At 45.4% G+C, this 69,597-nt stretch overlaps 4 protein-coding genes and 1 non-coding gene across 8 annotated transcripts; 2 read left to right on the top strand and 3 right to left on the bottom strand.

The window, feature by feature from the left end:
- LOC8058420 (WRKY transcription factor WRKY28) lies at nucleotides 4,454-6,250 on the bottom strand. The gene is made up of 3 exons (XM_002437317.2): nucleotides 5,950-6,250; nucleotides 5,417-5,833; nucleotides 4,454-5,303 (listed from the first exon to the last, which is right to left on the bottom strand). The coding sequence occupies exons 1-3, from the start codon at nucleotides 6,094-6,096 to the stop codon at nucleotides 4,821-4,823; spliced, it is 1,047 nt and encodes a 348-aa protein (XP_002437362.1). The 5' UTR covers nucleotides 6,097-6,250; the 3' UTR covers nucleotides 4,454-4,820.
- On the bottom strand, nucleotides 38,771-45,928 carry LOC8069340 (RNA polymerase II C-terminal domain phosphatase-like 4). Of its 2 annotated transcripts, XM_021450172.1 has the most exons (9): nucleotides 45,644-45,928; nucleotides 43,514-43,576; nucleotides 42,592-42,665; nucleotides 42,047-42,174; nucleotides 41,704-41,884; nucleotides 40,624-40,913; nucleotides 40,030-40,218; nucleotides 39,852-39,890; nucleotides 38,771-39,654 (listed from the first exon to the last, which is right to left on the bottom strand). In XM_021450172.1, exons 1-9 carry the CDS (start codon nucleotides 45,856-45,858, stop codon nucleotides 39,094-39,096), a joined length of 1,740 nt encoding a protein of 579 aa, XP_021305847.1. In that variant the 5' UTR covers nucleotides 45,859-45,928; the 3' UTR covers nucleotides 38,771-39,093. The 2 variants fall into 2 exon arrangements, with proteins under 2 accessions (XP_021305847.1, XP_002437361.1); XM_002437316.2 differs by lacking the exon at nucleotides 43,514-43,576 and having other exon boundaries at nucleotides 45,644-45,927.
- On the bottom strand, nucleotides 46,197-46,278 carry TRNAS-AGA. Its single transcript has one exon. It is a non-coding gene; the product is annotated as a tRNA-Ser (tRNA).
- On the top strand, nucleotides 48,370-50,512 carry LOC8069339 (protein POLAR LOCALIZATION DURING ASYMMETRIC DIVISION AND REDISTRIBUTION). The gene is made up of 3 exons (XM_002438711.2): nucleotides 48,370-48,831; nucleotides 49,131-49,645; nucleotides 49,736-50,512. The coding sequence occupies exons 1-3, from the start codon at nucleotides 48,507-48,509 to the stop codon at nucleotides 50,042-50,044; spliced, it is 1,149 nt and encodes a 382-aa protein (XP_002438756.2). The 5' UTR covers nucleotides 48,370-48,506; the 3' UTR covers nucleotides 50,045-50,512.
- LOC8058419 (G-type lectin S-receptor-like serine/threonine-protein kinase B120) lies at nucleotides 55,446-58,850 on the top strand. 3 transcript variants are annotated; one of them, XM_021448949.1, is made up of 7 exons: nucleotides 55,446-56,927; nucleotides 57,014-57,124; nucleotides 57,236-57,396; nucleotides 57,482-57,692; nucleotides 57,800-58,037; nucleotides 58,148-58,250; nucleotides 58,394-58,850. In XM_021448949.1, the coding sequence occupies exons 1-7, from the start codon at nucleotides 55,607-55,609 to the stop codon at nucleotides 58,694-58,696; spliced, it is 2,448 nt and encodes an 815-aa protein (XP_021304624.1). In that variant the 5' UTR covers nucleotides 55,446-55,606; the 3' UTR covers nucleotides 58,697-58,850. The 3 variants fall into 3 exon arrangements, with proteins under 3 accessions (XP_021304624.1, XP_021304623.1, XP_021304622.1); XM_021448948.1 differs by having other exon boundaries at nucleotides 58,148-58,301; XM_021448947.1 differs by having other exon boundaries at nucleotides 58,148-58,301; nucleotides 58,373-58,850.

Genomic DNA, 69,597 nt, shown 5'->3' with positions numbered 1-69,597 from the left:
GCCATTAAACACCTACATAGAGGTAATTATTGAGCTCTTGAACTTCAAGAGGTAATTCGGTATAAGCCCACTAATATAATTAGTTTCATTATAGCAATCACTTAAGTACACCATTAGGTTTTATTGACTCGTTATCAACTTAAACACACGAATTGAGTGTAGTCTTTAGTTGGCCAGGTTACATTTGAATTTAAGTTCTCAACGTATTTGTTGTTGTGTGTGTGTTTGAAGATTTATCAACAGTACTTTTTCAATGATAAACGACATGCCATAGCTAGACTATTATTTTTTTTTTCTATAATTAATGTGCTCAGATTCAGACCTTGTTTAGTTCCAAAAAAATTTGTAAAAAACTTCTGATTCCGTGTCACATCGAATCTTGTGACGTATGCATGAAGCATTAAATATAGATAAAAATAATAACTAATTATAAAGTTTGACTGTAATTTGCGAGATGAATCTTTTGAGCCTAGTTAGTCCATAATTAGATAATATTTGTTAAATATAAACGAAAGTGTTACGGTGTCCATTATGTAAATTTTTTTTGGAACTAAACAAGGCCTCAACAACACTATGTTTTCGCTGGTGGACCAGACTTTTATAAACTTTATGTATGATGCATGAAAACTAAAGACCTTATTTAGCTGCATGTCCCTGTCAATGGACCTCCAAGCTCCCACGTTATGAAATCCATGGGCATCCCTCTGGCTAGCTGGCGCTGCAAAAGAAGACTACTAGGCCACGCATGCAATGCAATGGAGCACTACAGAAAACAATGCAATGGTTTCTTCCAGTCCACTCGTCGAGCCCTTCATTCCACTCCCGAGGCCGGATCCGTCTGGTTCAGCCTTCAATTCTGTCCGCGGGTTCCGACTCCGCGGCCGCGACTTCAGAAGCTTCTCTTTCTCTCCGGAGACGATCTCTCTACTCTCGCTGTCGCAGCAGCGCAACCAAAGGAGACCGACGGAGGAGGAGCCCATTTCCGTCCGCGCGCTCCTCCTACGAGCTGGCGTGGACGTGTTGTGTTGACCGTTGACGGGACCGCCGCCACTCACGTGTTTGACTAATCGCCCGCCCCGGCCCCGGCCCCGTCCAGCGAAGCAGACTAGCAGAGTGACCGGGTGGGGCCCGCCCCTTCCTTGCCCACGGCACGCGCCTCCGCCAGCTCTCGCTCGGCTTCCTGGCCTGGCCCTGGGCCCCTGGCCCCGTCTGCTACCATCCCGTGGGCCCCGCCTTGGAGGGGAGTGCTACTCCTGCCTCCAAAAAAAAAAAATTCTTAGACCTTGTTTAGACGTGAAAAGTTTTTGGATTTTGGTTCGTTTGTTTGTGGTAAATATTATCTAATTATAGACTAATTAGGGTCAAAAGATTCTTCTCGCGATTCACAGACAAACTGTGTAATTAGTTTTTGTTTTCGTCTATATTTAGTTATTTACTGCTTTGTGCATGTGTCGCAAAATTCGATGTGACGGGAAATCTTGAAATTTTTTTAAATTTTGGCGGAAACTAAACAAGGCCTTACTTTTCAAGAATCCAAATAATTTAAATTTTGACTAAATTTATATAAAAAATACTAGTAACATTCATGATATAAAATAAATATCATCAGATTAGTTATAGATATAGTTTTTTATACTAAATTTATTCGGAGACATAAATATTAATATTATTTATCTCGCTTTCTGAGAAGTTATTTTTTTTTAAGTTTGCCTATAAATATATTAAATAATATCAATATTTGTATCTACGAATAAGTATTATTATGAAAGTATATATATTTAATGCTCAATTTAATAATACATATTACATATGATAAAATATTAGTATATTTTATATGTATTTAGTAAAACTTAAAATGGTTTAAACTTTTAGGAGATGGGATGTGTACTTATTTGTCGATGGAGGCAGTAGTACAACTAGCGTCTAGCGGGTCCTGCGCATGTGGACCATGGGTGTAGCCCCCACCGCGCACGTGGTCAGGCGTACTTTTTCAACGGCCTGCTTCTTGCCGTCTTCCTGTTCCGAACCCGGCGACATCTGTTCCCTCCGCTTGGAGTTCACGTCGTCGTCGTCGTCGTCGTCAGGGATGTGCGTGGCAGTTTTGGACGCCGAGGGTGACCCGGCCGGAGGATGCTTGACTACTGGAAGAACTCCCCTAGCAGCCGGAACTTGAATACCTCCAACTAATTCTTTTTTAAGTAAGTAAAATAGTACGGTCGATATTGATAATTTATTACAAGAGAAAATTATTATTTTTATAGCTGTCTAATTTAGTAAATAATCGGAGAAGTCGGACCGTCACCGTCTCATATTAAAATGCATGTAAAAATTTACAAAAAAACATATGTAAATGATTCAAAATCTTGACCGTACTCTGCGTTGCGGTAATGTATTTCTTTTTTGAATCATAGTAGAAACACATAAGCTCACAAATATAGACGTATTCACACCACAACACACCTCGATCTATGCAGACGTGCGTATAAAGGCACCCTATTTCTATATAATTGCTTCTGACCTCACCTTTATGAACCACACAATCTATATCTATGATTACTTCTGGTTCTGAAAGACTAACCGTGATTTTAAGATTAACAAAATCACTATGGATACCTCATTGTCATAATACTAAGTTGCCAAATATCAAGATTAACAAAATCACCAGATCCACGTCTCATTGTCAAGGGTCATGTCAACAACTACTTAAAAAAAGTCACTACAAATATCTTGTTGTTAGTGAACATTTCACCTACTATAGAAGTATAGTCAAATAGTGGAATAAGCACGAGCTTCCATGTCAAGTCGAAGACTAAAACTTGGATGAACATGATTCCACCATAAGCAGTCCTAATAACTCACTAATATAAATTATACTCTGTTCACATAAATTATACTTTTTGTATACAACATGTTAATCAAATCATGTATGTATATATTTGATCGAGTTGCATAGGTGTTCGCCCGCCCCTGATTATAAACTGGGACGATACTTTTTTTCCTAGAGAACTTAGTTTTTTTTTAGGCCTTGTTTAGTTCCAAATTTTTTTGCAAAACAGGTACTGTAGCATTTTCGTTTGTTTGTGACAAATATTGTTCAATCATGGACTAACTAGGCTCAAAAGATTCGTCTCATCAATTCCGACCAAACTATGCAATTAGTTTTTATTTTCGTCTATATTTAATACTTCATGCATGCGTCTAAATATTCGATGTGACGGGGAATCTGAAAAATTTGCAAAATTTTTTGGGAACTAAACAAGGCCTTAAAAAAAAAACACGTCCGGTGTCGCGTTATTCGACTCAGGTATATTTTTACTATAGCATTTCTTGTGCGAGGCTTCTGAAAGCAATTATATGAGTTCATGTAAATTGGCATCCCTAGCTAATATATATTCAGATATTCTAATGTTGGCTCTCTGAGCTATGGTTATGTGTACACTCTTAAGTTTTATTTTTATACCCGCTGGTTGTAATTGTATTTTGAACTGTCGAATCCGAAGTCTTAGGCCTTTAGTTTTCAAATATTTTCAAGATTCTCCGTCACATCGAATCTTTAAACATATGCATAAAGCATTAAATATAAATAAAAATAAAAACTAATTACACAGTTTGCCTGTAATTTACGAGATGAATCTTTTGAGTCTAGTTTGTCCATGATTGGACAATAATTTTTCAAATACAAACGAAAGTGCTACAGTTGCCAAATATAAAAGTTTTCACGAACTAAACAAGGCCTTAGCGAATGTGTGTGCTTGTGTAATACAAATAGAGAGAGAGATGAGAATGGTTGGTACTTCGGTGAGAAAAAATAGCCAAATACAACATAGCAGAGATACTAAGGGCATGTTTAGATACACTCTAAAATCTAAAAATTACAAGATTCTTTATCATATCGAATTTTGCGGCACATGCATAGAACATTAAATATAAATTAAAAATAACTAATTATATAATTTAGCTGTAAATCGCGAGATAAATCTTTTAAGTTTAATTATTCTATGATTGAATAATGTTTGTTAAATACAAACGAAAGTGCTACGGTGTTAAAATCTAAAAGATTTTTGGATCTAAATAAGGCCTAACTTGTTTGTCGCTTACAGCATGCGCATGCGATGATAATACTCACTTGTATCCATAAAGAAAGTCGTTTAGGACAATGACATGGCTTCCAAAGCCTAACTTTGACTCTTGTTTTTATAAAAATATTTATGAAAAAGTGATATATGTATATTTTTATAAAAGTATTTTTCAAGACAAATCTATTCATATAGTTTATATTTCTAGATTCTACAACTTAAAAGTTATTTATGATTTATATTCTCAATGTTTGATTCAAACCTTGTACAAAACAACTTTGTTTATGATATGAACGGAGTATCATCGATCTTCTACTTCTACGTACCCCGCGCCGGTGCCGTACAGAAACTCGGTCGTCGCTCTCTCGATCTTGATCTCTTCGATAATCCATGCATTAGCAGATTAGCATCCAAATCCAAGCGTCCGGTGACATATATGCACACGTACGTGGAGGTCAGGTATACTACTGGTATATGTATATAATTATATATACCGTGTCCGTTAATTAACCACAGGCTGCATCATATCATGTAGCTTGAATCTTGAATGGAGTAAGTACGTACGTGCTTGAATTAGCAACTTGAATGGTCCGCACGCCAGTTGATATTCGAACGCACACGCAATAAGCAGCTCGAATTCACTTCTTCGATCGCTTGGTGGCGAAATTCTGAGCTACGATTCTGAATAAATTCGCTGTCTACGGACTAACTCGTTAATTCATCATCATGTTCGTCTACTGCTAGTTAATCCCTGGTCGGGGAGAGCTCGAGGATCCGGCCGGAGAGCGCGCTGACTAGCGCCGCCTTGAACCCGGGATCCCTGGTCAGGGTCACCGCCATGTGCTCCGCGAGGTTCTTCCTCGCCACCTCCGACGACGGCACCGTCGTCGCCGCCTCTTGCTTCTGCTTCTGCTTCTGCTGCTGGTGCGGGTGCTGCAGCGGCAGTGGTGCCGCCACCGGTCGCACGGCGGCCTCGCTCGCCACCTGCGCCTGCGCCGTCGCCGTCGACCTCGCGGCCCTGCCTCCGTCGTGCTGCGGCGGCTGGCCGTGGTTGTGCTCGCCCTCGTACGTGGCCACCAGGACGGTGCTGTCGTCCGCGCTGCGCTGCACCTTCTTCTTCACCGGGCACGACGGCGCGAAGGAGCACCGGTAGTAGGCGCGCGGGCACGGGTTGTCCTTGGTCACCTTCTGCCCGTACTTCCGCCATTGGTACCCGTCCTTCACCACCTGTGTTTGTTTTTGTTTAAAAAAGCAGCACGAGAGTTAATTGACCGTAAATTCGGCGCGCAAAAAAAAAAGCGATGGTTAATTACGGCATCCCGGCCGATCCCGTTACTTACGAGGCTGAGGTCAGCGGGGTCGGCGTGGACGTATCGCCGGGACACCTTGGGCCGGCACTCCTCCCGCACGGCGCGCCGGAAGGCGGCGGCGGTGACGCTGACGGCGGCCGACGTGCACTCCGTCTGGTCGTGTGCCGCGACGGCAGCCGCCAACGGCGGCGACGGCTTGCGTCTGTGGTGGTGTTGGGCGGCGGTGTCGAGGCTGTTGTCGCCGGCGCTCCGGATCCGCTTCCTGGACGGCGAGGCCGCGGAGCCGCCCTCCGACGTGGAGGACCCAGTGTGGTTGGCGGTGGCCACCACCATGTCGTCGACCTGGCCCTTCAGCTCCGTGTACTTGGCCACCACCGCCCGCAGCATCTCGCTCAGCCGCCTGTTCTCCTCGCCGACGCGCCGGAGCTCCGCCTCGAGCTTCTCGACCTGTAATATGACCAGCAAGTTCCGATCGACGATCCCCAATCAGCAAAGTGCTCACGCTTACGCCTGTACCATACCCACGTTTGTAAATCCAGCGATGGATCGAACGAGTACGGTACCTCTCGGTTGTCTTTCTTGACGGCCATGAAGTTCTCCTGGACCAAGACCTTGGTCGACTTCGCCGGAACCGCCGGCCTCGCCGTAGGAAGCAGGCCGACGTTGAGGTCGAGGCTCAGGGAAGGCTGGTGCCCGACCCACGGGTCCATGTCCGCCGCCGCCGTCGTCCCCACAAGAATCGTTAGCCCCTCAATCGCGTACTACGTCAAGAACAGATCAGAGGCGTGCACGGCTGGTAGTGGAAGCCAAGGAAGGGAGGAGCTGAAGAGCGCCTGTGCATGGATGAGAGGGGCAGTCTCTCGAGGAAGACGAATATATAGGCGAGGACGCAGCGGAGGAGGAGGAGGAGGCACATGTGCGTCAGTGGCGTGCTGCAAGTTTGGTGGGAAGGCTCTTGGTGGCTGGGCGGACAGCGACGGCGAGTGTTCCGGGGCTGGGGGGACTTGGGAGACGAGACGAAGCATCTTGGGACTGGGGGCAAAAGGCCTGCTTGTCCGTCGTCGTCGTCGTCGTCGTCGTCTTGGTCGTGTTCGTGACAGAATATAATAGGGCCGGCGTCGATGTGATCTAGGAGTGGTGAGAGCTCTTAATTACTCGCTTAAACTAAACCAATCTCTCCTCTTGTGGACTGCATGCAGTGCGGTGGCGGGCGGGAGGGGACCCGCCGGACTGGATCATCATCAGGCCAGGGTCGCCGGGGTCAAATTAAACGAAAAACACCAGGGGATGACAGGAGGAGGACGGGAGGGAGGGCAGGGGCTGCGGGTTTAGCTTGCATTTTGGGAGGATTAGCTGCTGGTTGACTCCTGCACTGCATGCACCCCTCGATCACCTCTCTTCTCTTTGTTGGCTGGTGCTCTGTCTAAAACGTATGTACGCATATGTAGCTGGGAACCAGATCTCGTCGATTAACTCCAAAAGGTTTTATGTTTCACTTATTTGGGACTATGTACATACATACTCGTGAGTATGTGGTGAGCTCCAACTCGGTTATCAACACATCTAGCACCTGGCTGTCCTGACGGGCAGCTTACCTCTGGGAGGGCGTAAGCATATGCGCCTTAAAACTTGGAGCATATTTCAAAAAAATTAATATTTTTTATTTGATATTTTAAAAATAGTCAGTCCTGAAAATATTTTATGGATCTGACATTTTAATTATGCCAGTGTCGTTGCCGTGACCAAATAACGTTGTCGCGTCACATGTATTGGTATGAAAATATCGGCCACATTAGCATTTTCGACGTGGAAAAAACCTTGTCACATTAGAAAAATTTTAGGAGCATAATAATTGTGTACACTTGTCACATTGCAAAAAATAATACTATCTTTTATGTATAGTGTTAAATGAATATTACTTTTTACATCAAAGTTGTAGTTTTTAATGAGATTTATAACTTTGTAGTTTTCAGTTTCTACAAGAAGTTAAGATACACGAAAAAATAATAGCGCTTGTCGTACGAGAAAAAATAGTATTGTTTTTGTATTGTGTCAAATAAAGATATCTTTTATAGCAAAGTACAAGCTCTCGGTGAGATCTCCAACTCGGTTAACTCCAAAAGGTTTTATGTTTCACATTTTTGGGACTAGACTGCTAGACGTGCCCCCACACATCTAGTTACCCTGGCTGTCCTGGCGGCCGGGCAGCTTTGCCTGGGAGGGCCGAGGGCATAACGTAAAGCAAATAGGAGTGCGTCGTAAAACTCGGTGATTTGGTGATGCAGGCACGTATATAGGGTATATAGAACACACACATTTGTTGGGTTCGATCATGCCTGCTGGCGCTGCCTGCCCAAATGTGCATTTCCCAACACACGGTCGCGTCTATGTTCGGTTAAGCTTATCTGCCGAATCCGTCAGCAATTCAGCAGAGCCATGGCCAAGCGAATTCAGGTGGTCGCGACGACCTGCCACCTCGCAGGAGGGAGGTTGCTGACGACCTATCCTAATTACGTGCGCGATTAGTCCGGCCGGTTCTTGATTTTGGGTTAGAAAAAAAAAACAAGAAACGACCTCGCGGTGTGATGTTTGCACGAAATGTTCATTGGACCTGGACCCGGCACGAACAGGGGACAGTCGGAGACTCCGGGTTGACAAGAAGGACGCACAACACACTCGCAGCAGCAGGCTGCTGCAGGCAGAACTTGGACCTGGCAAAGGGGCCTGCTGGTGGCTGCCAAGAACAAGTTGCCTTGATCAAGGCCTTGTTTAGTTCCCCAAAAATTTTACAAAATATTTCAGATTTCCCGTCACATCGAATCTTTAAACGTATGCATGGAGTATTAAATATAGATGAAAATAAAAACTAATTGCATAGTTTGGTCGGAATTGACGAGACAAATCTTTTGAGCCTAGTTAGTCTATAATTGGACAATATTTGTCAAATACAAACGAAAGTGCTACTATTCCTATTTTATAAAAATTTTTGGAAGTAAACAAGGCCCAAGCCGGAGTCCGAAGGTCGAGTAGGACGACGACGGAATTGGTAAAGTTTGGGGGAAACCACAGAGAGACTAGGTCGGACGTGTTGATCTTTTCCTGAAAAAGTGCCACGTTTCTTCAAGTGCAGGTTGCAGGCCAGATTACCAAATACCTAGTAGGTCTTGAAATTATCCACAAGAAAAGGTAGGAGTATCTGAATACGGGATCCCCATGATGTTGAAAACAGAGGACTGGATTAGCACGGAGCAAATTCCGCTTTTTGACAAGAGGAGGACGGGCATCGTCAAAGGCAAGTAAAAGGCAGGCAGGCAGGCAGGCAGGCAGGCAGCACAACAAGTTTGTTCTCATCATCGATGGCGTACAAGAAACCTTAAAGAAATTCCTCCCACACCGTGCCTATAGCTATTACATTAAAAAAAATGATTTCCATGTTTCTCGATCCTAACTTGACCAGACTACTTACTTATTGGCCCGGAGTCAACAGGTTCATGTTCTAGTTTAATCGCCGCCAGGCCAGTTTACAGCGAGAGAAGCTGTATCGGACTAGTACATGTGAACTGGACAGCAGCCGCCACACACCACATTTGCGACGCCCCTGTTCTGAAATCTGAATCTTTGTTGGTCACGGCCGGAGAGGTGGTGCATGAACCGAATCAAAACTCTTCCGGCACCACCGTCTTCACATTTCCACATTTATTTGGTACGCCGCCGCAATGCAAAGTCAGCAGAAATCTAGTGATGATCAGCATGAGTGTTTTTTTTTTTTGGCACGATGCATGCCACCTGATAATAGACTTTCTAAATTTCTATATCGAGGTCTCTTTACTGTATTGAGTGGGAACAAAAAAAAAAAACGAGAGGCACTGCGCACAATCCAAGACTACTGCCTACCTGGGTGTGACTCGTTCAACTCCTAGCTGTGTTGTTGATGCCCTCGGGGTGAACAAGTTAGTCACGCCCATCACGGAAATGGTACGTACAAGTTCAGTGCACTTGCATTGTTACTAGTCGCCCTCCTAGCATCTACAGTAGCTTGCATTGGAATCAATTACTGGTGGTTCTTTTTCAAGCACACAGGTTTCACCAAACAGCTAGCAAAACAATCTGGAATATATTAGGTCCTCTCTCGGTTCCTAATATAAGTGGCTCTGATTTTGTAGATACATACTCCCTCCGTCACAAATTAAGTGTTATTTTTGGTTTACGTATCCAAAATTTGACTCAATTTTTAAAAAATATGTGCAATATTTATATCTCTAAATAAATTTGTTAAAAAACTAGATTCAAAGATCTTTCCAATAATACTAACTATGTAACATAAATATTAATATATTTTAATATATATTTAATCAAAGTTATTTCTTGGGAAGCGATAATGACAATTATTTTGGGACGGAGGGAATATATCTTATCATATATTTAGATATAATGTATATCTAGTAATTGTGCAGTGTAACAAAAACTATATATCTAAAAATGCTAGAACAAAATATAATTTAAAAATAAAGGGAGTAAAGAAAAGATATAACCAGTTACTAGCGGGTTTCATTAAGAAAAAACATCACTAATATAAGGTTGTGTTTGCTTGTATCCGTATTCACTTCAATCAAGATGTATTGGCGTAACGAAGTGATCATAAATCAGTTGGTTGGATTCTTTGTGGTCAAATCTATCCATCCAGATTTAAGTTCTCGATTTGGCATGAGTGTTCGTATTTTTTTGAATTTATATCAGAATTTAACGGCACTATGTTTTTAGTAATAGACGACGTCCCTGTAAAAGGCCTTATAAATATTAAGTACCCATTTATTCTAAAATAGTTGATGTTTTAAGATTGGACATGAGAATCTAGGAGGAGCGAAGAAAATAAGGAGCGAGATGGAGAGAAATAGAGGTAGAGATGTATTATTATAAAAAAGAAGAAGATATTGGTTGAAGAGAAAGGTGCAATAGAAAGTGAGTATGGCAACTAAATGCGACAAAGTTTGAATTCTATAAGAGCAACTCCAACCATTATGCAAATGGACTTGGCATTTACCAAAATGCATAAAACTCCAAAAAAAAACCCTCTAATCGTTATGCATTTGGAGGGGGAAACTTGGCATATATGCCAAAGGAGTCCGGCTATGCAAAAACCCTCCCTTCGCGCGGTTTGGCTTCGCGCCGCCACAACTTCCCGCGATAGAGAAGCTTCGCACGTCCTCTTCGACAGCTTCGCTCGCGATAGGACGACGCAGGACACAATACGACAAATCTACGACGCCTTCCTCATCAACGCCGGCCAGGTAATCATGCATATTCATCATATATAGAGTAGCTGAGCGTGGATCGGAGCATGGCCGCGGCTCCAAGGTCGTGCCTCAAGTTGGCCGTCGGAGCATCTATGCTGGTGCTGGTCGCCGCCGCCGCCGCCGCCCCGCCGCTGGAAGCAGCCGGTGGCGTCACCTTACAACTGCGCAACTCGGTACATCGAACAAAGACCACATGAATTGGATCAACATATTCGGCTACGAAGTTCAAACCTTGGCGATGCGCTGTGCAATACGGCTAGATCCATTCTCCGGTACCCTCGATCTCATGTTGGCGTCACAAAATTCTGCTGCTCGCGATGATGGAGATGGCGGCGACTGGAAACTGCGCCGGCGGCGGGCTGAACGTGGAGACCGGCGGTGGGCTGTTTGGCCGCGCGTGGAAGGAGTGCCGCGCGGGAAGGACAGCCGCACGGGAAGGAGTGCCGCGCGGGATGCAGTGCCGCGGGAAGTTTGGCGCGGGATCGACTTGGTATTTTGCATAATGGTTGGAGATCACCCGATTTTAGCTTTGCCATTTTTATTTGGGGGTTTACAATTTGCTTAAAATGCATAACTTCAAATGCATAATGGTTGGAGATGCTCTAACGTCAACTATTTTGGTACGGGGGAGTAGCAATCTTTTCCTTTGAATTGTCTCGCAAAAAGAAAAGGGTAACAACAGCACGACTTACACTAGGAAGTGCGAGCTGTAATACGGAACCTTTGTGACATGCATTATATGGAAGCACTTATTAATTAATTTCATGTACGAAATCTGGTGGCTCCAACCATACATGTGGTACGTACACGTACTACGGTCTACAAATTGTCATGCTACTTGTTGTTGGCCAAAAGATTTATAATAATGTTTGAACCCTAGGCCGTGCACGTGTACTACTTGCGGGGAAAAAAGAAAGGAGATGGGAGAGTCGTGATATTTTGTGTCCATATACTAGCATTGACTTGGAGAGAACATGTGGTAATCGTGCACTAATAGTAAAACGTGGAGTATCGCAAGAACATGATTATCATCATGTCGTTATGAATTAAGCACACGAATGTTGTACGTGTGCTCCATTAGCCAACAATGGTGGCCACATGTTTCATGAAAATTTGGAAAGCGCTTCTAGAGTACTAGGCCTAGGCCAGGAGAGCGGTGCGCCGCCCCCTGTTTTGTTTGGAGCGATTGGAAATTGGGCACGTGGAACATGTGTGACCGCGACAATATCCTCCTGTCCTGCCAACCGGAGCGGGATCCGTCCCCAGCACAGCACCCAAACAAAAGAGAAAACAACAAGTAGCAGTAGCACTCCACGCGCGAGACGGAGTCGTCGAGCCGCACTCGGCGCTCGCACGGGATCGGACGCGGATGCGGTCGCCGTCGCGTGGAGGTGGACCCCGTCCAAGGCCTGGTTTACTTTTAAAAAGTTTATAAAATAGATAATATAGTATTTTTATTTTAATTTAATAAATATTATTTAATTATAAATTAATTATCATTAAAAGATTTATCTTACACATTAAAAATAAATTGTGTAATTAGTTATTTGTTCAAGACGTTGGAGTCATGGCACTTTGGCCGCCAGTCGGCAGGTGGGACCTCTAGGTTGTTTGGTGGCTACTTGCTAGTCATAATTTGCTATTTTATTTTAGGCAAGTTTTGTCAAGTTAATAAGTGTTTGGTTGACATCTAAGTTTAGGTATGACCTTTTTAGACTCCACATGTCATATAGAGTTAAAAAGTATGACAAAATTTCTTTAGATATGGCCTTGTTTAGTTCCAAAATATTTTACAAAATCGACACTGTAGCTTTTTCGTTTGTATTTGACAAATATTGTCTAATCATGGACTAACTAGGCTCAAAAGATTCGTCTCGTCAATTTCGACCAAACTGTGAAATTAGTTTTTATTTTTGTCTATATTTAACACTCCATACATGTGTCTAAAGATTCGATGTGACGGGAAATCTGAAAAATTTTACAAATTTTTTTGAAAACTAAACAAGACCTAAAATATGGTAACTAATTTGATAGTCATATTTTTATGGTTTCGCTATATTTAACTAGCAACCAAACATTCCCGTCGTCCTATGGTCCGAGGCCGCCCTCCCCCGCCCCCGCCCCCGCCCCCGGCCGCCGGCAGCAAGTGGGCGGTCAGCGAGCGACTTGTCGGTCCTGGACCTTGACCGGCTCGGCCTCTCCGGGTCCCACCAGTCGCTGGGCCCGCGCGTGCGTGGAGTGGAGTCATGCGGATGCGGACGTGGATGCTCATGACTGACTAGTCTCGTCAAACTTCGGTCGATTCAAAAAGTTTCTGTATTTTAGCTCTTTCATTTTTAATTAACAAACATCATCTAATTATAGAATAACTAAAGTTAAAAGATTTATTCGTGATTTACAAATAAATTATAAAATTAGTTTTTGTTATTATTTATATTTAATGTTTTATGTATGTGCCTTAAGATTTAATATAATAAAGAATCTTAATTTTTTTTAGTTTTTGTCCTGTTTAGTTTCCCACCAGAAAAATTTCACCCATCCTCTCGAATTTTTGACACATGTATGGAACATTAAATGTAAATACAAAAATAAACTAATTATACAGTTTGGTTGAAAATCGCGAGACAAATCTTTTAAGTCTAGTTAGTCCATGATTAGCCTTAAGTGCTATAGTAATCCATATGTACTAATGATAGATTAATTATACTTAATAGATTTGTCTTGCAATTTTCAGACGGGCTATGTAATTTGTTTTTTTATTAGTTTCTAAAAACATGTTCCGATATCCTCCCGACACATCTGATATAACACACAAAATTTTTTCATCTCCAATCTAAGGGGATGTTTGGTTGCTAGCCACAATCTAACTAACTTTAGGCAAGTGTGGCAAGCCACAAAAAGTGTGGCTAACAAATTGGTTGCCACACTTTGTCATGCCTAAAGGAATCTTGCCACACTTTTTAACTCTATGACATGTGGAGCCCAAAAGAATTATGCCTAAGCTTAGTTGTGAACCAAACGCTTGCCAACTTGGTCAAACTTGTCTAAGGTAAAGTGTGGCAAATTGTGGCTAGCAACCAAACAGCCCCTAAATAAGACATTGGGGCCTTGTTTAGTTCCAAAAAAATTTGCAAAATTTTTCAGATTCCCCGTTACATCGAATCTTTAGACACATGCATGAAGTATTAAATATAAACAAAAATAAAAACTAATTGCACAGTTTGGTCGAAATTGACGAGACGAATCTTTTAAGCCTAGTTAGTCCTTGATTGGACAATATTTGTCAAATACAAACGAAAAAGCTACGGTGTCGATTTTGCAAAATATTTTGGAACTAAACAACCTGCCACTACCGCTTGTCTGCTCGCACACCCACCAGTCACGTGCGCAACTGTGCGGCACGGATTGGATCGTTGGAAGCTTTGGTGGTGGGCTCGGGACTACTACTGACTGCGTGCCAAAGTCAAGCCTTGACCAAAGGTGCCTTTTGTTCTTCTATACGGCACTAAACTCTAAACCATAAACGCTAAATCAAGCCCAAAACAAGAGAAGCTTTGTTTAGTTCATCCTAAAAACTAAAAATTTTTCAAGATTTCCCGTTACATCGAATTTACAACACATGTATAGAGCATTAAATATAGACGAAAAAAAACTAATTACACAAGCCTGTAAATCGCGAAACGAATCTTTTGACCCTAATTACTCAATAATTAGTCAATATTTATCAAATAAAAACAAAATTAATACAGTGTCAAAATCTCAAAAGTTTTTGAATTTTTTTTGATTTTGGGGTAAACTAAACAAGCCCCTAAGTGGAGTCGAGGCAGCGATGCTTGTTGCAGGGTGAAAAAAAAATAGGCACCGCAACGCTGTGGCCGGTCTAACTACAGTACGTATAAATCTATACACCGATTTTAATTAATATAAATGCATGGTCGTTATATGTGGGCTTGTGAAAATATATATTCTTCGTTCTACTACTACCCACTGTGCATGCTCCGATATATCTAACGTAATTGAATTACTATACTCATTCTGTCCTTGAACAAAGATGTTTTGGACGAAGAAAACAGGCTAAAATAGCTTGTTCTCTAGATTTATCAAAACACCATATGTATCGTTGACACGGAGGTGAGTAGGAGTTAGGAACAGTCAGAGCTTTCTAGCTTCTCATGGTTACTACTTTGTCAATTTCGGTGCTATGAATGTGATGCATTTTTTGGTTAATTTCCTAAAAAGATGCGGACAAGTCATTAAAAAAAGAATAACTTTGTTGGACTAATGAGGTTTTGCTACATACGTGTACTCCTGTCCATATACACAAATGTTAAAAGCAGCTGCATATACAAAGATTGAATCAGCAGCAACTACTACCTGATCGAGACGAGCACGGTTTACTTACATACTCTGGTTCATCATGATGTTGGTCAATCAACCATACGTATGGATAGTTTGGTAGTAGTAGTCGTGATTCATCATGATGTTGGTCAATCAACCAGTTTGACTGTGTGGAAACAAGGTCAGACTCAAGGAGATGGTCCAAGGTCGTAACCTGTTTTTCAGATTTGTTTTCGTTTTTCATTAAGAGGATAATGCATGCCGCGCATAGTGGGTACGAGAATAATACATGCATGCATGTGTGGCATGGGGTGGGCGCGCTAGCAATGAATCTGTTCGCTTGTCTTTAACAGTATATTTTTTGTGTCAGCTAATAGTATTTTTTCTCTCATAATAAATCAACAAACAGTATTTCCAGCTATATATGGTTTTTTCAGACCAACGAAGACTAACAGCGTTCGGCAGGCCGGTGAATTATTAGCTAGCTAGCTCCGGACCGAACTGATGCATCTGGACAAACAAAAAAAGACGGATATATGCAGTGCCGTGGCGAGGAGAAATCGAGAAAGTGGAGTGGAAAGAAGCCAGAAGAATGAACAAACGACCAAGCTTTCCATTTTCCTCACGCCGCTGCCGGCAGGCAGCTGGCTCTCTAGTGTACGTCTACTATTCCATGCATTGAAAGATCGTGCTCGCTCGCCTGGACTATCTTTTTCACGGTTGGACTTTGTCAGGGTTAGTGGTGCATGCTTCTTACCTCAACCATCAAATCAAATCATCAATTCATCACGGAAGAAAGAACTCGATGCGCGCATGGACTGAAATCCGTGGGCCGGGCGTACGTGAATATATTAGCAGGGGTCGCTCTCTCTCTGACAATAGCCGCCTGGTCTGGTCTCTTCCCTTAATTACCTACCTCATCACGTTCTGGAAGGGGTGAAAGCTAGCTAGCACTAACTGGGAAAAGCTGAGATGACAGTGGAAATGGAAACACGCACTTCAGCACTTGGTTGCCTAATAATTCTGTTTTGTCAACCAGCAGATCGGAGCACAATGAACGGAGGAACATGCATGCATGCATGCCTTGACCATGTAACCTCGGTCACTCCGCAGGCATGTTAAATTTGGTCGTCGATGCCTAATAACTTTACCGCGACTGACTGAAGATAATGTCTACCAAAAAAAGGTCTGATAATGAACAAATGACTATCATACTTTTTGACGAAATTTAGTGCGAGAATGTGAAAAAGAGTTACGAGAGTTTAGCAAGCCAACGAATACTATGTGTTTAAAAATTCGTGGCATGGCTAAGACCGACTATTTGTGTGTCTAGGAACTCATATAGTTAGTTTTTATTTATTTTTTTCATTACGTCAGGTTGAACTACCACTTTAATTAGGACCAATAATTGAGCAGAGCTCTCTTTAATTTTCCATTATGTAGTAATACGTACGTGTTGTCTATGCACGAATTCAAGGTTAGACAATATATATGTGCTCGCTCGCTCAAACACGTACGTCTACTCCATTGCGTGCTAATTATCGTAGTGGATTAGTCAAGCTAGCGACTGCATGATTTCTCGGATCAGGCTTAGTCTTCCTGGCGGTTGGTGCATAAGTTATGCAGCATAACAAAGTAGTACTCCTATATATGCTTACTTAGGCCTTGTTTAGTTCACCCCTAAAACCAAAAAGTTTTCAAGATTCTCCGTCACATCGAATCTTACGGCAAATGCATGAAACATTAAATATAAATGAAAATAAAAACTAATTACACAGTTTAGCTGTAAATCGTGAGATGAATCTTTTGATCCTAGTTAGTCCATGATTGGATAATATTTGTCACAAACAAACGAAAGTGCTACAGTAGTGAAATCCACAAAGTTTTCGCATCTAAACAAGACCTTAGTACTAGTAGTATATGGTAATTTTATAGTGACAACTAGTAGTAGTAAGGGCACTCCCAATGCTAAAAACTACATGTAGTTTCTATACATATTAATTTCTATAGACACTGTATATAAAAACTATGATCTCAATGGATAATTTTTATAGAATATTTTTTTATCCAATTACATTCATTCTCTCTATTCTCAACCAGTCATATCACTTTATGTCTTGGATCTCGTATAGACATAGTTTCTAACTTAGACCCAGTTTCTATGATTTTTGCTCTCTCTCTTCGATAACTATCTTGCCACGCCAGCAAAATACTTAGGTGACACTGCAATAAATAACTTTAGACTCTATGATAGAGTTTGTATTGTGAGTGCCCTAAGGCAGCAGCAACGACCACGTGCGAAAGCGACTCCTGACTTACAAATAGTAGTATACAACACATACATACTACCTCCACGAATAATATACCGCTCCGTTCGCTTTGCTGATAAGCTATGACTAAAAATATTATTCGTTGATTTGTTGTAAGAGAAAATGTTAGAATTAGAGTTTCATTCACATGGGCCAACCCTTTCCAGGGTGGCAATATAGTTGCCTTATAAGAGCTTCATGGGCTTGCCACATGGGCCCTCAACACTCATACACTCGAACAAAAAAACTATTAAATAATTGGCAGATACGTTGATTTGGTCAATTTCTAGGGTAGTAACTAATAATAGTAAAACGACAGTGCCTATATATCCAGTGAAGCAAGCAACACTTGCGACGAATGACAAGGACATGCGAGTCGTCATGGAATAATCCAATGCAAGGACTGAAATAAGTGCGTTTTTGTGTGATCATCCGTTCTCTTGCGTGCCTAGAGACAGTCAGTCCTTCGTTCGTCTTATTTAAAAATTTTATACAATATAATTAAATTTAAATTATTTTTAAAGAACTTTTATTATTAAACTAAACCATGATAAAAGAAGTGATAGTTTGTACAATTTTTAAATAAGACAAATAGTTAAAGTTGGTGTAAAAAAATCAAACGTTTTATAATTTAGAATGGATTGAGGCCCTGTTTAGATTAGAGATGAAAAATTTTTGGGTGTCACATCGAATGTGTCGGAAAAATGTCGGAAGGGGTTTTTAAAACCTAATAAAAAATAAATTATATACCTCGTCTGAAAACTGCAAGACAAATCTATTAAGCATAATTAATCTATCATTAGCACGTGTGAGCTGTAACACTTAAGACTAATCGCTCTAACTAGGCTTAAAAGATTCGTCTCGTGATTTTCAATCAAACTATGTAATAGTTTATTTTTTTATCTATATTTAATATTTTATGTATGTGTTCAAAGATTTGATGAGATGGATGAAAAAATTTTTAAGTGGGAACTAAACAGGGCCTGAGAGTAGAGTAGCCGGTAGCCGCCGTCGCGGGACAGGGAGACGGCCAGGGAGGTGTTGGAGTGGACAGTGGAGCCATGGAGGCGTGCGTTCACACGGTGGCGGCGGCTCGGTTTTCTTTTCTCCATCGATGACCCGTGTCAATTTCGCCCCGGCCGGCCGGTCGGCCCCTACTTTTCTCGCGGCGGCTTCGGGCTGGCTGGCTGGCCGAGTGCCCGATACACCCTGCCCTGCCTCCATCCTCCAGTCCTTTGTTTCTCCTTCATTCCCTAGCCATCGCTCTCCTTCAATTTGTTGCATGCGTCCCTGGGTTTGGTTTGTGTTTGTTTTTCCCAGTCGTGCGTCCGTCCGCCCGTCGTCATTGACGTGAGAGACGTCCTCCTAAACTGGGCCATGTTTACTTGCAAAATATTTGCAAAATATGAATAATATCAATTCCGTTTATATTTGACAAATATTGTCTAATTATAGACTAACTAGACTCAAAAGATTCGTCTCGTCAATTTCTTTTTTTTGTGTGTTTTTTGCAAAGTGTGTATGCCACACACAGATGTACCGCAACATCTTGGGCTGCGGGTGTGATTACTAGACGAGCACTCGTCTCGTCAATTTCGACCAAACCGTGTAATTAGTTTTTATTTTCGTTTATATTTAATACTTCATGCATGCGTCTAAAAATTCGATGTGACGAGAAATTAAAAAATTCTGCAAAATTTTTTTAGAACTGAACAAGACCCTAATTAATTAAGATGCTCGTCTCGTATGGTAACTTGCAAGGAAGGGATATGGAGCCGTGGCTGACTGACCGTGACCGGCCGGTCGGGGAGGGACTGGGATCAGCTGACTGGGATACTGAAGGCTGGGAAGGAAAAAAAAAGCTGAAGCTAGCCGACCTGCTGGACTAGTCCGGTTCTTGAGACGGCGACGTGTAATTAGTACTGTATGTACGTACGTACTAGTGCGACCGTGGGACGGAGTGTAGTGGACTTACTCTGGAACTGTCGACCCGTGTTCGATTTTTCAGCTTCTTTTACATTGTTCATCCGTTACCTAGTGGCTAGTTCGACTAGAAGTTCAGGCCTTGTTTAGATCATCTAAAAAACCAAAAAAATTTTAAGGTTCTCTGTCAAATCGAATCTTGCGACACATCTATAGAGCATTAAGTATAGAGGAACATAAAAACTAATTACAGAATTTGCCTGTAAATCACGACACGAATCTTTTGACTTTAGCTAGTTAGTTAATGATTGAATAATATTTGTAACAAACAAACTAAAGTGCTACAGTGACCGAAAATTTTTCATTTGGCAAACTGAACAAAGCCTCAGTGGAGGCGCGCACAGAGAGAGAAGTCAAGTACGTTGTAGAGTACAGAGAAGTAAGGGGAAATTAGAGACGTGTATACCGAGAAAACAAACTAAGCATGTGGTGTCTGAGATTCAGGATCTAGAGAAGATCTTGACACTTGAGCTTTGATTCCCCGTAAGATCCGGTTCCTTTTCTTCTTCTAGTACTAGGCCTTGTTTAGTTCCACATAAATAATTTTTCAGATTCCCGTCACATCTAATTTTGCAGTACATGTATGAAACTTTAAATATAGATTAAAAAATAACTATTTGTACAGTTTGTCCATAATTTACGAGATAAATCTTTTAAATCTAATTAATTAATGATTAGACAATATTTATCAAATATAAATAAAAGTGCTACATTATTTATTTTACAAAAAAATTTAGAATTAAACAAGGCCCTCTATACTAGATGCATGCAACTGCAAAGTCACCGCACCTGCTGCTGCAGTACAACGTGAGTACATAGCTGACTTGCGAGCACGTACGCAGTTAGGATATACGTACAGAAAAACAGAGTTACCAATGTGAAAGAAACATCATCACGTGTTGCCTATCAACTTTATTATATGTGCGAGCAAACGACGACGTCATCCCTTACCTCTCCTGGAGTCCTGGTTAGTTAATTGGGTGTCGAGGCGATAAACAAGAGACGTACTTGCAGTGCAAGCCGGCACGTACTTGCCAGTGGTGGCCTTCAGTTTGGCCACTTGCTCCGAGGGGACGTCGAATGTGTGCTCCAACAACCAGCAGGATCAATGGATTCCTCAAAAACAACCCCCCAACAGCAACACCCGGCCCAACACAGGTGTCGGTGGCAAAGGCATCACATATCGTTTAGGCCTTGTTTAGTTCCCAAAATTTTTCAAGATTCTCCATCACATCGAATCTTACGGCATATGCATGAAGCATTAAATATAGACGAAAATAAAAACTAATTACGTAGTTTACCTGTAAATCACGAGACGAATCTTTTGATCCTAGTTAGTATATGATTGAATAATATTTGCCACAAACAAACGAAAGTGCTACAGTGGCGAAATCCAAAATTTTTCCCAAACTAAACAAGGCCTTAGTTCACCTAAAAACCAAAAAGTTTTCAAGATTCCTCGTCACATCAAATCTTGTGGCACATGTATGGAATATTAAATATAGACAAAAATAAAAACTAATTACACAGTTTAGCTGTAAATCACGAGACGAATTTTTTTATCCTAGTTAATTAATAATTGGATAATATTTGTCACAAACAAACGAAAGTGCTACAGTACCGAAAACTTTTCACTTTTCGGAACTAAACAAGGCCGTTCACCCTAAAAACCAAAGAGTTTTCAAGATTCCCCGTCACATCGAATCTTTTGGTACATGCATGAAACATTAAATATAGACGAAAATAAAAACTAATTACACAGTTTAGCTGTAAATCACGAGACGAATCTTTTAATCCTAGTTAGTTCAGGATTGGATAATATTTGTCACAAACAAATGAAAGTGCTACAGTACCGAAAACTTTTCACTTTTCGGAACTAAACAAGGCCTCAATTCGATTCTTGAGTGCATGCATTTATTTTTCCGGGCACGTGAAACCTGTGCGCTACATCTTTCAGAAACGCGCACCTCGCTCGTGCTAATAATGCTACCTGAACAACTGCACCTGTTTAGTTTAATTGCTTAATTAATTAACTCATCGTCGTATTCGTGCATTGAGTAGTAATATGGCTCAAAATGTCAATGGGAATCCGATCTCCGATTCCCCGCGGGGAATTCCCCTATTTGGTGATGGGTTTGGGGTAAAATCTCTCCCACGGGGAGTTAAATGGGGCAAATTCTGTCCCCGTCGGGTTTCGCAGGGGCGGGTCTGGTGTGCCTCCTCCCGTCCCCGTTCCCCGTGGAGACCCGATAATAATAAACCTATGCTCGATGTTTGGATTCTTAGTTGCTATTTCTAGTTGATGAATCACTTTTGGTGAATGTATGAACAATGTGATTGTTTCTGTGTTGTTATGAACTATGCAGTAGGCAATTATGGACAAATGGCTGTTATTTGCATGTGAAATATTGGATATTTGCTGCTGTTTATGTAAGTGATTTGCTGTTGTTTATATAATTGACGCGGAGACGGGGATCCCCGCGGGGATTTAATCCCCGAGCGGGGACGGCGATGGGGCAGAAGTTCTCCCCGTGACCCTTCACGGAGACGGGAATGGGGGAGAATTTGCCTCCACGAAGACGGGTTTGGGGCAGTAACCTCCGACGGAAAATTCCCGTTGACACTCCTAAATATGGCTGTGCCGTACGGGGGACAAAAAAAGGACGATGTGAATTACAGTACTATAGATTCTTCGTGTTCGTGGTGGGTGCAGTGGTCATTGCGTTTTCTTCTCAATCGTATTTTTTTAACCAGCTAACAATATTTTTTTCTTTTATAATAAATCAGTGAAGAGTATTTTCAGCTATGATTTTTTAAACCAACAAACAATAATTTGAAATTTGAAATGGGCGATAGAATCATAGAATGGTACAACTAGAAGCAGCTCACGAAACTGGTCGAAGGAGCTGGTCGTCTCCCTCGCATCCATCATTCCTTCTGTACGACTGTGCAACAAGATATTGGTCAAATGCGTGCTGACTTCAATTCTGTACAAGGGTTTTCTCTTGTCAACCGAAGTATACCGAGAACATGAGTTGAAGTTTTCTTCTTCTATTTTTGCTTTCAGAGTATGTACTACGTATTGTTCGTTTGGTTGATAAGTTATAGTAAAAAATATTGTTGACTAATTTATTATGAAAGAAAAATACTGTTAAATGACAGACAGATTCGGTCGATAAACTCAAATCAATAAGACGTTGAAGTTCCCTTTCGTTTGTGTTTGTGTAGTACTAGTATCCTATATATCCGATACCTACCTATACGCCGTATTGACCTGGCCTGCTGAAGGTTGACCTTGACCCGGAGAACTGACCAGCCCAATGGAATAAACCGGGAGTAGTACTATTTGGAGTACATTCGCTTATTAAGTAATGTTTATTAATATATCATGAGGGAGAAATATTATTAAGTGGTAGAAAAAAAATACAGTTCCGGGTTGACCTTGCCGATCGTTGAGCGGTGGCGAGTGTGGCGACCGCCGTGCCCCCTCGACTGCTTCTGAATTCTGATCGAGGTGCTAGCACGGCATGCCTGCATGGCCCCATGGTCGCTGGCATTTCATATAGTACGTACACGCACAAGGTCAACCACCTCTCAAAGGTGCTGTCAGTCTCTGCAAACTCCTGCAGGTTCCACTCTCGCTCTAGCTGAATTAACCAGGCAGGCAGCAGCTAGCTAGCCTCTCCAGACTGCATGTCTGTTTTCAGGTCAACGCCAGCGCACTCATGGAAAGGTCTGGCCTGGTGGTGCCTGGCTGCCTGCCGCTGCTGCAGATCCGTCGCCGCCTCGCTGGCGACGACCGAACATACCTGTCTGATAATACTGGTCGGAGCAGGACGTGGGTGGCGGCGAGGTCAAACACCGGGTTCCTTGCTCTTAATTTCCCCGGGCCCGGCCGGCCGGTGCCTCTCATCAGGTCAGTCTCAGTTTAGACCGATCGATGATTTTCAGTCTCCATGACGACGTACACGGGCTCGGACGACGCCTTGTCTTTACCGTCGATTCGTGCTGGAACCGTCTGAAATACTATAGCCGTTTACTAGCCTGTACTGCTATATATTGGTCCATGCATGCACACTCATCTACTACTAGTACTTTTCTTGTTGAAAAATCCTTGTCAAGTTCAGGAGGAGGACAGTTTCGTGGGTGGCACTGTGGTGTGCGTGGCATGCAGTCGTACTACCTTGATCATCGACAGACAGGCGACAATTCACGACGACCTTCACAATGGCCAAGGGGCAAGGGAGTCCGAGGTTATGGTTTTTTTTCCCAAGCCGCATGGAAAAACTGCACGCGATGGGCCACAGTAGGGCCAGGGAGTGACGGGTGCTCCGCTGGTCTCGCCATGAATCTCTCGCGCGGGATCTCTTCGACCGGAAAATAATGTGCCGTCCAGACGACACGCGCGCACGTGCGGCGGACGGTTGCCCGGTGTAGGATGCATGGCCGTCGTCGACGGTGCAGTTGGGGTTGGGGCCTTGGGGCGGGGGTCACAAAGTGTTGCTCGCGGTCCGACATTTGGAAAGTGCTACTCTACTCCTATTTCTTGTCTTCGAAAGTGATGAATGAAGATTGAATGGTGACTGGGTGAGAACCAAAACTATATATATATGCATGTTTTATACTCCCGGGAGTAGTTACTCCCAACCAAAGAGTACGCACGCCGTGTAGGTTTTTGCTAGATTAGGAGAAGCTAACGGGTTATAGGCTTCTAGCTAACGGGTTTAGGGGTTGCGCATGTACCTGTGTACACGTGAAAAATATCAGTGGATGCATGCATGCTGATAATTTCCATAAAAAAATAGATCATGTTGTTTATTCTTTGTTTTTGGCATACGTAATATGTTGGGTTGGCCCCTATATCTAGGCGTATGCAGGGGTTGCGCATTAAATATATACATACTTTATTTTCAAGTATGTTTCATACTTTTCTTCTTTCATAATAATAATAAAAGGAGTAAATATTTGTACTTTTTAAAAGGAGTATATGTATATGTTTTTTTAAAGGGAGTATATATTCATACTTTTTGAAAAGAAGTATATATGCATACTTTTTCATAAAAGTACATATTCATACTTTTTTTTATAGACGTACATTTTCATACTTTCCATCATACCGGCAGTATGCCAGTATGTAAAGTTAAACCTTCTAAGAAGTTAGTATATATGTATATATAGATACGTAGAACTATGCTTAGTATATGTACATACTTTTTTTAATATGTATATGCAGATACTTTTCCTTGATAGGAGTATCCGTTTAGACATTATTACGAGTATATTAGTAGTGTGCATACCAGAATATACGCTGGAAACTAAAACGTATGCAAGCGTGTCAATATATACTACTTAATTGGGATCTCTTCTGAATCTGAATTAGGGAGTATACGTACTATCTTTAGTAAGTGTGAGTATGTGTATATACCGGAATGAAAGGAAGTATTAATACATACTCATCATCACAAGCTAAGAATTATTTGCTAGTTGGTACTTGGTAGTAGGAAATACGCAGTGAGTATTTAGGTGGGAGTAGCTGCGCTCCGTGGAGGCCGCTGTCGCTGCCACCGATTCCTTGGAGGAGCACGCCACAGATTCTGGGAGGACTGGAGGAGTGCCCGTCGCAGAGATGGTGGAGGAGCGTGCCGCCGATCGTCGGGTGAAGATGGGCATCGCCGTTGCCTGGGGTGCTCTGACTGCACGAGCATCGTCGCCACCATGGGTGGCATTCGCGTGAGATGGGATGCATTGCACCGCAGCAGTGAGGACACCATCCGCATGGTTACGTGAGTCGCGATGTGACGCTGCTGGAGCCCCTCCGTGCGAGATCCACCACCATAGGGAGGGAGCCACCATGGATCCATACCGAGCCAGGGGGTCGTAGCCGCCTGGCGAGCTACCACGCCGCTGTTGTGTTGCCACCATAGAAGTGCCGCCGTCGAGGAGGAAGATCCACCGATTGGGTGGAAGATGATGTCGCGCGGATGGGAAGCGACATCGCACCGCCGAAGGTCGGGGAAGCAGCGGGCCGGGCAAGGTCGCCGAGCCCGCGGTTTTGGCCGCGCGGCACCACCGCCGCCATCGGAGGGGAAGGGGCGCGGCGCCGGCGTCGACGTCGAAGTTGCTATCCCTTGATGTGGAGGTCGTGCATAGAAGATTGGGCTGCCGGTCGTGGAGGCAGTGCTCGCGCAGCACGGCCTGGCCGCCGCCATCGCCAGGCACGCCCACGGGCTGGCCTCGTCTCTTAATTCAATACTGATTGACGTCGCAAATAAATGAGTTGAATCGTGAGATCCAACGGCAATAGCTAAAAAATAGGACCGATTTATTTTCGGGTCCATTCAATCGGGTTCGCTCACGTAACCCACTAATCGACTAGACATCCATCTCATGTGCAGAGAAGAGAAGCCACATGTTGTTACATATAGTGGTTGTATTGATTTGTGTTGAGAGAGTATCATGTGTCCTAGGGGGGTCCCTTGCCCCTCCTTATATAGTCTGGAGGACAGGGTTACAGATCTGGAAACTAATCCTTACGCGAAACTCTAGACTGTCGGATCAAGCCTTGAGCCTGTCTCGTAATGGGCCAAGCCTCCTCGCCCAAGTCTAGCCGTAAGGGTATAGGGGTTTATACCCCCACAGCTAGTCCCCGAGCACCATGTATTGTGAAGTAACACGCCATCTTGAGCTTCTTCGCCCAATGAAACTTTTGACATCTTCAATCAGCATGAAAATCGCCCAGACAATTGCAATGGTATTTTGACCAAATCTAAATATATTTGATCAACATCATCATAGAAGAAGCTAATTGTCCGAAGAATGCATGGTGCTCTTGAGAAAAAATATTTCTTTTCCGGTGAAGTGTGCCCACTTTACTTTTCTGAAAAGTACGGATCCTCAAAAAGGCAAGCATATTCACCGCAAGGTGAAGTGTGCCCACTTAGTCCCCGAGCTTGGTAGTAGGTGACATAGGCACGTGGTGCCAGGGTCAAAAGAAAATTCCCCAAAGTAGTTTTAAAACTGAGATGCATCGCCAGATGCATCGTACCGATGTAGTCCCTGAGCTTGCTGGAAGGCGAAGTATGAGCCTTGTAGCAAGGTCTAAAAAAACTAAAATTAGCCAGTCCCCGAGCATCTCATGCTCATTTATCATCGAATAGATGTATCAATTTGACCAACTGGTCAACCAGTCCCCGGGTGTACCATGCTCGCAGATCGATACAACCCGCTGATTCTCGAACTAATAGACTAGGCGACCAGTCCCCGAGCATCAAGCACTCGGTGGTCGGTGCAGTCCCAACAAATTTGACGACCAGTCCCCGAGCATCAAGTGCTCGATGGTCGGTGCATTCCTTGAAGTTCTGAGTTGATAGACTGAGCGACCAATCCCCGAGCATCAAGTGCTCGGTGGTCGGTGTAGTCCTTGAAGTTCCGATTTTATAGACTGGGCGACCAGTCCCCGAGCATCAAGTGCTCGGTGGCCGGTGTAGTCCGCGGATTGCTGACTCTCTGTCATTTTTTGTCTGCTTGTTTTGAAAAATTTTACCACATTAAAGTTGACGTGACGAGACCTCCTGACGGGATGTCAGATGGCTGCGTGAAAAGTTGCGCCTGGCAACTGTGCAGCCGCCCTTTGCGCGGTTTGAGAAAAGGAAACCATCAATTTGTACGAAAACTCCGCTGCATTAATTGTCGATAATCATTGAAAACCGAAGCGCCGCGTCTGCCGTATGACCCGCCCACTTCCCAAGAATGCGGGAAGTAGGAGTGGTGGAGTTGCAGTTTATAAAATCCTGACATTAACCCCGCATTGCTTACCCTGCCATTGCCTTCAAGCTTTCCGCTCTCGCCTTCTTCAACCACCTGCAAACTCTTAGCTCGAAACCGCTCCCGCATCTCCAATGGCGAAAAGCGACTCCAAGAAGAGGGCCGAGCTGATGGCCAAGGAATGGAAGAAATCCCGCAGCACCGCAAAGTCCCTCGGTGACCTCGTCGATATGGGGCTACTGCACAGCCCGGAGCTTGGCAGCTGGAGGGCGCCCGAGGGGGAGAGCTACCCCGACCCCCGCGCCGGTGAGATCGTAGTGTTCGAGGATTTTATTAAGAGGGGTTTTGGGGTTCCTGTTCATCCTTTTCTTCAAGGTCTTCTTTTGTAATATGAGATCGGGATTTGCAATCTGCACCCGAACTCAATCCTTCTCATCTCCACTTTTATCCATCTGTGCGAGGCCTATGTTGGCATAGAGCCGCACTTCGATCTCTTTCGTTATCTTTTTTGTTTAAGAAAGAAGGGAGCGGTTGGAGGCTCCAAGATTGCAGGTGGAGTATACCTCAATCTTCGCGACGGGATGAAGAACCGTTATCTGCACTGTCCGTGGAACACTTCCCTAACCGAATGGTACAGGAAGTGGTTCTATGTCAGGGAAGAACCGGGCAGCTCCACGTTCTGCGACGTGGGGTACATCCCCGAGAAGAGGGTAAGCTGGACCGACCGCCCAGAGTTCGACGGCCAAGTGGCGGACCTGATGAAGCTGATCGAATGGTCGCGTTTGGACGGGCTGGGCGTGGTCGGTAACTTTGTGTGTCGTCGGGTGATGCCCTGCCAGAAGAGGGTACACTCGGCGTACGAGTACGCTGGGAGCCTGGACCCGACCAGGATGCGGCCTGAGGTCTTGGAGAAGGTAGAGGTGCAGCAGCTGTTGAACGAGCTGTTCAACTTTGCGGACGGGGGCTTCGTCCGTGGTAGTGATCGGGTGCAAGCCTTCAAGTTGGGGCGACCAGCACCTAAGGTATCTTACTGTTTATTTCTCCTTAGCATTTGTTATTGTCAGCTGCTGACTTATCTTTGTTACTTTTGCAGATCGGAGATGTTGACCGGTGCACAGTGTATGTGTCACTGGCACCTGGGATGGAGAATCTTGCGGGGGAGGATCCGCCGGAGGAAGACGCTGCTCGGTGTACTCGTTACACCAGCAGTGAGGAGGACCAGGCCCGCCCCGTCCCGACCACTAAGGAGAGAGTGGCGGGGAAAAGGCCGTTAGCAACAGATCCTTCGCCTGCGCCAACGCTACCGGCAGAGAGCAGCCAGGCGCCAAAGCGCCGTCGGCTCGTCCGGATCGCCGACGACGACGACGAGGAAGAGGAGACCGCACCGTCGCTGGTCCGAAGGCCTCGTAGCCGTCCGGACAGTGCACCGGCCAATACTGATCGATTGGCCCGCGACCCTCCTGCGCCGCGCGTTGCGGAAACGGGGGCGCAGGTGCCAACCGGCAGGGCTAAGAGAAGGTTCACTGTGGCCCATCGTCGATCAGACCTGTAAGTGTTCGACTTACGTACTTTGGCGTTTTTTTTTGAAAATGTTGCTTTGTTCTTTAGCGCGGCGTCGGACGTCAACCCCGACCACGCCGCCGACCAGAGGGTGGCCGAGCCTGCTTGTGCTGCTGAGGACGCGGCGCCGCAGGCCGCAGATCAGCCTGCGGCGACGGCTGCTGCTACAGGCGCTGAGGGAGAGTCTGCCCCGACGAGTGCCGCTGCGAGCACTCCGCGGAGGGATGGGGAGGCAGTAAGGACCGCTCCCTCGAGTAGCGTCGCGGAAGGGGAAGACAGAGCCCCGACTCCTCCCCCTGCCGAAGAGAGGGGGGTCCCAACGCCACCCCGGGCAGGGGCCTCTTCGTCCGCAGGCTCCCCGGGCCTGGTCTAGGGGCCAGTGATGCCTGCGACCATGACTGGTGGCGGTGCGGCGAACGAGGAAACCCAGGCGGCCTCCGACGACGAGGTGGAGGAGATTGAAGGTCGCCCCCGTGATGGCCGCCGGCACGTATACGTGTGGCGCCAACGCGGGGACCATTTCATCGGGCACGAGGAGCTCGCGGAGACGGAGGAGGCCGACAGGGTGGAGCGCGTGGCCAAGCGTCTCGTGGATGAAGTCAAGGTAAGTGATCCTTTGCGCCGCTTGACTCTTTTTGTGTTATCGTGATGGGTCAACACATGTTCTTCTTGCAGGGCGCAATGAAAACGGCGAAGTACCGAAAGAGGTGCTTCGACAAGATAGAAGGTATTGTGGCCGAGAACAAGGCCCTATCCGCAGAGGTGGACCGACTGTGGTCGGAGGTTGGAGAGAAGGTGGCCGAGATGAGCGCTCAGGAAGAGCACCGTCTCGAGCTTACCCGACGCTTGGCCAACCAGTATCGGCAGCGAGAAGGTCAGTCTCGTACTTCTAGGCGGTTGTATGTAACCGCGTTGGTTGACTTTGCTGATCTTGGGGATTATTCATGTAGACTTGGAGGAGGAGGTCGCGCGCCTTCGGCAGGAGAAAGAGCAGCTCAGTCAAGAGCTTGCCGGGGTGCTGGAGGCCGGGCGCCGAGCAGGGGAGGAGCTGGGCCGAAAGGACCGGGAGTTGTCTGGTAATACGCGCCGCTCCCGTTGTTTGCCGCTTATCGCTCTTTTCGATATGTTGAAACTAACATCTTGCTTGATTTGCAGTGCTCAAAGTGAACGCCAAGAAGCACCTGGACGAGCTAGTCAAGGATCGGGACTCCTGGAAGGTTAATTGTTGTAGGATCTGGAAAGGAGTAGCCCCGGTCCTGGACTTGATCAGCCCAGAGCTTCCGGAGAACCAGCCCCGCGCGCCGAGACTGACGCCAGTTGAAAAGGCGCAACGGGCGTGGGACTGGCTCCAGCAGTTCGTGAAGGACGCCGGGGCTTCGGGCTGGACTGCTAGACTTGTCGTCGACGGTGATCGGCGACATCAATCTATGCGGGACGGCCACTCCCCCCGACCAGCCGGGTTCAGACAGGTCAGCCAGGGAGTTGTCGGAGGCGTCCATTGCCGGAGATGGGCGGTCGACGCCTGCGGTCTCGACCAGCCAGGCGCCAGTGGCCCCGACCCCTTCGTCCGGGCAGCAAGGCCAGGCGGGTGATCAGCCCGAGCAGTAGGCCAGTAGAGTAGTCTGTAGGAGTAGACTAGTGACCGCCCGTCAGGGTATTTATTGTAAACTTTGTATGTAAAGTTTGTAATAAAGCTTGCTTTTGTCATGACTGTTATTTTGAGCGCTGTGAAGTTATCTGAGTGACGTGTCACTGTGTTTGATTCATAGTCGTTAAGAGTTTCCGTTTGAGAGGACATTGTTGCTCTTCGCCGAAAGCTCTGCGTGTAAACAAAGTATAGCCAAAAAGGAAAAACTTTTATTATTGCCAACTATAAGAGACTTACAAGCAAAAGTTACTAGAACTTATGGATAAAAACGGCGCAGTTTGTCTATGTGCCAAGAGTTAGGCACGCGTGTTCCGTCTGGATATGCCAATATGTAGGATGTAGGTCGTGTGACTTCGGCGACCACAAAGGGTCCTTCCCAAGGAGTGGATAGCTTGTGCATTCCTTCCTGGCTTGTTTTCCACCTGAGTACCAGATCGCCGACCACGAAGGAACGGTCCTTAACGTTCCTGTTGTGGTATCGTCTAATTGCCGCAAGATACTTTGCTCTTCGAAGGCACGAATTTAGACGCTTTTCTTCCATGCAGTTGATTTCGAGTTCCCTGGTGTTGTCGGCCGTTGACTGGTCGAAGTTTTCAATCCTTGGAGATCCAAAGGTTATATCAGATGGCAGCACTGCCTCGGTGCCGTAAACCATGAAGTAGGGTGACACCCCGATGTTCCGACTAGCCTGTGTTCGGAGGCCCCAGACCACGGCCGGCAACTCTTTCATCCATCGACCAGGTGCTCTGTCATTCTCGTTGTACAACCTTTAATTTAGGGCGTCAATGATCATTCCATTTGCACGTTCAACTTGGCCATTTGCCCGTGGGTGAGCTACTGACACATATTTTATGACTATGCCTCTGTCATCGCAGAAGTCCCAAAATGTGGTGCGAGTGAACTGAGTACCCAGGTCGGTGATTATACTGTTTGGGATCCCGAATCTATGTATGATTTGATTGAGGAACTCCACGGCCTTCTCGGAGGTTGCTTTGACCAGTGGTATGTATTCAATCCACTTTGAAAACTTGTCGATTAATACGAAGACGAACTTGAAGTTACCAGGGGCCGGTTTAAATGGCCCGATCATGTCGAGCCCCCAGGAGGCGAAAGGCCAGGACGACGGGATAGTTTGAATCTCATGAGCAGGTACGTGGGTCCTTTTAGCGAAGAACTGACATCCCTCACAGTGTTGGACCAATTTTTCTGCGTCGTTGACCGCGGTTGTTCAATAAAAACCTGCTCGGAAAGCTTTCCCGACCAGCGTTCTGGAGGCAGCATGATTGCTGCAGGATCCGGAATGTATGTCGTCTAGGAGCTTGATGCCGTCATCCTGGGATATGCATTTGAGCAGCACTTCAGAACTTGCATTTTTTCGCATAAGTTTGTCGTCCACCAGTATGTAATTCTTTGATCGTCGAATGAGGCGCTCGTTCTCTGTTTTATCCTGAAAGCCTGACCTGTCCGATATATATCAGATGAATGGGGTGCGCCAATCGCGGTTACTGGTTGTCGGAGTAACGTCGTCTATGAGCATTGCCTCAATAGGCTGCTTTTCGGGCGGGTCTTTGCCCACACTTGGCTCATGGATGTCCTGGACGAAAACACCTCGCAGGATCTGGGCCCGAGATGACCCTAACTTTGACAACGCATCTGCTGCCTGGTTCTTATCCCGGACCACGTGAATGTACTCTATGCCATAGAAGTTGGTTTCCCATTTGCGAATTTCTTTGCAGTAGAGATCCATCTTCTCGTGGGTTGCGTCCCATTCCTTGTTGAGCTGGTTGATAACTAAAGCGGAATCGCCATAGACATAAAGGCGTTTGATTCCCAACTCAACGGCTAATCGTATGCCGTGAAGGCATGCTTCGTATTCGGCGACATTGTTTGATGCCGGAAAAAGGATCCTAAGGACGTAACGCAGTTTGTCCTTGTTAGGCGATACGAAAAGAATCCCCGCGCCGGCGCCGTTGATGTTCAAGGACCCATCGAAGAACATCGACCAGTGGTCGGAGACGTCTGGGATGGGGGCTCATTGAGATCCGTCCACTCTGCGATGAAATCGACCAGGGCCTGAGACTTGACTGTGGTGCGGCTCTAGAATTCCAGGGAGAATGGGCATCGTTCCATTGCCCATTTTACAATTCTGTCGTTGGCGTCTTTATTGCGCAGAATGTCCCCAAGAGGGAAACTAGTGGTTACCAAGACTCGATGGCCGTCGAAGTAGTGCTTTAGCTTTCTCGATGTTATTAAAATGGCGTATATGAGCTTCTGTATTTGTGGATATCTGGCCTTGGACTTGTTTAGGACTTCGCTTATGAAGTAAATGGGTCTCTGGACCTTGTAGACATGACCTGGCTCGTCTCGCTCGACCACTATTGCCGTGGAAACAACCCTGTCGGTTGCAGAAATGTAAAGGAGTAGGTCTTCATTGGGCAGAGGCGCTGTAAGAACAGGCGGTGAAGTGAGGAAAGTCTTAAGCTGGGTGAACGCAGCGTCGGCTTCCTCTGTCCAAGAAAATTTTTCCGACGCCTTCAAGAGTTTGAAGAAAGGGAGGCCTTTTTCTCCTAGTCTTGAGATGAAGCGGCTGAGTGCGGCCATACATCCGGTGAGCTTCTGAATATCCTTGACATTTTTAGGTGGTCGCATGTCGAGTACTGCTTTTACTTTTGAAGGATTCGGGCGTATGCCGTCGCGGCTGACGACGTTGCCGAGTAGTAGACCGGAAGGGACGCCAAAGATGCACTTTTTGGGGTTAAGCTTCCACTTGTACCTGTTTAGCGCCTTAAAGGTTCTGTCTAAGTTGTCAATTAGGGTGCTTGCATCCCTTGTTTTGACGACGACGTCGTCTACATAGGCCTCGACGAGGTCATCACGAATCTCGTCGTGGAGGCATTGCTGGATGGCCCTTTGATAGGTGGCTCTGGCATTTTTGAGTCCGAATGACATGGTCGTGTAGCAGTATGCGCCGAAAGGAGTAATGAAAGACGTTTTTATCTTATCGTCTTCCTTTAGCGAAATCTGGTGATAACCAGAGTAGCAGTCTAGAAAAGAGAGGAGTTCGCATCCGGCCGTTGAGTCGACCACCTCGTCGATGCGAGGGAGACCAAAAGGATCTTTAGGACAGTGTTTATTGAGATCAGTGTAATCAACGCACATTCTCCATTCATTATTCTTTTTGCGTACAAGGACCGGATTGGCGAGCCAATCGGGATGATACACTTCTTTTATGAATCCGGCTGCTAGAAGCCGTGTTATTTCTGTCCTAATGGCATCCTTTTTGTCACGAGCGAACCGTCGCAGCTTTTGTTTGATTGGTCTTGCGGTCTTCGAGACATTTAAGGAGTGCTCGATCAGGTTTCCTGGGACGCCGGGCATGTCTGCGGGTTTCCATGCGAAAACGCTCACGTTGTCCCTTAGAAACCTGACGAGCGCGTCTTCCTATTTGGGGTCCAGATTGGCCCCGATGAGGGCTGTCTTCTCGAGGCTGCCGTCGACCAGTTGTACTTCTTTATACTCCTTGGATTTTGAGTTCTTCCTGGCGGTCTCCTCCTCGAGTAGTCGGAGCTGGTCGAGAGGTAGCTGTGCAGCTTGGGTTGCTGTTTCTGCCATCCGGATTGAGAGGTCAATTGCCTCGGTGATCTTGAAGCTCTCCTCCTCGCAAGTATATGCAGTGTAGACATTGCCTCTGATGGTCAGGACGCCCTTCTCAGTAGGCATTTTGAGGACCAGGTATGAGTAATGTGAGACTGCCATGAACTTTGTCAGTGATGGTCGGCCCAGTATAGCGTGGTAGGTCCCATCAAAGTCGGCGACCACAAAATTGACGAACTCTGTTCGAAAGTGGTCGGACGTGCCGAATTGGACAGGCAATGTTATCTGTCTGAGGGGCACTGAACTCTGGCCTGGCAAGACTCCCCAAAATTGAGCGTCGTAGGGTTTTAATTGTGCCGGAGATATCTTGAGAGCGGGCAAGCTGTTGCGGAAGAGGATGTCAATGGAGCTTCCTCCGTCGACGAGCACGCGCTCGAATCTGATGCTGTTGATGCAAGGGTCCAAGATTAGAGAGAAACGACCCGGTTCCGGGATAGCGGCCCCCTGATCCTTCCTGCTGAAGGAGATTTCCCTGTGCGACCAGGGAGGAAATTTTGGATCGGCGATCAGACCATCGGTGCTGTCTATGTTGAGGCAGGCTCTCTTTAGGAGCTTTCTTTCTCGTTTAGACTCGATGGAGACCTTGCCTCCGAAGATGGAATGGACCACGTCAGTAGGACTGACATACTGGTGTCGTGGGTCCCTATCCTGGTCTTCGTCCTCGTCTTCGTAATCGCGCCCATCTTGTTTTCCATTTTTCTTGGAGGGATCATCTTGAGCAGCCCGCCGCGTATAGATGCTTTTGAGGACGCGGCATTCTTCCATGGTGTGGTTGGATTTGGGATGTAATTGGCACGGTCCCTTCAACGTCTTGTTGTAGTCCTCTTGGTAATCCTGCTGTCCGTTGGGGCGCTTGACCGTATTCACCTCGTGGTCGTGATCGCGAGGGCGCTTGCCTCTGAAATCGTCGCGGTTGTCGCAGCGCCTGTCCCAGCCCTCTCTGTGGTCCCGGTGATCGGGGCGGCGATGGTTTCTGTTGTCGAAGCGGCCGCGACTATCGTCACGCCGAGAAGGCTGGTCGGGACCTCTGGTGTCATCTCGGATGAGTTTTTCTGCGTCATCGGCGTCGGCATAATTTTTGGCCGTGGCGAGGAGCTCTGTCATCGTTGTTGGCCTTTTGCGCAGTAGCTTGTTCCTCAATGCTTCGTGGAAGCGCAGCCCCTTGATGAAAGCAGATATGGCCTCGTCGTGGGAAATCTTCGAGATCTTTAGGCGCATATCCGAGAATCGTCGGATGTAGTCGCGCAGAGGCTCATTTTTCCTATCTCATATCCTTTCGAGGTCGTACTTGTTCCTAGGCTGCTCGCAGGTGGCGATGAAGTTGTCGATGAAGGCTTGGCGTAGTTCTTCCCAGGAGTCAAAAGAATCCTCGGGCAGGCCTAGAAGCCATTGGTGACCGGCCTGGTCGAGGACTACCGGAAAGTAGTTGGCCATGACATGCTCATCTCCAGCTGCTGACCGGACCGCGATCTCGTAAAGAGTGATCCAGTTCTCTGGGTTTTCCTTGCCGTCGTATTTTTTGAGTTTCTCGAGCTTGAAATTGCGAGGCCACACGACATGGCGGAGGTGTGAAGAGAATTGCTTCAGGCCCGGGGGGCCGTGCGTTGCGTCGTACTCGATACGACGCAAGTTTTCGTGAACTGCCCTTTCCGTGGCGCGCCTGTTGATGCGGTCCCGGGCGTCTTTGGGAGGGATGTTGTATCGAAGATCCCTGTACTGGTTTACTTCTTGACCACGCCTGCGACTCTGCTCGCGGTGACCGCCAGCGTCCCGACCGCCATCGTTACGTCGTGAATCTTTCCGATGGTCGTCGGGGGAACGGCTGCGGTGGTGCCTGCTGGGCTGCGGTGAGGTCCGGCTGCGGTGAGTCTGGTCGGAGGTGGCCTCTGTGTAAGAGACGCCTTGGACTCTTTTGAGTAGAGTGGCTGTTTGCCCCACCGCGGCGATCAGGTGTGCTCGAACGCTGGTTCGGACGCCCTGGCACTCGGGAGTATCAGGGAGCCGATCTAAATTGGCCATGGCGACGGCCACATTGGCGCTCGGCGTTTTATAAACTTGCTGATCTCCGACCATGTCAAAAGCGTCGCTGAGATTATACGGCGGGATTTGACGTTCCTCGTCCGCGCGTCGTCGGGCGCGATCGGCGTTGCGTTGCTCGCGGAGCTGCCTCTGCTCGTCTGTTTCTCCGTCAACGACCGACTCGTCGGCGCTGACGTTGAAAACGATGTCTCCTCGCCGGGGTGGGAAGACCGGGAAACGAGGGAAGCCCGGAGGATGTGACAGCAAATCCAAGTCGTAGTCCTCGTCCTCGGAGTTTATGACTTCAGTGGGGACGGAACCAGTGCTCGAATTTGTGCTGGAAGTCTGGCCGTCCCGTAGCTCTTGGTTCGTCACCATGTTGACGTAATGACGAGCTGGTCGACCGCTTCCCTTTGGCAACCAACCAGCGTTGTTAAAGAGGGATCGGACGTGTCTCGAGTAGAGAGAGGCCGAGTTGTTCAGACCGCAAGGATAATCTTCCTCCGGGTTGGCCTCGATCTTGACGGATCGTCCTGAGAGAGTTGAGGTTATCGTCAGAGACGTCCCCAGCCGTTCGTGTGTAACGACACGAGTTGGCCGATGGGAGTTGAAAGAATCCGCTAGAGCGGCTTGGTTAGGCTGGCGCGAGATCCCATCTATTAGTTGAGAAGCTTCGAGTAGCTTGGAATCAGCGCGATCGAGTGCTTGGAGAAGATCCGAGCAGTCGATCTCCTTCCCCTTGTAGCGTGGAAGTGGTGGTCGGGTGCTCGGTGCCGTTATTCGAGTGGTCGGAGCCGACGCGATCCCAGATTGGATCTGGGTTCCTTCCGAGACCGTGGTCGTGAGACCACCGCCGCGCGTCGTCCACGTGATCTGGCCGACGGTGAACGTGAGACCTTCAGGCACGGCCGCGGAAGCTGGAATTGTGACCATCTTGTTCGCCGGAGAAGTTGTACGCACACCCCCTACCTGGCGCGCCACTGTCGACGAAAGCTAGTCGGCAGTCTACCTTGGGGTATACCCACGGTAGTAGTTTATCGGCAGACGGTGCGCAAACTACGAACTCGATGGTGACGCAAGACACGGACAAGCTTTTTATCCAGGTTCGGCCGCCGAGTTGGCGTAATACCTACGTCCTGCGTCTGGTTGTATTGATTTGTGTTGAGAGAGTATCATGTGTCCTAGGGGGTCCCTTGCCCCTCCTTATATAGTCTGGAGGACAGGGTTACAGATCTGGAAACTAATCCTAGTCGGTTACAATTGCCATAGATAGTTCGATATCAATTCCTATTCTAACCGACTAGAATCCTGCTTGATCTCCACGCCTTGTTTCCTTGCGCGAAACTCCAAGCTGTCGGATCAAGCCTTGAGCCTGTCTCATAATGGGCCAAACCTCCTGGCCTAAGTCTAGCCGTAAAGGTATAGAGGTTTATACCCCCATATATATATATGGTGCATTTTCTATACTTTCGGGAGTAGTTACTCCCTATCTATTTTGCACTACAGCTGTGTCAACGCCGCTGGCCATAACAGGTCCGCAAGTGTTGAATTGTATCAGCGTGTACCTAACCAGTAGAAATAATTAAGGAATCAAATAAAATAATATTATCTACTGCATTATTGCTGTGATTCTCGGTTTGGCCTTGCGTCTCAGTTGCTAGAGTATGTACGCATACTCCCTGGAGTATGTATTTATACACTATTTTAAATAGGGTATTATTCTTTACAGACGTATATGCTTTCGTATGAGTAAAGTATGTACGCATACTTTAATTAAAAATGAGTATATACTTGTACTTGGAAGTATACCCATATACAAAGAGGGTTATTTTTATATATCCATATACTTAGAAAAATTATTTTATTAGTATATCTATATACTCAGGGGATTATTTTAGTATATCTATATACTTGGGAGTATATCCATATATACACTGGTATTTTTTCGTGGACAAAAATTAATACAGTGTGTATATACCTGACTCATATATACACCCAGTAGTATGGACTAATACTTCCAGGAACAAATATTTCATGCAAACATATGTAGAAATATATAGAATGTGTATATACTACATACGTATGAATTGATACTATAATCTAAAAAAGTATCCAGTAATACAACAGTACTGAAAAAGTAAACTAAAAACCGGTCTACCAACCAATAAATAACGAGCCTCCTAAAAAAGTGGATTTTTTCTCTAATGAATGGATTTGTTAGTTGAACCCACTAACTAATATGGCACCACACCGTGTGCGTGAAATGAACCGTGGAGAGGTGGGAGTATATATATATATATATATATAGTTTGATTACCTCCCTTCATGAACGAATAAAGATGGAAACGATGCTCTAAATGGGTACTTGCCGTTCTTCTCTAGTTAAATAGATAATTTTTTTATTTAATTCTTTTAGTTAAACTAAAGAAGAACAACAAGTATATCCCCATCCTTATGAACGAACTCAACGAAATTGAACTGGCGTGATCGAGCTGGAGGCTGTAGAGGCCGATTATGGCGGGGGTGCGTTGCTATTTGGGCCTAAAAATGGTTAGTCCGGCCCATGTAACTCGCGAGCCAGCCGTACAGGTATATTGGAGATTGTGAGGCCCGCTAAAAAAATACAAAGGCATGCATGCGGGAGTGCATGCTATTTGGGCAAGAAAATGGTAGGCTGGCTTTCAACAAGGGCGCGTCTTCAAATACGGGACGAAAAGATATACAACTCCATCGGATAACATATCACGTCGTACTCAATGTACGGCGACATCATAGCGGCCTACTGTACAGCTATACCTTTTTCCAGCGCACAAGATTTAACAAAGCGTGGACCATTTTCAACTAAAGAATCCATAGTTCCACTAGGGATCAGTCATATATCTGCGCATAGTCGCATGGATTTCAACTAGAATTGTGCCATAACATCAATTTGCTTAAACTCCTATAGTTCCATCGTTGTGTAAAAGTTATAGGGGCGGAGGCCCAATCAGCTTCAGGTCAGCAGCAAAAATTGCAATGGACCAGATCTAAAATCCTGGGCCAGCACGAACGGATAATAACAAAAGCTGAATTTCCATCCCCCTTACCAAACCTGCATGCCTACACTATGTGTCAGATACCTTTGGAGCCCAACATAGATTACGAGTCAGTAGGATAACCTGTAGTAGATGTGGCCACAGCATTTTCTTTGGCACCATCTTTCTCCTGACCGGCTACATTTGTTTCATCGTTCCCCGTTTCCTTCTGGTCAGCCACAGTATTTTCTTCCTTGTCCTTCATCGTTTCCTTCTGGCCAGCTGCAGCATTTTCTTCCTTGCCCTTCATCGTTTCCTTCTCTTTATCCTTGCTGGTTTCCTTCTTGCCAGCCACAGCATTATCTATATCTCTGCTCTTTTCCTTCGGGGCAGTGACAGGAAAATCTTCCTCCGGCTGCCTATGCCACCGGAAATTTGCTGCTTCAATCCAGCGTGGGTGGACCAAGAACTTCTTGTTGGCAACACCCCAGCGAGCCTTCTCTGTTCCCAGATCCACAGTTACAACATGGGTGACACTGGAATCCACATCTGTAGAGCAAACAGCACCCAGATGCTCGGCCATCTTCCAGAGCATCTGCTCCTGTGGGCGAGTATTGTTTGGGAACACCCGACTGAAGACTATTTTGCAACCTTGCAGTATTTCCTTCCGTACCGCCTTGATCACCTATAAGGGGGCATACAAACACAAGAAACAGACAATTACAAATGAGATCTGTAAGCTACGCCACATAAAAGATATGTTAAGCAAGCTATAGTTCAGTTATTTTAAAATTGATAAAACGCAATTCACCTACTCTTAAGAAAAACATAAATAGTTCTTAAAGCATAAAAGGCAGCACAAAGGATATATGCAAAGCCTACCTGTCTTACATCCTGTGAAGAAAGATCAGTTTCAACAGCCTACATAAGAGAAGTACAAGGACAAATGATTAGAGATGAAAAACTTTTGTTCTTACAAGATTCCAGTCTACTGTGATGAATAGACAATAGAAAGAAAGAATGATAAAATATAATAAAACTTTGAACTGAAGAAACCAACCAAGTCAAAGAAAATCGAGTGTATGCGCTTCAAGACATCTAAAACAGTAGCCAAAGCACCATCACTCTCCCTTTCATCTTGCATCGACTCTGACAAAGATCTAACACCAAAACCAAATTGTCGGCAGCTTGAAGCAAAGAAATGATATCTCTCCATCAGAATCAGGTTCTCTTTATGCTTCTGCCATACCTGAAACACAATACCATTTTTCAGGCTGGTCAGCCATGAATGGCAAATGACAATAAAAAACAGAAGTTTTGACCACTCTAAGCACGAATAACATGGTCCTACCAGCTTCTACACATTGAGGATAATCATTATACTTTCATAATTGAGGATAGATCATAGATGTTTCTATTTTTAAATCTATATGTTGGGAGCAAACAGGAAACAAAGAGCAGTTACTGACCAGGAACACTTACAAGTGACCAGAGTATTCTATAGTGAGACAGTAAGACCGAGCTTCGCCAATGAAATTCATGTCAAATAATGTGACTTTTGGTTACATAAAATAAAACTGTTCCGAATTAGCTTGCCCTATTGGACAGAAAATGCACATACTTCTGCAAATAGTCATTTAACAATAAGACTTACATACTCAGTGTCATCAAGAATCACTGCAACACTTTCAGCTCCAAGAATCACATCAAGACCTTTCTGGTGTCGCTGAGTGCAATCTGAGTTTGAAATCACTTTCGAAGGAAAATAGATGTTACTAGGGTCAAGAAGCTTCGCAATTTCAATTGCATAGGCTTTGTCACCCATGGTGTATATATACATCTCAAACATATTGCTTGCTTCTTTCAGAAATTCTCGGACAAATGGTCTCAACTTTGTGAGCATCTGCATTGAATCTAGTGAAAAGATGCTTCTGTTTGGATCATCTGCACTTAGAAAATGAGGGGTTCACTAGCTATGTTCTATACATTCATGGATAAGAACCAACAGTTTCAGCAAGGGTCAAAGGAGATGAAACATAGACAGCTGCAAGAAAATAATCATTTGTAATTATATAAAAGTTATTAATCATTATTACTCTGCTTAATAGGATAGACGTTAGAAAAGACTTGTAAAGTTCATTTATAGGTAATACCAACTGATGCTAACTGCACTGAGCCATAAAAATGTTTGTCTGAGAACAAAAGATAGAGGAACTAGAGGGCCCTAAAGTTCTTCATAATTTCAATCTGTAACTAAAACCACATTATGCAGGAATATGCTAAAGCATGTAGACATGCCATGAGTAGTGGCATTGAACTTCTATTTTATATCGTGAAATGCTAGCTGCTTATACAAACATATTGGCTCTGCCCTTCACTCAGTAAACTATATGCATTCGAGTCCACATTCAAACATACATGCTATCTTTTTATTTCCATTGTCTAGCAAAACAGGCAACATTGGCCAGTACCCACTACTCTATTTTCAAAAACAATTTTGTAAATAAATATAAATTTTATGATGTAGTAGATGTATAAAAGAAAGTGTTACTCATGTCATCTTTCATAAAATCATGTAAAAATCGAAAGTTGACAAAATATATCATGACAACATAATGGAAATCTATATAGTTGCAATCAGAGGTGGTACCTTATGCTCATGGTAATAAAATATAACTTCAACACAAGATGACTACAAGATCTCAAAACTTATTATACAATTATATAATATTACCTTTTGAAGCAGCAGTCTGAATACCCAAATCTTTTTCAGCAGAAGAAATATCTTGGAGTTTGGTCGAGTTGATCAGTGTGTGATCCAAGTCCAAAATGAGTACTAATTTTCTTTCACGCAACAGATTCTTCAAATCAGCACCACGTAGTCTGTCAATTTCTGAGGTACCTAGCCTCAAGCCCTGCATTTTAATAATCCTCAATTTGTAAAACTGCTCAGAGACAAGGCAAAGTGCAAGTGCAACTAGAAATGAAAATAAAATGGCACTACAGCACCCACAAATTTGCAATTATGTGTGCCCACAAATACAGGTGCCATAAGAGAACACCACATTCTGAAGTACCTTGTGGATGTAACCAAAAGCAACTCCTGAAACATTTTCCTCGTCTTGTGGCTTGCCACATCTAAAGCAAAGTCCACCAAAATATCCAGGATGTGGACATGCCTCGACCTGAACATTTTTAGATGCACCTGAAAAAAATGTATTCTCAATAATTTAACATGCCATCTGTCACACATGAAGACTTAGACACTCAGTGCTCAATATATGATGAGCTAAGCCCAAGCCAATTGCAACAGAAGAATGAAATAAAGTTACACAACATTTTAGGGACATTCTAAAACGAAAATATAATAACCACCGGCAGCTGGACAACTTGTTGTGATTAAATTCAGAAATATAAATGACAAAAAGTGGTTTATATTCTACAACACTGAAAAGGCAACCATCTGTACAATTAGTGCAACCTACAAACAAGGATAGCGAGTCAACCGTGCAACACAATGTAGAAAAATATAATTTAGAACAATTTTGAATTAAATGCATAATCATGTCCCCTTCGGTTGCAAAATGACAACATATTTGCAAAGTGAGACTACGAAGCATACCAGTGGGAATTTTGTCAGGCCTAACTGATGTTCCTTGATCTTGGAGCTGTTCCTCCACTCTACGCCTTTTGGTACTGCATTTTTTTGCATGCAGTCAACAGCAGTCAGATTCATAGTACAAAATCTAGGAAACAAGTAACGATTAGTTCTTTCTTAACACAACTTCATCCCATGAACTTTGACCCTTTGTTTTCTCCGAATACTAGAGTGCTCTCCCCATTCCTCAATGATTACTGAAATCTCTTACTACCCAGCATGGAAAGACACCGCACTTGATACAACATATGACGCAGCATTTTTACACATGTGCACTTTTAGATACAATCAATACCTCCATGATATCATAACTGCTGACTTGCAATTCTATTGATATCCCATTTGTTTTTAGCATCAGAAGTTTGAATTTCATTTCATGTGAATCAATGATCTAACAGCTTTTTTTGGAAAGATATTGAACACCAGAAGATCAAGCGCAAAACAGCAAGGAGCAGCCACCAAGCCTCCCTAGTCACTAGGCAACACCAGTAATCCACCTGACTTTTAGAAAACTGACTAGGATGCAATGATTCTCCCTCCCTCCTTAGATTAGAAGGGATGGACTAGGATTTTAATTATATTGAACTAAACCTGAATCCATAAGCAGGTGTCTTACTACTCTAGTACAAGACAAATTTACAACTACTAGGCCCCAAAATCAAAGGCAAGGGAAGGGGTCTGTTTAGTAACACAAGTTTACATCAAAAGCCAAATGAATAAATCAAGCAGGGTACACATTTCTTAAAGAAAAATATAGAACAGACAGTAGCTAGGAGTGCTCGGTTTGTTTGCTTTTGGATTCTAATTGACTAGGATTCACATTTCTCAGTAGGATTGTCATTTAAATAGGCCCTGCAGCACAGAATGCAAGAATTATATCATTTACCACAACAGAGAGGATAAGCTACGAGCTAAGGCCCATGCTTGCATGTCTTGTCCTAATTTTAGCCTGTATCCATAAGCAAAAGATGAAAACATGACAGACATGAGTGCAAGAGTTCTATCATTTATTCATTTACCATAACAGAGAGGACAAGGTACAGCACATGCTCGCATATCTTGCCCTAATTTCAGCCTGTATCCATAAGCTGAAGATGAGAACATGATACACATCAAACTTGCATAACACAAGAGAATGGATGCCTTCACGGGTACTCTATAAATGGGGATTGAAGATTAGAGCAGTGCTATCAAATCTATTGGTTCTATGAATTTCAGATTTGCCATTTCACATAATAGAGAAATCGATTCACTAGTCAATATGGCTATGGCTAAGTGCGCTCAGTACAGGAGCAGTAGAAACTTCAGTAAATTCAGAGGGGGGGGGGGGGGGGGGGGTGTTAAAATCCTTTTAGAAGCACAAATGCTACAGTGAGGATCCTCCTCAACGCATATGGCTTGTGCATCCTCTCCATGCAGGAAAATGCAAATGCATGAATTGGTCATCCATTTCTTTCTACAAGAAACCATTAGTCTTGATCTACTCTCGGTTTTCTCTATTTGGTCCAAGTTGCTAGCTGTAACTTGAGGGTCGATTTGGCGGAAACATAAAAAGGAGGGACCAAGATCAGTTGCAGAGCTTGAGCAAAAAAAAAAAAAAAAAAAAAAAAAAAAAACTAGCGCTTCAAATCCTGATGAATAAATACATTCGATTTTATGGTTTGTATTATAAGTCGCAGAGCTCTCCGGCTGCCACGGCGTGCTGTTGCAAAGCCCCTGCTAATGAGCAACTCTGTCACTTGCGTCGCTGGTACATGACGCCAGTCATAACAGATTCCATAGTTGTTTAAATTGCTATTAGTTGTTTGATTCATTGTTTAAATGATTTGTAGATGTAGACTTGTCGTGAACATATTTTCGCTAAATCAGTAGTGGTATATCTTTAGGCCATATTCTCATGTAGTGGTATGAGATATTATACATGAAACAATACTTCCCATACCATTATATAGTACTCCCTCCATCCAAAAGTCTAAATCATCTTAGTAAAATTAAATTTTCCATAAGTCTAAATCATCTAAGCTTCTCTCCTATTTTTCTTGGTTTCTGGCGCTCACAACTCCTTATATTCCTGAATGAATTATGCATGGCAGCTTCCGTTTAGTTTGTTAGCCATTTATTTCTTCTATCAGGTCCATTTTCTATCTACTAGGAGCTTCCGCATGCACCTCCACATGCAATGACGTTAGCATCCGTTTACATTGGAAGTTGCACGCACCTGCACTAGATGTCTCCGAGTGGTCGATTTCCCGCTCAAAGAGCATATATGCAACAATTCCCGCCTTTTTCCCTTGTGGCGCTTGACACCCCACTCAGATTTGTTTCTGCGTCCACCACAGTCTTAGGCGTCCGCCCGATGCCATTCCCCGCCTAGGTGATGCCTAATCGTGTAAGGCGGACGCTATATGCACGGAGGTCGTGGTGACCACGACGCCTAGCACCCATAGTACGCCTTGTCGCCTAGGCAATTACTAGGCAACGCCTCATAAAACACGAAATAAACTACCAAAAATGGTACTTAGTGGTGGTAGGAGGTTGTGGTCTTCAGAATGTAGCGGCCTCCTGTACAAGGAGTCATCAATTTGATGCCCTGATTAACACCCCAAGTAAAGTATATCATAGCATCAGCATCCCACATCACAAAAGGCCTTTGCTGCCCTGATGAATTCAAGGCACACTGACAGAATGACAGTTGCTATTTGCTCCAAAAGATGTTGAGAGATCTTATTTCGGCCTAGACATATATGTTATACGCACGGGCCATTACCTAGTGAGGCATGTAAAAGGCAAGCAAAACCCTGAAGCATATGTTTTACCCGATGAAGCACGAAAATCCTAATAAGCTCGAATCGGGGCAAATATGCTTATCCCTAACCCTACAGCGCGGCCGATGATCATCCAACTCTAAAATGCGCGTGGAATTTCAAGGCTCTAATCGCGTGGCCGAAGCCACCAAACCCATTGACTCGTCCAGCAGTGAATTAAGAAGAGCGAGGACCAGGCAAGCGGCGCGTACCCGTTTTGCTCTACGGCTTCAACCTCCGGATCCTCATCCTCGTCCTCATCCTCGTCCTCGTCGTCGGTGGCGGCGGGGAAAGCGGAGGAGGGGTCGCCAGGGAAGGCCGAGTCGGCGCCGGAGGCGAGCTCGAGCTCGGAGTCGAGGAGCGCCGCGAAGTCGTCGCTCCCGCTCGACGACGACGGGGACGGCGACGGCGCCTCCGCGAGGCTCATGGGGCGCGGCCGCGCGGCGCCGAGGGCAGGCAGAAGGGTGGGGGTAGGAGAGCGTTTGGAAGAAGGGAGGTGAATCGAGACTGGGCTTTTCTATTATTCTGGTGCAGAAGAGAGTACCTGGTAAATTACCTGGGCTGGTGGTGAAGCCTGATGAAGAAGGATGACAATGGAGTTGACGCGGATGAACGAGAGGGCTGAAAGAGGAGAAAAAAAAACGGCCCAAAACATGTAGGATGTAGAGACCTAGTAGAAACCAAAAAATGGTGAGGCTGGCCCATGTAAGTCGCGAGGCAGCCCTCCAGATCGTGAGGCCGGCCAGAAACAAAAAAACAAAAAAGCGTGGTCGGCAGGATTCGAACCTGCGCGGGCAAAGCCCACATGATTTCTAGTCATGCCCGATAACCACTCCGGCACGACCACTTGGACGTTGCAAGAAAATTCTGTTCTAACACGAGAATGTTTCGTCACCAAACAAAAATAGGAAATTGCTGTACTCCGCTCTTATCCGCTCCAGGAGTCGTTCGGCTTTCATCAGCCAGCGACCCCTGCTTGTCGCATCGGTGGAACACAGAGTGGACGGCAGGGCTCGTGATTTTGTCCCCTAGACTAGAATCTCCCACCACAAATCAAAACTCTCGCCTTGGCGAGCCGAAATGGCGATGGCCGCCACCTGTTCCCTGTGGTGTCATGTGGCAGGCACCGAGTCCAAATCAGCAGTTGCGTCGCCCGCTGTAGGAGTATTCATCAGCTCGGCTCCGACGCAACCCTGCACCTCACGCCGTCTAATTAAATCCTCGCCCAAGCAAACAAAAAAACGTTTGCCGAGCCGAGCAGCCAACACACGGGCGAGTCAAATTAATGAACCTACAGAGCTCGGCTCCTCCCGTTGTCGGCTGTCTGTCAGGGGCCGCACGCACGCGCGCGCGGTTCACTTCATCATCGTGCCTCGGCAACACGACAGCGGGCAGCAGGGCCTTAATCGCGTGACAATTCGGCATCGTGGACGCGAGAGTGAGGTGGGCGGGCGGCACGCACGCATCAGGACGGCGACACATGCCGTGTGCCGCCGTGCGTGATGCGCCGCCTGCGTGCGGTACGAAGGATCGTGCATATCCTGACCTGACCTGACCTGATCTCGGTTGGGCTCCGGACACTGGAGGTACAGTACTATAGTTACTGTATATGGCACGCCGCACGCATGCACGCGTCTTTTCGGGCGGCGCGGCCGGCTGTTGCGCAGTCAATGCACGCACGGTCACGGTACGGCGATCGCATACGGGTGCGCGCGCGGCGGTCGTCGTACGTCCTTGCTTTGCGGCAGGGTGCACCGGTACCGGCTCCGGCTGACCGGAAATCTGCCGGGGCCGGGGGTAACTGTGATTCCCTTGCCGTACCTGTGTCTTCCCGCGGCTGTTGGCATGTTGCGTTCGTCGCCGCTGTGGGTGTGGCCGTGTGGGACTGTGGGGTGAGTTCGCTTGCCTTGACCCGATCAGGCGGCGGCAGCGCGACGGCGACCGCGACGCCGGGCCGGGTCAGCGCGCGACTGACGGACAGGCTCCATGATTCTTGCGCTTCGCCGGCTTGGAAACACGAAACCGGAGCCAGACTGCCGGAGTCCACACCGCTACGGGCCGGGGTTGGGGGGCGTCCTGGAAACACGAAACCTGTAGCTTGCGTGACTGCTTCTGCCGGGCTGCCGGCAGCCGGCGCTCCTCCGACGGTTGCCAACTACTGTCCGTCCCGCGCTTTAGCTCGGAGCAGTGCAGTATTGCCCGTTTCTATTTTGCTGATACTAACGGATTGCTTTTTGTTCGGTTGCTGCCGTGGACCGTGGTGGTGGAGCGCTGGTCTCGTCCGCACCGCACTCGACTGAAACTGTGACACATGGGCCCCTAACACATGGTCCTGCAGTGCTGCCTATACTACATGCCAGCGTGCAACGACGCTCTTGCCACATGATGATTTCCCAATCTTTTCCGAAGACGCCTGGCATCGGGTTCTCCTCTTTCATCTTCCTCCACTGCCATCTGCCATGCAATGCAATGCTACGCAAGGCTGCACCATGCCATGCCGGTCCGGAAAGCAACGTGGCGAGCCTCGAGAGAGAGACTATTTCTGCGGAGCGGTGTACTGCTCCTGTAGCTGTTGGATGTGGAACAACAAGAAGCGGAGATTTGAGAACAAACAAACGAACCTCCCGGGACGTCACGTCACGTCGGCACGTCGCCATATAAAATTACGTGCACCCCTTCAAAATCAAATTGCAACACCTCACCTGACCTGCAAATCATATTGTCATGCACGCAACTACTGCTAATACCTGTGTGCTAATAATGCCACCGCTGCCGTCCAATCTCGCCACCCATCTGGATTTATTTTCTGTTTTCTTTTCGAGCGAATCATGCCCCGTCGGAGAAGCAGGATCAGCGCGGATCGCTGTCTTGCGGGGCCCGCGGACCCGATCGATGCCCCCACGACCATTCCCCTCGATCGCCGCCTCCACCCGCTCCAATTTGAAAAACCGCCTCTCCTGGCCTTTCCTCCCTCCTCCCTCCCGGAGAAAGTCTCTCTGCCTCTGCTCTGGTCCGCCCTTTGGGGTCTCGCGCTCGCGACTCCTTGTCCTCGGGCGGCGCGCCTCGCCACTCGCCATGGCCGCCTCCTCTTCCGAGGTGAGGGCCGCGACCGCGAGCAGGAGGATCGTCGATTACCTCAACGACGGCGAGGAGCTCGGGGCCGAGGGCGCGGTGGTGGAGACGCCGCCGTGCACCCCTGCGGCGGCGGCGGCGGCGGCGGTTGCGGTTGCGGTTGCGGTGGGGGAACCGGCGAGGTCGTTGGCGCTGCCCAGGTTCAGGTGGCCGCGGCTGGTCAGGCACAGGCTCCGGAGAAAGGGAGGCGACGACAAGGGGAAGCAGGAGGAGGTCGTGGTGGACAAGGGCGACGACCTTCCCGTGGCGGCCGCCGTGTCTACCTCAGGTGCGTGTTGCGTGACCTCGTCGTGCTGGGTGTCCATGGTGCGATTCTTTAGCGAAATCCTAGTTAGACATTGGGCTGCAAATAGAGGCGAGCCTGCGTTTTTGGTTGAAGAACATGCGATGTCTTGGCATGGATTTTTGCTGTAAAATCCACAAACAAGTGTGTCTTGTCAGAATTTATCAGAGTGCTTCCTCCAAGAAATTAGCGAACATTCTTGTTCTGCTCTGTTTTTTTTTAAAAAAAACTCTTCTTTGATGAACGTGAGCATAATCAACCAAGCCTCTGCTCTGCACTTCCAGGATGCTTATCATCAGCGGCGAGCGATAAGAGGCATTCCGACCTCGGCGTCGGGCTAAGCCTGGTGTTCCTCCTGGCCAAGACGTCCGACGAGTTCAACAAGATGGTGAAGGTGCGCACGGAGATGGAGGAGCTCCTGAAAGAGATCAGAGACGAGGTTCGGATCAAGAGCGGCGGCACCGGTGCCGGCACCGGCACAGAGGGCGCCCACGACGCAACGAAGGACCGCAACCGCGAGTCCACCACGTCGAGCTGCATCACTACCGACGGCAACGAGGTCCAGAGCGCTCGCGCTCGCATGGAGTACCAGGCCGCCGCCTCGTCGTCTGGCGTGGAGCTCGCGGGCTACGAGAAAGAGAAGTCGTCGTCCGAGGAGGGTGGAGGTTGCTGTGCGAGGATGGACGTGCTCGAGGAGGAGTTCCACGCCGAGATGGAGCTGCTTCAGGTTAACTACGGCTCCTCAGAGACACCGTCGTTTCTGCCTGACCCTGAAGAAGAAGAGGAGCACTATTCCGAGGTAGTACCATGGTCCTCTGATCTTGCATTCATTCTGACTTGACTGAAAATGCGAAATGTCCCTGATTTGGGCCAACATTTGACATTTCAGCCGTACGACGAGATGGCCGACTACCGTAATGGAATTGATGACGATTCAGGGGGAGTTGTTGAGGACGACGACGATGGCGATGGCGACGACGACGACGACGACGGTAACGCTGAGTATAACGGAGTTTCTGCCGTACAGCTAGAGAGAAGGCTCCACGAGCTTCTCCATGAAAGAAACCGGGACAGGATTGAGGAGCTGGAAGCTGCGCTGCGGTGTGCGGAGCAGAAGCTCGTTGAGAAAGAAATGGAGGTGTCCTTGTGGAAAGACACGGCTAAGTTTGCACTGAGAGAGGACAAGGAGCTGCAGTGACAGTGAGCATCAAAGTTCGCCCGCTCTGTTTCAGTCATACAACTCTTTTGCGCACGATTCATCGGCTGTACATGATCACGGCCGAAGGAGGATTTTGGGCAAACAAGGTTTGCCATGGCGAACTGGAGAATGGATCTCTGTGGAAGATATAGTGAACCTGTTCATACCAAAGTTTAGTGTTAGCATATTAGATCTCCAGAGAACGTTTTGGGTTCCGGTAAAATCAGTAGAATACTGTGTAACAGTGTAAGTTAGCCTCACTGGTGTACGGATCCATATACGAGATTGGATACTGCATGTTTCTGCTTGCGCAGCCCATGACATGGATGGATCATGTATTCATGTGTGAAATCAGACTTCTCGTGTTTGTCTTTTAAAATTTGTCCACAAATGTGAACACTTCTAGACAGATTTAACACTGTAACTTATGGCATTGATTACCCAAATAGTGAAATAGGCAAGATTCAATTGCATCAATCATCAATGTGATTCATATGCTCCCTTTCCGACCCTGAAGCTGGATTTTCCAAATTTTTGCTGGGCTTATTACAACCTGTTTTTTTTTCTCTTTTAGTTCAACATTACATATTTTTTCCTTGAGGTTATGATATATTAGAATGTATCCTAGAAAAATATAAAACGTACTTTTAATACTACATGCCTACACATATTTCTTTTATGTTTCCAAGACTCACAATAAGTTGACTAAATAAAGTCAATAAATTAACGCCAAGCTGGAACGGCAACATAGCCTGGCTCCTCCTGAATCATCCAACAAAGGCGTGCGTCATCGTTGTCATTAGCCCCACCATTGTCCTCTTCTAGTTCCATGGCTGAATGATAAACTGCATCGACCAGGTATAGCCTATGCGCACATTATGATTTGAATATTGATGAACTGATATCGGATGGCATGCTCGATTTCTTTTATATATACAACATTAATTTGGCTACAAGTGTACAAGGATTTTGTTTCCTTCCAGTTATAATACATGAGCATATTTGCAACACGAAAGCGAAGTGTAGCTTAGTTATTATTATTAAAAAGATATGCCGTATTTCATAAGGGTGTGTGCGTGCAAGCGTTTTTATTTTGACAAATGTAAATAAATAAATTTAATAAAATCGTGAGTTTTAATGGGCCCAGTGTAGGGGCTCTAGTAAGCTTGTTACTTTTGGGCCAAGATAAGGTCCACAGGCCGGCAGGTGATCTGAGCCGTGCTGGGCCACATTGTAGAGAAGCCCTTACGTCTGTTAGTTTAAGGTTATCTGAAACGGTTTTTTTTTTTTTCGAGAATTGGTAGAATCACTGCCAAACAGGTTAGTTGATAAATGTTTCACTCGAGAGTCACTAGAAATATCTCAAATTTTTATGCCTAGCGGCTAGCAAGGAGAAAGAATGTTAGCTTAGCTGGTTTCGCATAATTCTGATTCTGATTCTTGACCCGTTCTGTATTAGCAACCATAGTTTTTTAGTTACTTCTTTTTAAGTAAAAATAAGTTAAAATAGGTACTCCCTCCATCCCAAATTGTAAGTCATTCCAAGAATCTTGGAAAGTCAAACTTTTCTAAGTTTGACCAAATTTATATGATAAAATAATTATTATTATGATACCAACTAAATATTATTAGATTCTTTCTTAATTATATTTTCACAGTATACTCACTTTACGTTACAAATCTTAGTATTTCTCTTTATAATTTTGGTCAAACGTGAAAATGCTTTGACTCTCCAAGATTCTTGTAATGACTTACAATTTGGGATGGAGGGAGTAGTATTTAAGATAGTTGTTCTTCTCCCACAAAGAGTTGTTTTTCAAAAAATATTTTTGATCAAATTTAGCCTACCAGCCAAATATTTTCATGAAGTGATTTTACTTTATCACTAGAAATGTTTCTTGAGAGAATCTAGATCCAAAGTGACGGCGTGTTTGGTTTCCAGAACTAAAGTTTAGTCTATGTCACATTGAATATTTGGACACTAATTTACAGTATTAAACATAGACTAGTTACAAAGCTAATTACATAGATTGAGACTAATTTGCAAGACGAATCTATTAAGCATAATTAGTTCATAATTTGACAATGACTCCAGGATTGGCAACGTCAGATTGCAGCTTGCCGTGGCCCGGGAGGTTATCCTCAGGTTCGATGAAGAACAAGAAAGGCGGATGCTGGAGGGTTGGGAGCAGCAGCTACACCGGGCGCTTAAGCTACGTGTGCTAGGCCTTGCGTCACTACAACGTACAATAGCACGGCAACGGTCCAGGTTGCTATTCTTGAGAGAAGGAGACGCGAACACCAGATTTTTTCATCTACAGGCTTGCCACCGCAACAGGCAAAACAGAATCGCCTCACTGCGTGTGCACGAGGAGACAATGATCACTGACCATGCGATGAGCTCGGCCTTGTACGACTACTACAATGGCTTACTCGGTGTCAACTTTGATCGCTCAAGGCGCCTGAACCTGGAAACCCTCGGTGTGCCCACCTTGCAGCTACATGCTCTCGAGGTTCTATTCACAGAAGAAGAGATTTGGGCAGTTATCAAGGATCTACCCAATGACAAGGCACCCGGCCCTGGTTTGTTTTATAAGATGACCTGAGATATAATCAAGGCGGACGTAATGAACGCTTTCAATGCGTTCTGGTCACAGGACTTCAGGCGTCTACACCACCTCAATGACGCCTTCATGATCCTTTTGAGGAAGAAGGAACATCGAGAGGAGATCAGAGACTACCGCCCCATAAGCTTAATTCACAGCTTTGGAAGCTGATTTCCAAATGTTTGGCGACAAGGTTGTCTGCGGTGCTGGGTGCACTGGTTATGCCTAACCAAAGTGCGTTCATCAAGGGGAGGAGCATACATGACAACTTCAGAGACGTTTATGTCAACTGTAAAGAGATCCACAGACGCCGAACAACCTGTGTGCTGCTCAAGATCGACGTGGCCAAAGCTTTTGACACGGTAGCCTGAGTCTTCCTACTCGAGGTCTTGCAGCACTTGGGTTTTGGGAGACGCTGGCGAAACTGGATCGCGGGCATTCTCTCAACGGCAAGTACCAAGATACTCTTACACGGCCAGCCGGGCAGGAGAATTTGTCACACCCGGGGATTGCGCCAAGGAGACCCGCTGTCGCCTATGCTGTTCGTGCTGGCCATGGACGTGCTTAATCGCTTCCTAGCATGGGTAGAAGACAGTGGCTACCTGACCCCAGTCATTGGCCTGACAGGGCCTAGGGTAAGCCTTTATGCAGATGACCTGGTGCTCTTCGTGGTGCCCAACGAGAGCGACTTGCTGGCCATTACTGCCGCTCTGCAGATCTTCGGCTTGGCGTCAGGTCTGTTCTCCAACCTTGACAAGAGTGTGGCCACCCCGATACATTGCTCTGACGAGGATGTTCAGCGAATTCAAGACCTGTTGGCTTGCCGTATGGAGGGGTTCCCCACCCGCTATCTCGGCATCCCGCTTTTGGTGCGCAGACTGAAGCGGTCTGACGAACAGGCGATAGTTGATAAGGTGGCGGCACGCATCCCAGGTTGGAAGGGGAACTTGCTGAACTCGGCGGGGCGCACAGCGTTGGTCAAGGCGACGTTGTCCGCCATCCCTATGCACACCATGATTGGCCTAGGATTGTCACGCTGGGCTGTGAAGTCCATTGACAAGCTGCGACGGGCTTTCATCTGGACAGGCTCCGACGAGGCTGGGGGCGGCAAGTGCAAGGTGTCCTGGGTTAATGTGTGTCGGCCCAAGGAGCTGGGAGGCCTGGGAATCTCGGACCTCACTAAAGTTGGGGTGGCGCGTCGGGTGCGTTGGGTGTGGAGGGATCGAGGAAGAGGTATTGCCTCAGTGGCCGACGAACGCCCCGTCATGGCCCTGTTCAGTGCTGCGACTGTCATCAGCCTCGGCAATGGTGAGTCCACCCTATTCTGGATAGATCGCTGGATTAATGGTTCGAGCGTACAAGACCTTGCACCAACCCTCTACAACGCGGTGCGTCCGAGGAAGAAGAGAGCAACGGTAGGCATGGGCGCGTCACGTTGCTGGCCCAATCTCTCTGCAGCTACTTGTAGAGTTCGATCAGCTCTGCGACAGACTTCAACTTGTGCAACTGCAGCAGCGGCCGGACACCTTTCATTGGAATTTGACAGCGGACAAGGAGTACTCCGCTGCGTCCGCTTATGGGGCGATGTTCCTTGGCTCTACTCCGATGCTCGGTGCCAAGCTCATCTGGAAGACGGCCGCGCCACCGAAGGTCCGCTTCTTCTTCTGGCTTGTCATCCATGAGCGATGCTGGACAACGGATCGGTGTTTCCGGCATGGCTTACAACAGTCTAACATTTGTATTATTTGTGACCAAGTGCCCGAGACGTTGGATCACCTGCTTTGCGGCTGCTGTCTCGCCAGACAAGCCTGGCACATCTGGATTCTTAAACTGCATCTGCACATTCACGCGCCAGCGGAGGATAGCCCAGCAATCGCCTGGTGGATGACGTCCAGGAAGTTGATTCCAAAGATCCTGCGACAAGGTTTCGATTCATTCTTCTTGCTGATGGGGTGGATACTCTGGAAGGAACGAAATGCGAGAACATTCAACGGCAAGGTTATGAGCGTTGTCCAGTTAACTGATGTAGTCGAAGCTGAAGCCAGACAATGGTGCTTGGCGGGAAACAACAGACTTGCGTTGCTGCTATCGACTCTGTAGTGCCTTCTGTTGGTGGCTGCCTGCGAGCTACTCTTTAGCCTTGCTGTGTGCTACTCTTTAGCCCTGCTGCTAACCCCGTTCTAGTTAGCGCTTTTGGTGTTCTTCTTTGTGTGGCTCTGGCTTGTACCTGAGTTTGTGAACGTTCTTTCTGCTTAATGAAAAACACGTCATCTGACGTGCTCTCAAAAAAAATGTGGTGGTACAGTAAACATGTGCTAATCATGAATTAATATGACTTAATAGATTCATCTCGTTAATTAGTCTACTTCTGTGCAATTAGTTTTATAATTAGCTTACTCCTAGTTAGCATCTGAATATCCGATGTGATACGGAAACTTTAGCCCCCTGGATCCAAACATAGACGTCTACACATGCAGACCATATATTTAAATAAAGATGACTAATGCCTTTCAACAGAGGGAACATTAACTGGTGTCTTGCTATCGTCATGCAAATCAGATACAAATTAACCTATATATATGTGGACCGTATTTAAATAAGATCAAATAAATTGACTAATGCCTTTCCACAGAGGGAACATTAACTGGTGTCTTGCTACCTCAACGGTGACATGTGCCGTCCTGACTCCTGGTGATGTAGACGTAGAAGTAGAATAATTCGACCCAGTCCAGACGGCAGAGGATGATGAAAGGCTGATCAGCTCTATCTCAGTCTATATTACTGTTACTATGCTCTTCAGCCCGGACAAGATCTTGTTCCTGGTGTTCGTTTGCTTCTGTCATCCCAAAAGAACATTAGAGCATTGTATTCATTCAAAGAAGAAGAAGAAGAAGAAGAAGAAGAAGAAGAAGAAGAAGAAGAAGAAGAAACATAGTACATCGATCGCAAAAAGAATATGGCATCCCAACTTGCTGTATTGATCATCTTCCTGTTCTTCTTAGTTTGTTCTTGCGAATCCCTCGACGATCGCCTAACCTCACTAAGACCACTCTACCCCGGCGATAAGCTCATCTCCGACGACGGTGGCATGTTTGCTCTCGGCTTCTTCAACCTCACCACCAACTCAACCCCAAGCCTGTACCTCGGCATATGGTACAACAACATTCCCGAGCGCACCTACGTCTGGGTCGCCAACCGCGACAGCCCAATCACCACGCCTTCAGCGAAGCTAGCTCTCACCAACGACACTTCCGACCTGGTGCTGTCCGACTCCGAAGGCCGCACGGTTTGGGCGACGGACAACAATGTCGCCGGCAGCAGCTCCGGCGTGCTCCGGAGCACGGGGAGCTTCGAGCTCGAGCTGCAGCTGCCCAATGGCACAGGCGGCGTAGTATGGAAGAGCCTCGATCACCCCACGGACACCATCCTCCCGACCTTCAGGCTGTGGACCAACTACAAGTCCCACACCGCCATGCGCGTCGTCGCCTGGAAGGGCCCTCGGGACCCTTCCGCCGGCGACTTCTCCCTCAGCGGCGACCCCACCGGCTGGGGCCTCCAGATCATCATCTGGCGGGGCCAGAGTCGTCGTCGTTCATGGCGCAGCGGCGTGTGGAACGGCGCGGGGGCCTCCGCCATCACCAGGTTCATATACTCCCAGATCGTCGACGACGGGGAGGTGATCTACGCGGCGTACAACGCTGCCGGCGGCCCGACGACGCACTGGAAGCTGGACTACACGGGGAACGTGAGGCTCCGCGTCTGGAACGTCGAGTCATCGTCGTGGACCGTCCTTTTCGACGGACCCGGCAATGGCGGCTGCCTCCACTACGGCGCGTGCGGGCCGTTCGGATACTGCGACGCCACGGGGCGCGAGGGCGGCGTCCAGGAGTGCAGGTGCCTCGACGGGTTCGAGCCGGAAGACGGCTTCTTCCGTGACTTCTCCAGAGGATGCCGGAGGAAGCAAGCGCTGGCGGCGTGCGGCGGCGCCGGCGCCGGCGGTGATGGGAGGAGCCATTATTTCCTGACCTTGCCTGGGATGAAGGTGCCTGACAAGTTCCTGTACGTCAGGAACAGAAGCTTTGAGGAGTGTGCTGCCGAGTGCGACCGCAACTGCTCGTGCACCGCGTACGCGTATGCCAACTTGAGCAGCATCGTCACCATGAGTGCTAGCAGTGACATGTCAAGGTGCTTGCTTTGGACGGGGGAGCTTCTCGACACCGGAAAGGACGGTGATTTGGGTGAAAACTTGTACCTTCGGCTCGCCGCCGGCTCTCCCGGTAAGTGCCAGGTCAGGTGTGCCTTCAAATTACACACATCCAACTTCACCGTTCAAATGATGTATTGATGTGTTATTATTCTAAAGGAAACAACAAGAAGAAGATCGGCATGGTCATGGAGATTGTGCTCCCAACGATGGCATGTCTGCTAATGCTCACATCATGTATATGTCTTGCCACTATATGCAAGTCAAGAGGTACACCAAGAGACAAATAAGTACCTACGTGTGCTTGCAGTATGCAGCTTTAACTTGTAACTTGTAAGTATGTAAGTGTTTAGTGAATTGTTGACATGTTTCCAATACCAGGCACGCGACGGAACAAGGAAGCACATGAGAGGAGCGTTCACGATTTCTGGGATCAAAATCTGGAACTTTCATGTATTAGCTTTGAGGACCTCACAGCTGCAACGAATAGTTTCCATGAAGCCAACATGCTTGGAAAAGGTGGCTTTGGGAAAGTATATAAGGTGGTATACGATTTTAATTTGTCAATTATGTCTTATATTTCATCATGTTCAACTCGACAACGCTGATATATATCATATCAAACAGGGGATACTGAAAGATGGCAAGGAAGTTGCTGTTAAAAGGCTCAGCAACGGTTCTGAGCAAGGGAAAGAGCAGCTTAGAAATGAAGTAGTTCTGATCGCAAGTTTGCAGCACAAGAACCTAGTCAGACTTCTTGGTTGTTGTCTCCATGAAGATGAGAAGTTGCTCATATACGAATACTTGCCCAACAAAAGCTTAGACAAATTCCTCTTTGGTATGTTCCATCACACATTCTAAGAAAAAAAAACCTGAGTTGACTAAGAAACACTCCTGAATGGTTTAACTGTTTTCTTCATTCCTTAATTTCCATGTTCATGGTAGATCCTGCAATGAAGTCTATGCTTGATTGGCCAAAAAGGTTCAACATAATCAAAGGAATAGCTAGAGGAATTCTTTACCTCCACCAAGATTCAAGAATGATGATCATTCACAGAGATCTCAAAGCGAGCAACATATTGCTGGATGCAGAGATGGAACCGAAAATCTCAGACTTCGGTATTGCAAGGATCTTTGGAAGCAGCGAGCAGCAAGCAAGTACTAGACGAGTTTTTGGGACATAGTAAGTATTTTTCTGGTTCTAGTTAATTATTAGAACTACTACAATTATTCACGTTCTTACATATAGCTATTCAAATTCTGACTACTTTCTTTGTGAAATGACTCAAAAAGCGGTTACATGTCGCCTGAATATACAACGCAAGGCATTTTTTCAGTCAAGTCCGACACCTATAGTTTTGGCATTTTACTACTGGAGATAGTCAGTGGACTAAAGGTCAGTGCCGCTCCTCATCTACTAATGGATCATCCAAGCCTTATTGCTTATGTAAGTGTTACTTCTAGCATACTATATATATATATATATATTTAAAAAAATATATATTTAAAACAAACAAGAAATGTGTCCTCGTGTTTCAGGCATGGAACTTATGGAAAGATGGAATGGCAAGGAATTTCGTAGACACAATGGTTCTGGAGAGCTGCTCGCTCGACGAAGCCTTGCAATGCATACATATTGGACTACTGTGTGTTCAAGACAGCCCAAATGACAGGCCACTGATGTCATTAGTTGTGTCCATGCTGAATAATGAGGCCATGTCACGCCCGATGCCCAGGCAGCCATTGTTTTTCGCGCAGAGGTATTATGAAGCCCTATCAACAAGAGGAGACTCGGAACACTCTGCTAATAACGTGAGCCTATCGATGCTACAAGGCCGATAAAGGCCTGTTGAGATCCCATGAACACTCTGCGAATAACCTAGAAAGTGCTTTCTATTTCATTATTAGATTACTTTCCAATTTCTCTCAATTCCTATTTCCTAGGAACAAACATGGAACATGCTACTCCCATAAGCTATCAGCGCTGTCTTATTTTTGTGTTTGTTTGATTATGATGTCTGTAATCAGGGCCTTCGTTCTTTTCTTGTGATGACAACAGTTTTTTTTTTCCCCAATTCAGCCGTTCTGCTTTCAGTAGTCCTACCTCCTACGGCAACGTTCAGAATGTTGTTTGACTGTTTCTAAGTTGCCTAGCAAGCACGCATTTTTTTGTATTGTGATGCGTACTGGCAGAAGTTGACAGATGACTGGGCGTACTGGCTACTGCTGTATGCAGTCATGTCATGCCAATTCCTTGAAGCTTTGGCCGCCCTCACTGTTCTGCAGCGGCGAGGTATGAAGCTCGACACTAGATGTTGTATGTGCGGGAGATTGGGTGAAGATGGAGGACATCTACTGCTCAAATGTAAAGAAGTGAAGCAGCAAGTCTCTGGAGGGAGCTCAGTTTAGAGGAGATATGATGTGATCCTGGCAAATGCGTGCTCTGCAAGAGAGATGGAGTAGATTTTCAAACTTGAGGCACAGCAGCAAGCCCAGGTCGTGACATTGCTCTGGCTGTGGTGGAAGGAGAGAAACAAATGGAGGGAGGAAGGGAGCAGGAGAGCTGGCCGAGACGTGGCGTACATGGTGGCTGCCCGGTCTGATAAACTGAATAAGCCGAAGCAACCATCGTTATTGTCGGATTCTGGTCAGACAAGGAGCTGGAGTAGGGCACGGCTGGGAGTGCTGAAAATCAATTCTGATGGAGCGTTTTCCTAAACGACTGAAGCAGGAGGTTGGGTGTACGTGATTCGGGATGATCAGGGTGCTGTCAAGAAAGCTGGTGCGGGCAGCGAACCTTTCCTTCAAAATGCCTTTCACGCTGAATTGCTGGGGTGCCTGGAGGGACTGAAGATGGCAGTGCAATTGGGCACAGCTCATGTCGTTGTTGAAACTGACGCGCAGTTGGTGAAGGGGGCTATTGAAGGTGAGGACTACCGGCTATCCTCATTCCTCAATGGGCGGTATTGTCACTAAAATCAAGCACCTAAAGACGATGGGTTTCTCCTCATGTATCTTTAGTTATTGTGCTTGCTTCTTTGTGTTGTAAGGGGGTGTTTGGGACTGCTCTGCTCCACATTTTTCAACTCCGCTCCACGTTTTTTAGCCAAACAGTTTTAGCTCTACGCACTCATTTCGAGGAAAAAGGGTGGAGTTGTGAGAGCACCTTGAGGTACTCCACAAACTCTAGTTTTTTATGGAGCTGCTCCATGGTGGAGTTTGTGGAGCAGTCCCAATTCCCAAACACCCCCTAAGATGCCTGTTGGTATGCAAACCACCTGGGACGTTGTATCTCAAGCTTTTATGATCTGGTGTCCAGCAATTTAGCTGTGACAGGAGAGTAATGAAAAGCACTTCGTTTACAAAAAAAAAAAAAAAAAATCCTAGAAGCTTTTCCTGTTTATAAAAATCATACTGTTGTGAGGGGTAAAAAAGAATCAGCAGACGATCTCGTCCTTCAAACTTGGCAGGTGAATTAGTTTCAAAAAAAAAAATCAAGGGTAAAAAAGATTCAAGATTTCTTTTCCTGTCCGCACAAGAAATTTCAATATTTAACCCAGAATTCGCAAGTCTCTCAATATTTGACATCGAATTCGTAGGCCTTTCAAAATATAACTCTGAACATGTCAATTCTTTCAATACGAGGGATTCTTCTCTTTTCTTCTCCTTTCTTAATTGCAATAAATCATTTGCACTGTTAAGGGATGGAAAAAGACCCCACTGCCTCTGCCTGAGAAAGAAGGATTCGCGTTGCTGTCTCTGTTTCACTCGAATCGAAAGCAAATCTCTTCATCGTGCGGGGGTCGCGACTCGCGACTCGAGCAGGAGCCGCTCGTCGGCCGCCGCCCGGTTCTGGCAGCATCCAGCACCGCCCACCCCCCACCCCCATTGCCGTGAAGCTTCCAAATGCACGTCGCCTCATTAGTTCCTCTGTATGGAGTGTGTGTCCTGTACCTCTGTATATATACATCACTTGGCAATATCATGGTTCGCCGCACCTAGTTTATAGTTTATACTACTAGTTAATACTAGTAGGAATCTGGCCGGCAAGGAAGAAGAAATTAAAGCTAGTGCCAGAGCTTTGCAGCAAAGACATCGATGGATCGAGAATGGTTGTCGTTGTCGCCGCATTGTCATCCGTCCTCATTCGCAAGCGTCGCTGTTTGCGGCTGGCCGGCAAGGACTCACGCCCCATGGCTCATGGACAGCTCCACTCCACCGTTGCCCCGCCGACCTCAGCCTCTGTGACCATGGCGCCCAGCCGCCCACAACCACAACCACCAAGCTCCCAGCCCCATCGGCCCTACGGTCGGCCACCGGAGACTGGCAGCGGCCGGCCTACGGCGACGGACGAGCACGGCTGCCCCAAACCCCTAGGCCGTCGGGCCAGACAAGAGCGGCGGGCGGAGGGTGCCTGGTTTTTTTTTTAAGGAACTGGAGGGGCTGGGCCCCTACAGATAAAATATATTGCATGAAAGATTAAAAGGTACAAAGAGTTTCAGCAGAGTTCTAGTTTGGAGGGAAGAGAGGTCGGGAAAAAAAAACAAAAAACAGAAAACAGCAAGAAAAGAAAGAATCAAGAATTACAAGATGGAATTGGTCCATTGAGAGAACTGAGCACTGATCCCTCTCTTTACTCTATGCTTAAGCAAGAGTAGCTCTGAACTAAAGATTGCTTTGGCGCCATCAAGAGAAGGTTGAATCTCCTTAAAATTAAAAATTAGGTCATTCCTGGACATCCATATTGCCCAACACATTGAAATAACAGCCTCCATGAAGAACTGAGAATTGATCCTGTCTTTGAAAAGATCTGCAATTTTTGGGAATGGTAGCTGAATGGGTGAGTTTATATTTAGCAATTGCGAGCATTGGGCTGCAAATGGGCATTGCAGAAAAAGACGATAACTTGTCTCTTCAGTGTTTTGTAAGCATAGCACACATTGATAAGAAGGTAGCAGCATATTTTTCCTTCTGAGAATGTTCCTTGTGCTCAATCTATCATTGATTAGTAACCAAAAGAAAACCTTATGTTTGGGTTGACAATAAGAGCTCCACAGCCAACTGTGAATGTCATGGATTTGTTGATGTCCCTTCATAATCTTGTATGCCCTTGAAGAGCTGAACCTATCACCCCACCTGTACTTCCAAAAGTCCTTGTTATCTGATTGTGGAAGGGTTTTCTAATCTCTGCATAAGCTGCTCCATCTGTGAGTGAGCAGCTTCAGAGACCGGCAAATGAAAAAGCTGAGTCTGATCTTCCTGTCCTAGAACCTTTTTGCCTGATATGAACTTGTTTTTTGCAAATGAAAATAGCTCAGGCATTTCTGATTTAAGTTCATATCCATTCCATTTGTCCTGCCAAAAGAGAACTGTGTCTCCACACTGCATTTGAAGGACTGATAGCTCTTTAAACTGCTCAAGATTTTTCAGATTATCCCTCTACCAAAAAGATCCTCTCCTGACTTGTCCTGGTAATCTGAACCAGGTACACCGGGAATTCGGTTTTAATTATTCCTGTATATTACTTTTTTATCCTTTAATTGATAGTCCTTATTTTATTGGAAATCATGTAAAGATTATTTGGATTTGATACAGCTACTTGTGCAAGCATTTTACGATTAAGAATCAATTCCTTCTTGGATAGACTGTGTATTAATTTACTATAACTATTGAATACGTTATATACCCGTGTTGCTGCGTTTATCCGAGTGATCCACAAACGACGAAAATCCCTCTTTTGCCTGCCTCTATCTCAATGAGAAGAAACAAAAGCTCTTCTTACTTGTTGAGTAATCATTCAATTAAGTCTTAAATGAGCCCCTCTAAAGTTTGAGGCAAATGAACGCATTTTTGTTCGTCGTCTCCGAGCTATATATCCTCGCGGAACTCTGGTCATTGAATCAAATTAACCTTAATGAATAACTAATGATTTTTCTTCTTTTAACCCTCTTTTTTCCTATTAATAACTAAACAGATTATTCCGATATATAAAATATTAATTCCAATGGCTTTTGCTACTATAACCTTCCCAACCACGATTTTTTATTCTATTCAGTTATTTCGCATAGAAATAACAAATTCTAACGATACTAAAAAAACAGTGGGTTCCATCGTTTTTATGGTTCCCTTTTAAACGCCGAGGCCCTCTCTATACACCGGAGCTCTTTCTTTCATTTCATCAAAAGGTATTGTGAACTTGTATAGTTCACATTCTTTGGCTCTACCTATCCATTATAGAGTAAATAACTCTTTTCACAATAAGAATTATTCATACAATGACGGTATTTAATTATGAAAGTTGGCTAAGTAGCTGACCCTTTAGTCTGTTCTTTTAAGATAAAGGAGCATAAGCCTTTTTCTTTTTATTACTATTTCCTCCGGTCAAGAGATATTTAGAAATAGAAAAAAAAGAAGATCTCAGAAATCCCTATCGAAACAATTGGCATGTACAATGTTAAATATTGAAAGACTTACGGATTCGATGTTAAATACTGAGAGACTTGCGAATTCACGATTAAATATTGAAATTTCTCGGTCCGCAATATAGATATCCTCGCGAGTCCTAGTCGTGCTGGATCCCGATCGGAGCATGGCGCCGCCACCTCATCGAATCCGATCTATATACAGTTAGGCACTACTCCGGCTTCTGACATCACATCCACATACAATCCGGCTTCAAAACCTCTCGGTGAGGTCAGAGAATTTGAGATGGACGGTGAAATCAAGGCGAGACAGACAGCATTGAGGGCGAGAACGACCCTGCTATTCTTTCTTTGTCTCTTAATCCTTTTACTATCCCCCACCCCCTCCCTTTTGTAATCACTTTCAAACTCTTCCTAATAAATCACCAGTAGGGATGCGCCCCTCCTGATTAACGTCAAAAAAAAAAGAACAACTCTGCTAGTGCGTGGAGGTGGAGGTGGCGGTGCCCACTACTGCCGCTTACGGAGATGATGGCGAAGTGGCTCGGGCCAAGGCGGCGTGCGGTGGCACGGTGAAGAAGCGGCTGCCGGACGCGGAGGTTCAGTCTATCCTCTCCCGGGAGAGGAGGGAGTGCACGCCTGATATACTTGTAACTTGTCGGAGGAAGAAGTCGAGATCATTCACAGGGGCGTCGAGGCGTCCAATGTCCTGAGCAACGCTTTGCCGAGTACCAGGCGGAGGTACGCGCCCAATACGAGGCCAAGGGCTACGTCGAAGTGGAGGATGATGACTTCGCACAAATCCATTCTCGCGAGCGTTCACTTCTTTCCGTTTGAGCGAAAGATCCCGAGACGGACGTGTGCTGTTGCAGGTGCGTCATATTTATTCCTCCACCGAACATGCGCTACCACAAGTGCATTTATATTTATCTTTTTTATATATTTTCTTCTTTTTTCTTTATATTTTATTCTTTTATATGTTAACTAATTTAATTTTATTTGCACTATTTTGATCCCTTCTTTCACCTTTTCTTCTTCCTATTTTACTTAATCTTATGACCATAAATTGTATACAATTATGTATATAACCTGCTTTTTCATATGTATGCTACCTAATTTAGTTAATTAACTTATTATACAAAGTTATATATCTAACTTGTGTTTTTATGTGTATGCTATCAAACTATTTGATTAACTTATTATATAGAGTTATATGTATCTAACTTTTGTTGTGTGTGTATGCTATATAACTTAGTTGATTAACTTATATTATACAGAGTTATGTATGTAATCTGTCTTTTTTCATATGTATGCTATCTAAGTTATTTGATTAACCTATTATACAAAATTATGTATCTAACTTGTGTTTTCATTTGTATACTGTCTACTTATTTGATTAACTTATTGTATATAGTTATGTATGTAACCTATTTTTTCATGTGTATGCTATGTAACTTATTTGGTTAACTTATTGTTTGAGTTATATGTACTTTTATGTGTATGTATCCTAACTTATTTGATTAACTTATTGTATAGAGTTATGTATGATTAACTTAGTTTATTAACATAATGTATAGAGTTATGAATGATTAGTTTCTCAAATGAAAAGAAAATGCTGATGAAACCTAAATAGAATGTTCTATAACTTAGCACGCTTAACTTATTCTTTTGAAGTTATGTTGTGTAACTTAGTTTGTATAAGTTATGTGCGAGAGAAAACATAACGATAGGTTCGTGTACACGCGCGTGAAAAGAAAACGAGATCAACACGTTTGCACGCGCAACCAAAAAAAATGCCTGCTTACCGAATAGAGAAAGTGGTGAGATTTGTTTATTCCTAAAATAGAAATTGCAGCCGCTGTGGGGTCGTTTGCTTGATTCAAATCGAATGAACGTTCGCGATTTAGAGCGGTAGTGGGTCCGGGGACAGTTCACCGACTTGTTTGACGGCCTTGATCTCTCTGATGTCCAGGAAGAGGGCGAGGAGGGAGATGACTACATCAATGACAGCGAGGAGGAAGGAGGAAGGAGAAGCAGAGATGTCACATGAATCCAAATTGGACTGATCTTCTCTTTGCTCAGCCTTTTATAATCCATCTGTTTGTTCATTTCCAAACAGAATACGTATATAAATACTTTATGTTCCCTATGAGGTTGTGATTAAATTTGATTAACAATTACTGTACCAACTGCATTTTGTAGTCTCACATTTGCATCTCACTATTGTGTATATTTAGTATGTGTTTATTTGAAACCTTAACTTGAGTCATTTGATCTTTTTGCAGCTTGTCTGTTGTGATTAATACAACTAGATTTTGGTTTTCCAATTTGATCTCGTTAGCTACTGCATTTTTTGTCTGCATATAAAGTTGAAACTTAAGGTTTATTGTACCCCTTATTGAAAACTATCTTATTATATTTCATAAGAAAATGGATTCTAGCTCCTAACCATCATTATTAGTTACTACACTCGCAGAATTATGAATATGAATGTAGTAGTATACTTCTTTGAAAAAAACGGAGTGCTTAAAATTAAACTATTAATGCAGATACACTATAACGTCCCAATCAAAATGCATAGGATTTTCTAATGTAACAACTAGCCTAATTTGTTATCAAGGATTATTAGGCAATTTAAAATACATCTTTAGTGTACATGTTATGCTTTTCATTAATCAAACATTTTTTAGGAATACTAAACCATGACAATACATACAAATTTATGTCTAAGTTATACATAGGCCAATTAAGATGCCGATTTAGGTGGCTAATTACAGTGATGGATAATTTTTAGAAACAGAACATATTGAATGGCTACAATTATGATTACTATTATAATCCACCAAACTGGTGGTCATATGTACTCTCTTCATTCCAAATTATAAAATATTTTGAATTTTCAAATATATTATTTTTACAATGTATTTAGAGGCCGTGTATATTTAAGTGCATAGCAAAAATAATCTATCTAGAAAAGCAAAAATGTCTTATAATTTAGAATGGAGGGAATATCTTATTTTTTAATTTCTAGAATTTTTATTTTTTGAGTAAAATACACGGGCGGTCTCTGAACTTGTCTCGGGCTATCAACTAAGTCCCCAAACTCTTAAAATGTATTTTAGGTCCTCAAACTTGTCTTTGCGTGTCATCGAGGCCTCATACCTTCGAATAGTATTTTTATGCCCTCAAACTTATTTTTTGTGAGCCTGTTCTCTTTTCTTTTCAGCCGTTTTTCTATCAAACAATAATGTTTTTCTCTTATAATAAATCAACCAACAGTAATTTCAGTCATGACTTTTCTCAAACTTCTCATAGTGTGTCAATTAGGTCCAAATAGAGCTGTTCTACACCGCATCATGATGCTACATGACACAATGGTTACATCCACACCTCATTATGACGAAGGTAGGAACTTAATGACAAAGTGATTATTCACCTATCTCTTTCGTCTAAGGAGCATTAGTTTTGCCCGTGCCACTGCCATTACTAATGACGTCATGGAGCCTTTTGATGTGTAGGATGTTGAAGGCATGAGTTGAGGATGGTGAGTTATCGACTATGATAGATTGGAACACAAAGAGGGGGTAGAGCATGGACATGGAGATAGAAGAGAGAGCGAGAGCATGTAGATGGAGTGCGAGAGACCAATATGTGGGTTGGTTAGAGCTTGTTTGGACCTAGATGACATGTAGAGCTAATAAGTTCAAGGACGTAAGAATAAAATTTTGAGAGTTTTGGGCCTAGATGACACCCCACGACAAGTTCGGCACCTAGAAATGCATTTTGAGAGTTTGAAAACATGAATATATAACATCACGAGATAAGTTTAAGAACGCTTGTGCACTTTACTCTTATTTTTTTATGTCTAGGATAACTTAGAGACTCGTTTAGGGCCTTCAATCAAATAGTAATGATATAAGTTCAAATAATAATATAAAGTATGCTCTCTATAGACACACGCATATCAATGCAATAATATTAGTATTAAGATAGAGAATTAAAATACAATATATTTATTGGCCTTTGAAACCATTTGGTTAGTTGGTTACACCTTCTATTTGGGATCAAGAGAGGAATCATCTATGCCACCACTTCATGTGCAATTTACTATTGGCTTCTGTCAGTGACATATAAGACCAGATTTCACGTGTCATTGAGTAGTTAAAGTAAAAATAAATTTAGAACCTCCAAGAATGTTGGCACGGTGAAAATGCCCCTGCGCTATTATAAGTACCGTATACATTTACCCAAGTATCTAAACTCACTATCCTATATTTTGATAGTTCTATATTTTGATAGTGGAGGCCGGAAAACATGCTCCAGCAGACTACCTACTTTTGTTAACCCAACAAATCCCCCCTCCCACTACCTATATCTGTTGGGCCGACAAATCTACCTACCTATTCCTTTTCTTCCTCTCTCTCTCTCTCCTCACGATGCACTGGAACCATCCGACTCCACGCCCGCACACCTCCTCTCCAGCTGAAACGATCTAGATTTCCACGAAGGGAAATCCCTAGATTCGAACTGTAAAACGAATTAACGCGCGAAGGAGTCAATTCGAAATACCCGAATTTCAGCTGTTATACAAGTCATACACGAACAAAAGAGAGTACAAGAGGGGTTTACTCATTATTACATCGCCACTTGGCGGAATCACACTCACACACACAACATGCGAAACGGCATCGGGTAGATAGCGAAGGCGTAAACTCCGGATCCTCCAAACTTGAGCGTAGGATGAGACGGCTACTCCTCCTAATCGTCGCCCGCGTAGTCGTACTCAGGCTCAGAACCTGCTGCCAAAGTATCAATACGATTTGTACTGGCCACTGGCTCCCACCCTATGCTTTTTGCGAAGCTTTGTGGTAGGTTGAATGCAAGGGGATGTATCAAAAGGCCTAATTTATGGCTGTAGTTTTCTATGCGAATAAGTCCAAATTTTATAATAATAAGTCAACTTTTAATCCAACTCCTTTCACACTTTCTCCCATCCCAGCTCACACATCTCACCACACTCTCACTCTCTAGGCGGCAAGGACGACTCCCGCTCGTACCTTACCTCAGCGGCCATCGCCGGATCCAACACAAACCCAGGGAAAGATAGAAAGGACTCCTCTCTCTAGTCAAGTGAAGCGGAAACATAGGAAAGGTCCATAGCCGCGAACGGCCTATGTATCGATCGATCAACCAGAAACTCTGCAGAGGTTTACACCACCCACAAGATCACCATCATCGATGCTGTACATCGTCTAGGCTGATGTCGGGCTGCCTTCCAACTAAACATGATGCCACCCTACCACTCAGAACTGGGGCCATGCCGGAGTACCACCGGCATGCTGAGACTGTGAGACGTAGTACCGGGCCCCCAGGGTCACTACGCTGTCTTAGGAGGGTGTGGGTCCCATGCCCGTACCTCCCTACACTATCCGCTAACAACCTAGTAGTAGTGGCACCGCCCTAGCTGGTCGTACATCCGTCCCCCTCCCATGAAGGCGAGTGAGGGTGTAAGGATTCCTACGAACCGGTTCCCAGAACTCATGAGTCCTTAGGGGGACCGAACATGACAACTTCACGTGGGGTCGGCCGATGCTCCGCTCAACGGAACACCCGGTCACCCCGTGCTAAACAACACCTCCCATCCCGGCGCTTCGTCCCACGAAGACACTCCACTCCGGGACCTCTCCCTGTCACGTGTGCCCGCCACAGGCATCTCTCTTGGGGAACGCCCAGGTAGCATCCCCCGGCAAGACTCGTCCCAAGACTCGTCGTACATTCATGCTCGGTCGACTCAACCCTCACCACACACCCAAGACACACGCCAAGATCTCCCCAATTTCCAGAATCGGCAATCCATGCCTTATCCAAACAACAACTGTCCACCAAGCATCACATCACAGATATAATGCAGAGTAGAGTACCAGTAGTAAGATGCAAGCTTCTATCCTAACTGCGGGTAAGCAAAGGTAGTAGGTTGCGACAAGGTAACGGCTCACAAGCATTTCTACCATGCATCCTATCTCAGAATATTGCATAAAAGTAAAGCGCTAGCTTCTACATTCATGGCATGACTAATAGGATTCTAAGAGGTTGGGTGGGACGTGGCACCTGGCAAGTCGTCCTCGAGCTCCTCAGTGTAGTCGGGGTCGTACTCCTCAGTCGTCGGCTCCTACAGGTCTGTCAAACGAGACATATAGTCATGATAAGCGACTCCTATAGATATCACAAAAAATCAAATGGAAGAATCGAAAGGACCAAATGCACTCATAAATAAGCCTAAGACGTAGAGCTTGTTTTTAGAAGAATTTGGACACTTGGTTT

This window comes from Sorghum bicolor, chromosome 10, assembly GCF_000003195.3.
Source record: "Sorghum bicolor cultivar BTx623 chromosome 10, Sorghum_bicolor_NCBIv3, whole genome shotgun sequence".
NCBI lineage: Eukaryota > Viridiplantae > Streptophyta > Magnoliopsida > Poales > Poaceae > Sorghum > Sorghum bicolor.
The sequence above is the reverse complement of the archived record's forward strand: the minus strand, read 5'-3'. Positions and strand labels throughout refer to the sequence as shown.

Bases quoted from the DNA above. Each gene is read 5' to 3' on its own strand.
- LOC8069339 (XM_002438711.2), top strand. From the start codon at position 48,507: ATGGCCGCCTCCTCTTCCGAGGTGAGGGCCGCGACCGCGAGCAGGAGG. The intron at 48,832-49,130 runs GTGCGTGTTGCG...CTGCACTTCCAG, and splicing joins GGCCGCCGTGTCTACCTCAG to GATGCTTATCATCAGCGGCG. The intron at 49,646-49,735 runs GTAGTACCATGG...TTGACATTTCAG, and splicing joins AAGAGGAGCACTATTCCGAG to CCGTACGACGAGATGGCCGA.
- LOC8069340 (XM_021450172.1), bottom strand. From the start codon at position 45,858: ATGAGCCTCGCGGAGGCGCCGTCGCCGTCCCCGTCGTCGTCGAGCGGG. The intron at 43,577-45,643 runs GTACGCGCCGCT...TTATGGATACAG, and splicing joins GAAGCCGTAGAGCAAAACGG to GCTAAAATTAGGACAAGACA. The intron at 42,666-43,513 runs GTAAATGATATA...AAAAAAATGCAG, and splicing joins AGCTTATCCTCTCTGTTGTG to TACCAAAAGGCGTAGAGTGG.
- LOC8058420 (XM_002437317.2), bottom strand. From the start codon at position 6,096: ATGGACCCGTGGGTCGGGCACCAGCCTTCCCTGAGCCTCGACCTCAAC. The intron at 5,834-5,949 runs GTACCGTACTCG...GTCATATTACAG, and splicing joins TCAAGAAAGACAACCGAGAG to GTCGAGAAGCTCGAGGCGGA. The intron at 5,304-5,416 runs GTAAGTAACGGG...AAACAAACACAG, and splicing joins ACCCCGCTGACCTCAGCCTC to GTGGTGAAGGACGGGTACCA.
- LOC8058419 (XM_021448947.1), top strand. From the start codon at position 55,607: ATGGCATCCCAACTTGCTGTATTGATCATCTTCCTGTTCTTCTTAGTT. The intron at 56,928-57,013 runs GTAAGTGCCAGG...ATTATTCTAAAG, and splicing joins GCTCGCCGCCGGCTCTCCCG to GAAACAACAAGAAGAAGATC. The intron at 57,397-57,481 runs GTGGTATACGAT...CATATCAAACAG, and splicing joins GCTTTGGGAAAGTATATAAG to GGGATACTGAAAGATGGCAA.